The sequence below is a fragment of the Dermacentor silvarum genome, chromosome 9, assembly GCF_013339745.2.
Source record: "Dermacentor silvarum isolate Dsil-2018 chromosome 9, BIME_Dsil_1.4, whole genome shotgun sequence".
Taxonomy (NCBI): domain Eukaryota; kingdom Metazoa; phylum Arthropoda; class Arachnida; order Ixodida; family Ixodidae; genus Dermacentor; species Dermacentor silvarum.
The window spans coordinates 154,103,155-154,175,243 of record NC_051162.1 but is presented as its reverse complement, the minus strand read 5'-3'; the positions used below and the strand labels follow the sequence as shown (position 1 = coordinate 154,175,243).

The window sequence follows — 72,089 nt, the reverse complement described above, 5'->3', positions numbered from 1 at the left end:
GGAAATGTTCAATACCTTGACCATACAAGATGCTTACGTGTTGGCTAACTCAGGGGTTCTTGTTAGTTTTCTGGCTATTGATAGTGTAAGCAGTGGTTGTGGCTCCAGTATTGACAATCGGGACTTATATTATTCACTGCCACTTAATCCTCTGATCCACTGCGCCATTGATTGAATCATGAAAGATAATGATGAAGTGGCGTTCCGTAACACTTGCGGAATGACGGTTGAGTTTTTTAGAACTGCTACATTATTATATAAAATCACTCACGTTGGGTGCTGTGACCAGAATTTCGTGCAAACAAGTGTGTGCAATGGATCGAAGGTAGCCCCAATCCTTACCACAACTTTTTTTCTGAGTAGCGTGTACATAGAGCTGACCAGATATTTAGATGGTGTAGTTTCAAAGGTGTACAGATATGTAGACGACTGTTTAATTTTGGGTTGCAACGTATGCAGTTACGCTTTCAGGAAGAAGGTGCTAGACACATTTATTTCTTTAGGCAAAGGACTGAAATTTACTTCGGAAGTACCAGTTGACCGCAAGCTACAGTTCCTTGATGTTAAGTTATAATTTCAACCACAGCTCAATTGCTGGTCCTTCTCATCCATCCAGAAAGATTCGTCTTAGCTACGCGTCTGAACATTCTAAGCTTGTCAAAACTGATATAGTTGTTGTTTGCTTTCGGGTCAACAGGTTGCCCATTTGCGGGGTGCCGGCTATCCACTCACAGTATTGCAGGCTTCGTGAGGCAGACTAATGAAGATGTAAAAACAAAATAAGGAACCAACAACGGAGATACGTAGTAAAGAACGATGAACATTCAAAGGTTTCTAAAATTCTTTAAAATTCTCTCCCATAAATAAGAAAAAAGTTGTAGGAAACACGGAATCAAGGTGTTTTTTTCAGCGAAAAGCAACCTCAGAAGTGTTTGTTCTAGGGTGCAACAAAAATTTGAAGCCAAGGATGATTTTTAAGAATGACTGTATTATAAGGCACAAACATCAGTTAGTTGAATGTATAAGAAATGTGGTATGTAGGTTCTCTATTACGTGCGGACCCGTGTACGTCGGACGGACAAACCGGCAGATGTGTTAACACAAGATTAAGCGAACGCTTTGTCTAGTTTAAAAGGCACCGCTAGAACACATTTGGTCTTGCATTGTAACGAGTGTGCGTTCACATTCTGCTTTGACAACACAGCCATCTTTTTAAAACATTGTAATAAAACATCGAGCAAAATCGTGGGAACGTTTTACGTTTCGCGTCAAAAAGAAGATTGTGTGAGTCAACTATCAATTGCTATGTTAGATAAAGAGATGTCGCTATTGTACTCGTGTTTATAATTTCCAGACAGCTCACGTGATCGCTGAGTGCGCCTATAGATGGAATCCAGAGATGCTTGGCGCAGATCTGTATGGTATTTAAGTGTGGTGTTTCCGAAAAAATAAAATGAGTTGTTAGAAAGCGCTCGTCCTTGGGTATGTTTCTTTGTCCTCGTTTGTTTACCACAAAATTTCACAATGAAGGTATAAAAGAATCTTCGTTGTGTGTCGTTGATCGTTGGATAGACGGACAGGACGGACGGACATGGCAAGCACAATTTCAAGCTCTTTACTGCTGTCGCACTAAATATAAACAAATATAAACGGCGTGTTAAACAAAGTCTTCGCGAAAGATGTCAACGTCGACGCACAGGCGCGTAGTGACATAAAGGTATACAAAATGGACATGAATAAAAAAGATAGTGTCCAGCAAAGGAACATGACATTTGAAAACGGAACGAAGAAAGTGCCGCGAATGCAGCGAAAATAATATGCAATAATGCTGCATTTTGTCATCGACGGTATTGCCCCAATTTGCGAAGATAATGTGTATATATCATGTACGTAGACCTTGTCTTCTTTTGTGCCAACTTTAGTTGAAACCTTCTGTTCACTCAAAACAGTTTACTGCTGCTTAGTTACAATAGTAAACGTGATTGCTTGCATACCGAATTCTAATTTGGAGGCTTTGTTGTGTTTTATGAAGCCTCCTAAAACGTTAGCATTATCTGGTAGTCGCGGATAGGCGACCGCTTTCGAACATTCGCTAGGTACTATGTTCTTTGCAATGACGTATGGCTCTTGACCAAATGATATTGAGGCATGATTTCAAGTCATATTTTATATTTCAGCTACTTGATATATTACGAAGAGGTTTCGTGGCTTCTGTCCTTTCTGTGAATATTTGGAGCATCCTTATGTTTTATAGGGTCAGCATAGAAAGCTAATTCAAACGGAAACCCGGTGGTTACCTCGGTTTCGTCGTGGTGTGGAAAGTGATGCAAGAGTTGAGAGGAGAAACGAAGTGTGACACGTTCTAAAACACGTCGTGCTTCCGCGCTCAGCGGGAAGTGCACCGGGGCAGAGGAGCGAATCGCGCTGAGCGCGCTGCGGCGGACTTCGCAGATTGCCTATGACATTTGACAGGTACGGACATGTTTTGTGAAGGTGCGTGCCCTTGACTACAGCGCGAAGTAACATTCGTTAGGCTAGGTGATTTAGGTGGTTAGTTGCTGTAGATGACATGCGTTAGTCCTTTCTGACACATAGTTTGCATCTATTTTTTATTTTACAGTTTAATAACTGATCCACTAAATATCTGTTCAAAATTTTATACCTAGCTTCTATTTCAATAATAATACGTAGCATGTTAAAACGGATTTTCTTGCACAGCTTGAGATGTTAGTTAAGACTGCATTTACTGTTGCAGACGGAGCTACTGCAGGGAAACTCACAGTCCCCCTTTTCAGCATCAAGATACGTCTGTTGATCAACTGAAATTTCTCACACCTAATTCTAGTCTCGTGTCCATTATTCATATTTAACGAAGGACGATAAGTGAGCGATGACAGCTGTCTAATTCTGTGAATTATTCCACAAACGCTTCAAAATGGAACATTATAGAAGACAGTATTCTTTGCTATAACTCCACATTGACTTATACGTGACAGTAAAATTACTGCAGTTAAATTGACATCTCGATACCTGCAGTTGGGCTCTGGGAAGGTTATTATGGCTTACGATACGAGTCAATATAGTGCCAAAGCTTATAGAGCGTAATTCGCGGGAGTAAATTTTCCGGCGCACTTTGTAGATTATGCTAGCAGGCAAGAGATTCAGACCGATATATTACGAAATATTGAACAGTATTTAGCTTGGGTGCACTCACATAAAACTAGAGGCGGACTTGAACATGAGAGCGACCTTAACCACTAATCGGACGCGCGCTACAAGTGTTCCCTGCGTGATCCCTGACGGTGCCGATGCCAGAAAGAAGAAGCCGCTTCTACATCTGTGCGTCAGCTCCTCCTCTTTATTATTGTTGCAAGGCTTTCAGGATGTAGCGTTCTAGCACTAGGCCTGTTAGCTTCATTGTTGTCAGCACAAACACTTCTGTCATACACTTTTGTTCCTTTGCCTCCACATTGCGTTATCATGATGAATTCGCAGTAAGGTGAAGGCCCCTCTTTTCTTCGTCCAGGCACCCACATAAAGCAAGTGCGCAGTATGTTGCCTGCAAAAAACAGAAAAAAAGCCGTGTTGCGATGAAACTTTTACGTAATTTACAGGGCAGGTCTTGGCAGCAATTCCTATAATTGGCAGGAAGTTTGCTTGCTTTTCGGCAAGACAACAACAATGAAGGCGGGATAGATGCAGACTCCGGTGTTGAGCTTCAATAGCCTATAAATGTGCAGCTTTTACTGTACACTCCTTGAGAATTTGCAGATGGTTTGTAATTAACACACTCTAATAGTGCGTTGAATTTGGTAGAAAAGTATTGAAAGCTTTTGAACATATAAATATGAATATTATTACATTGTTTTTTTGAGGGAAGATCATTCAAAAACGAATAGGGCTGGAGCTCCAAATATTTGTGGTTGTTCTATATGCACCGAGCTTTATTTTCAAGCAACATGATAACTGTGGCTATTAACTTAGTTCAGTAAAAAAAAGTTATATAACGGTGACTGAATTTTAACACACATTTCTGAGAAATACGTTTTAATAAACTAATATTTCAGTGGCTACACATTTTACTTGCTTCATAGGCACAGAAGCATTCAGACAGAATTCATAATAAAAGGTATTTCGAAGGTGCAGCGGTTGCAGAGATGTAACTGTATGAGTTGAAAATTAACTGCAACGCCAATACATTTGGTAGGCCACTTTCAAAATTATTATCTAAAAAGTGGCGTCGTCCTCAGCGTTTGTTCTAAGTCTGCGTGCTTTGCATACTCACTAACTACAATTCCCTTGATTGAAATGTGTGCCGCAAAGTAATTATTTTGAATTAAATTAGTGTAACTATAATAATTATAAACTAAGCATTTTGCTTTTTCGTTATACTAATGGCTGCCTTGTCAAATACTTTAGATCAAAGGATTTATAAAACACGCTGTATCAGATGCTCGGATGCGAGCAATAAATAGCTCACAGTTTGCGCAATTCGTATTTTTCCTTGCTCTCTTCTGTGAGGGAACTAGCGCACTCAAGGGAATGATGTTCTAGAGACTGTCCCTATATGAATCCTCAGTGATCCGCGTGTAAAGAACTAGTTCGTGAGACAAATATTTAATCAGACATTATGTTTTGTAACATCGTGTTCCATGAGCTTTGCGCTTACCTGTTGTACTTGGGGGGTCCTGTGTGCTGTCTTTTCCAGCTGTGTCTAAATATGCGGGGAGAGATTTGGACAGTTAAGTATACTTTTCTCTATGATGAAAACGTTCATTTTCTTTATGGTGAACACGTCATTTAATGATTATCCTAATTACACGTGCTTTTGAAATTGAGCCTTGCAGCATACATTACTAGTTCTCAGCTTGTTAACATTATATGAGATGGGTCATACAGCTTTTGCTACAACAGTTGTTTTTAATATTATCCTCGGCGTCATTCCTTTGGAGAGGTTAAGCACAACACAAATTGTGACAGCTTTTGGAAGTTGCCTATAAGAAGCAAATGTGCTCATTTACATATGTCACCGGAGACTGCATTGAAAACAAGAGCTTGCATGACATTTTCCATGTTTTGTATCAGTCGCGAAAAAAAAAGCCGGCAGATCCCCCGCCCTGTGGAAATCGATGTTATGCAAAGCAGTGGGCGGGGACCCTACCAAGCTGACGAAACGACTATGAGAGCACCAAGACGTAGGTTGCTGTTTCATAACCTACATGACACGCATGTGACTACATTCACGTCATGACCTATCATTTATGCCCGAACCTGTTTCAGTGGTTTTTGAGTGTTAATCTTTTTTCACTAAGTCATTGTCATCTTTTGCTGGGTCGTGCTCATGACTATGACTTCTACCATCATCATTTAGTGTTTCGTTGACTAAGTGCCCACATTATAACCAATTAAAGTTGATTTTGAATGTTAAATTTGTTTCGCTGAGTCATTGTCATTTTTCGTTTAGTCATGGTCATTATTGAGTCTTTGATGCATTATGCTATCATTATAGTTACTATCATAACCATACTTGCACCGATTACCATCATAAATTCTCGATTACTTGCTATTTTGAGCGATAAGATCAGCAAGACGTAGGCAACTGCTTCATGACCTACATTACACACATGTCATGACCTATTATTCATGTCATAACCTACCAGAGTCAACTTCATTGTCACTCACTGCCTCTTCCTCACCGCTGTCGGCAACCATAAGCCCTGACCTGTCCCCTGCCCAGAGTCGCGATCTGCTCGTACTATTAGAAAAACATCGTTCCTTCTTCGACATCAATTAGCCAGCCCTCGGTATGATAGCTGCTGCGACTGATCGCGTACACGCTGACGGCTCCCGCATTGTTGTGTCTTGATTGTGTCTCATACCTCGTGTCTCATAAGGAGCGCGAAATCATCGAGGAAAATGTATCGGACATGTTTCGACGGAATTTCACACAACCTTCCTCGAGCCCCTTGTGATTGCCAGTTGTTCTTGTGCAGAAGAAAGACGGTTCAGTGCGTTTTTGTGTCGATTACCGCGCCCTGAACAAAATCACGCACAAGGATGTTTACCGTTTGCTACGGATCGACGACGCACTAGATTCTTTACTGGGTGCCGAATATTTTTTTTACCCCTGATCTTAGATCCGGCGACTGGCAAATACCGGTGTCAGCCGCACAAGGAGAAAACCGCTTTTTCCACGCCAGAAGGGCTATACCAGTTTAATGTGATGCCCTTTGGGCTCTGCAATGCGCCTGCCACCTTTGAACGCATGATAGATAATGTCTTGCGCGGTTTAAACTGGAAGACCTGTCCTTGCTATCCCGACGACATCGTAGTGTTTTCAACCATGTTCCCAGAACACCTGCAGCGTCTTGCACAAGTGGTAACATGCCTCGCAAATGCTGGCCTACAGCTCAACACGAAAAAAAGTACTTTCGCAGGCAAGACTATGAAAGTTCTGGGGCACTTAGTCAGCCAAGAAGCCATTCGACCAGACCGTAAGAAACTTTTCGCCGTCCTTGAAATTCCTCGTCTTCTGTGCCAAAACAACCTGCGCAGTGTTCTCGAACTGGCTTCGTACTTCTGGCGCTTCATACGCAACTTCACTGCGCTTGCGTCTCAGCTCCATCAACTCCTCTCAAATAACACGGCCTTCATTTGGTCTGCCGATTGTGAAAATGCCTTTTTGACACTCAAAAAGGCCCTGATGTCCGACCCGGTACTGTGCCACTTTGACCAAAGCGCAGCTACGATCATTCACAGTGGCGCCAGCAGTCATGGTCTTGGTGCTGTTCTCCTGCAACGTGGCAACACCTTGCCTGAACCAGTCGTTACTTACGCCAGTCGGACGCTGACTGCTGCCGAGAAAAATTACACCATCAACCAACAAGAGTGCCTTGTTATTGCCTCGGCAGTGCAAAAGTTTCGGCCATACATCCATGGCCACTACTTTACAGTCGTCAGCGACTACAACGCACTGTGCTGGGTATGGTCGCTGAAGAACCTATCGGGTCACCTTGGTCGCTGGGTGATCTGTTTACAGGAGTATCATTTCGATGTTACCTACAGGTCTGGAAAGAGTAACCAGGACGCAGATGCTCTATTTCGTTGCCCTTTGTGAAGCAATAATGACTCAGCACCGCCTAATTGTACTGATGTACAGCCCGAGTCCACTTCATCACCCTTGTTCGTCTAAACGCTCGACTGGCTGAAACCTAATGACCGTTCTGTCCTTGTTTCCCACCATCGTGCCGACTCATACTGCCTAACTATTCTCGACTGCATGCATGGTTCCGCTTCACCTCCAAACGCCCGACTGCGTCGACAACTTAAACAATTCAAGCTTCTCGATGGGGCTTTGAATCGCTATATTTATCATGTCGATGGCAACAAATGGGTACCCTTCATACCACGTTCTCTGCAACGTGAGGTGCTTGAAGTCTTTCATGATAACCCGACGGCAGGTTATCTTGGATACCACAAGACATACGAAAGTATACGAAGTCGGGGCTCTTGGCCTGCCTCTCTTCTGCCGTAGCCCGGTACGTCGCATCATGTGTTCTTTGTCAACGCCGCAAATGACCTACGACTCCTCTTTCTGGTCTTTTGCAATCTCTTCCTTGTTCCGCTTCGCCTTTCAAGGTCGTCGGAATAGACTTGCACGGTCCTCTTCCCAAGACCTCTAATGGCAATTGCTGGATTGTTACAGCCGTAGACCATCTGTTCTTCTTTGTCGTAGCTCGAGCCGGCTGGAATAAACGGTTCATTATAATATGTACGTATATGTATGTATGTATCACCAAACTATACTGAATTTTATGATGCGCCATAAACAAAAAAACTTGGAGAACGATTAAGCTCCGCCTTTAACAGAGGAACGCGGTAGCGTTATCGGGCGCCGTTGAAGCCGACACCGACAGCGGATTTTCTGTGACCCAGGTCTCGATAGAAAGCAATGGTGGGCCGATCCCGGCAACAGTGCAGGGCTTATAAATGGATCATACCACCGTGACACAGAGGCTACAAGCAGTGACTCATCATTGGTTGATAACCCCGTAAGCAAAGAACGAGATTTGTGTTTGAGTTTCCGCTTAACACAATTATGTTTTCTCGTATATTCAAATTACAATCCTACGTTACCATGCCTTTGAGAACTCCAATTAGTTCAGTAACGCCTCTGCGACACCCGGAAGGCCTGCGTGGTTGTGGTTCGGGATTACTTTTTTCTGACGAACAACGCCGTCGTTGGCATTTGCCGACACCGGATTTTATGCGACCCACGGCCCTTAACGCTTTCCTGTTAAAGGTTTTGTTTACTTACTTCTGTCCTTCATTTTTAGAATAAGGCAGTTCACATCTCCATAAATAACGTCAAATTGAGCCTTCAATGTCAGGTTTGTCTCACCGTGTTTTCGGCTTTGGAGTGCAGCTGCAAAAAAATTGGACGTTCTCTAACACTCTGATTATGCGTACGCTTTTTTGGCTCAAGAGGCTGGTTTGCCCAGTGAGTGCCGTCAGTTATTTAGGTATATCGTGTTAACAAATAGCATTTTGTTCTTAGATAATTCTGCATATTTTAATAAAAGACACTGCCATTCTAAAACAATATTGTCCTATGGCGTTTAGAATATTGAAAATCTGATCCTTACTACATGGGGCAGCAACAACAGGTTCCCAGCGAATATTTAATCGTAGCTCTCCCATTTTGTTTTGAATAAGGCACTTTCATTTAGGATATCTCAAGTGAGCAATGAGGGTCTAAATTGTGTAGCGAACAATAACCAAAAGCTTGTGCCCGGTGGTTACTAACAATGGCAGGCCAATAAGCTGCATAATGCAAGCGCAATATATATATATATTCATAAATGGCAGCTACTATGTATTCTTTTGGCTATTATATCCATTTCGGGCAACCAAATGACATGCCTTACGGAGTGCAAGTTAAACCTGCCTCTATAGCGGATGTCCACGCTGCGTTCATCCCCGATGTACGCAGATTAGTCAATTGCCGGTGGCACTTACGCAAGCAGGGGATATATATATTTGATGAAGAAAGCGCGCAGATGAGCCGATCTCAGTGTCGTACCAAAATAACGTCTTGGACAAGTTGTTGCTTAGATTTCCTAAGTGTACTTGAGTGTGGCGCGAAATACATTTCGTGAACTGGCGAAAAAAAGAGAAGACAGTCAAGCGCCGTACTACCAACTATTTAATGGCAGCCTCAGAGACATACAGAAAAAATAGGCAATTCCGTGCGTGCACAGATAGCCAAGGTGTAATATATTATAACATATTTTGCAAAAACATATTTCTGCAGAATACAATGCGATAGATGTATCGCTGACAAAATCAGACCCTTTCTTTTTTTATTGTACAAAGCTTCCAATTCCCTGGAAGTTCTGTCCCTACTCTTGCCAAGAATCAATACTTAAGCATAGCGTCGTGCACAAGGACAGGCCTTACAATGCCAGGAAGATGCGGGTTGTCACACTTACCAATACTATTAGCATGCTTCCTCCATCTATCTTTATTACAACGTCCCGATAAATTTAGGATTTTCTACAACTTAGGCATACCTCTTAGACCACCCCTTCATCACAGTGCGTGAAAGGTTTGGCGCGAGGCTTCTGGCAGCCCCGCGGCCCATCTCGTGTGATCCGCGGGCACAATTGAGCCAACCTGCTGGGAGCTAGAATAGCAACAGACTAGCACTCAAGACTGGGTGACAAGACAAGGCAGAAAATACCACATTCCTCCATGAAGTCGCACCTATGTCGTACAGAAATGAAGGGTAGTTTGCCGGCCGAAATTTCCAAACTGAATTTTGTAAACACAGGCTTTAACAGCCTGAGTACCCGTTACTCGTCTCTTTAGCGCGGCGCTGGCGCACGCATTATCGTATTCACTCCAACTGAGCGGCAGGAGCTTCCTTCATCATCCCATCAAAGGAACGAGTGGTTTCAGTGCATTGTTTCAGTGTGCTGCCGCCGGTATTCTTCTAATTATGGGACGTAAAGAGTGATTAACTGTGCCGGCATTCTTAAGGCACATAACGAACTTTCCCAAGGCCAAGTGCCTATCTATGTACGTTTGTATCTAAGCGTTTTCGCGCCTACCTAGGTCACTGGGTGGTTCCAGGTCGAATGGTTAGCGCATCCGGCTACATTGCTGAGACAACAGGGTTTGAAGCCAAGCGTCAGAGCAGCATGGGTCACTGAGCATATGTAAATGTGTAGATACGCGCCTTAAGGACAGCAATGGTTCCTCAAGGACATCTACCCGGCGCACTAGAAGGTTGCTCCACAAATGCACTGCCTACGAAAAGCGGCACTGCCCGATGTACTGCCGCTTTTCAAACGACGTCTATCACGCCAACGCTTTAGCGAGCTGCGCCATAAAGGCACGGGGTATTTGCCCCTATTGAATAAACCTATCGCAAACTTGGCTCGTTGATTGTGTGCCTCTAGCTTTGCAGCAAAAATGGGTAGCATTCTCAGCGTTCGAACGCACCGGACCACCACGCTTTTGGTCTCGGACGCCACGCGCTGACATTTCGGCAGCACCACTAGATGGTGTGGCATGTGCAGAAAGAAGAGCGAGATAGGACCGCGTTTGCCGCATGACGCTTTCTAAGCGTTCGCACGCACCGGCACACCGTGCATTTCGGAGGCCATCCGCAAGTATCGCAATGGTAGTGCTAGGTGGCGCCGAGTGTTCGCGAAAGAGGACTTCCGCTCGGGTACACGCCCCATACATAACTCCCTCGAACAGTGGCAATACGTTGTGTTGCTGATTGATTCAATGGTAAACGAATTACTGTGGGAAGTTATCGTGAAATGGCTCCGACAAAATTTTTTGTGACGAGGATGCAATGATGCAGATGGAATGACGTCACTGACGGCATGGCGACAATGAGACGGACAGTGGTATAACTAGCGATGACAATGGTATAACGGCGACAGCGTGGCGATGGCTGCTTAAGGACAATGGGGTGACGACGATGGTATGGTGACGATGGTGTGACAAAAACCTCACGATGAAGCTGCAATAATGAAGATTACATGATCACAATGGTGATGCAATGACAGGTGTCATAAGGAGCACATGATGGTGACTGCCTGGCTACGCGCAGTCACAATGACGGCATGACAATGGAGGTACCATCACGACTGAATGACGACAGCATCATTACAATAGAATTGCGAAGAACGAATGACTTCGATGGAACGACAAAGGCAGTATGATGACGACGGAATGATGACAATGAGATGAGGATTCCTAAATGATGACGATTGTGTAAAGACGACAGTGTGGCGACGGGGACGGAGCGCAATGAGATGACGACGTGTGTATGACGACGATGACATGGTGATGATGGCATCACGAAGACCGGATCACGAAGAGGGAACGGTGATGGCATGACCAGGATGGCATGAAGAGGGTGGCAGGACAACGAAAGCATAATAGAAACTGTCAGACTACGACGCAATGACTACGATGGCATGAGAACGCTGTCATAATCACGATTTAAGGACAACAGTATTATTACGATCAGACTGACGTAAATGGATAGATAAATGCGGTTTGACAACGACGGCATGACGACACTAGGATGATGACGACTGCGTCATTAATGTGGCTTGATGAATCCGTCAACACGTCATTCTGATATCGAACCTATAATTGCGTCAAAGGAACGACCGAGGCATCATAACGACAACGTTGTGACTGCAAATACATGAAGACGACTGTCTGGCGAGGACACGAAGATGGCCTGACAACGCTATGAGGACAATATTTTCGCCGTGAGTGCGTGACTACGATGGCCTGATGACGATTGTACCACGAAGCCTGTATGACGACGACTGCATGACCAGAGTCAGATGATGAAGCTGGAGTGGCGACGGTGATACGACCAGGACGGCATGAAGACGACGGTTTGACAATGAATACAAGATAGGGACTTTTTTTAGGAGGAAGCAATGATGGCGATGCCACTGCAATGGCTATTAAATGTCGGCAGCATGTTCACGGTAGAATGACGAATAAGTACGAGTAAGAAATATTCGCTGCAAGATGAGGCATTTGTCAGCTTCAGCGAAAATCCGGAGTCCATTGAGCCTAGCCTAATGGAAGGGGAACGTATTCACTCAGTGAGACACGTAGGCAGCATACACCTTCAAGAAGCGCTTGGAATTAAAGTGAGTGGAACCATTAGCCGGTCAGCGGTTGAGATGAGCAAGATACGTTTATAGTATTGGTGGAAAAGAAGGAGCGAATAGGTAAATATGATGAATAAAATGAAATGCATGTAGATTATTCATGTATAACTCAAGCAGGCTAGGTGACTGCGTGTCACTGCCCGTTTCAAAAGCGATGCCAACCGCTTTTGTCAATTAATTGTCATCATCAGCACCAGAAGAGAGTGCGGCTGCCTAAATGCATTGACATTACGAGTTCGATGGGTCGCTACATTCATTCGATGCTAATCGCATCAAGGTCTAAAGTCATCGCGAGATGGATTATGTCAGAAATTGTTTTCTGAAGGAATAAACCAGTGCATGTTGCTATTCTACATCGGAGTCGTCCCTTCGTAATCCCAAATCTAGTGACCCGGGCAACAGACATATTGCACCGCCATAGCCGACCAGGGATCCTTCGTCACCCAACAACAGCAAGTGTGAAAACATAATTACTTTGTTTAGCGCAAAATAACGGATACAAGGAAGACGACAGGACAAAGCGATACTCTCAATTGACATCGTTTTATTGCATCACTGCGGGGTGTCCCCTGCGTCTTCTCTGGACCTCAATAAAGTTATTTCACTCACTCACTCACTCACTCCTTTATAGAGAGCAGAATCCAGAAGAACATGTGCAGTGAGCACCATGCACAGCAACCGCCACAACATCCGATCACCAGAGCACACCCACGTGACAGAATCCAAAAAAACATATTTTGCACTGTACTATGTTAAATAAGGCACACTAATGCACTGCGAACCCAGTGACTGTATAAAAAAAAGCTTGCGATAATTTCCGGGCGGTGGTATCACGGCTCCTTTTCAAAATCATAGTATCATGAAGCATAGCTTTGCACTCGCATATTTTACAATGTTGAGCTAAATGCGAACCTGTGCCTGTCGGTATAGATAGGTCATGTTCTCTAAAGTGATCGTTAACCCAGCGGCCCGACTGCCCTACATATACTTTGCCACATGATAACGGAATCTTATATACCACACCGACGCTACAATCTACAACCTTCGCCTGGTTCTTTTTGCAATCTGGTTTTTTACTTGTTTTTGAAATACGGCTGCACAACATTGATAGTTTCTGAGGAGCCGAAAACGCTACTAGGATTCTTTAGCGTTTCTTCTCCGTCTCTTCTTCGCGCTTATATCAAGAATATGTTACCGTACCAACTCGCCCAACTATCCATTCTTATGTAGGATTCTGTATCTAGTGGCAACATTCTTTAGATTGTGAGCCACTCTATGGCAATACGGCACAACTTCAGGCCTCTTCTTTCATGTCACACAGTTACTTTTGTGACGCTTCCCTTTCGGTTTCTGAAGCAATACCTCAGAGACGGACGTCACAACCGCACTTGGGTAACCTGCAGCCTGCAGCCTATTTAACTGTACAATGAAACTCAGGTTCGCAGCGTGATGACACGATTTCAATAACGCCGTTCCTAGACATATCAAAGCAATGACACATTTCACAATCTTTGAGCGCGCAGATGCTTAAATTAAGTACAAGTACATTACGTGCACGTTACAAGTACATTCAACAGGCTTGACCTGTTTGTAATGATAGCTGCAAATCTAAAGACTAGAGCTTACCGTCCCTAGATAGCTCATGTGTGAAAGGTAAACCTTTGCCATTGCCAGTGAACAGAGTTAAAATATCAGTTAGCGTGAGGGAGCCTTCGTTGTTAGGCTGTTTTATCGCAACAACAAAATCGTCATAATATCTAAAGATTTCAACCAAGTGATTGTCTAAAGCACTCTTAAAAGCGCGGCCGAGAAACGATAAAAAATATTAGAAACAGCAGGCGCCACACCTGAACCAATACACACAACATTTTTTAAATAAATAACTTATTTTCGAACCGGATAAAAGTTGCACTTAGATAAAACTCAAGAAGGGGCAAGGAATTTTCCGAGGACAATCCAGTTGCATTGCGAAAATCTACCTCGCCATTTTCTTTGATGGACGTCATCACACTAAGAAATAGCTCATCGTGCGGTATTGAGTAATAAAGGTCTTCGACGTCAACAAAAAAAAATGTCGGCTATTGAATGGTTGCCTACGAGAAAGGAAACAACATCGAAATAATTCTTTATGCCATAAGGATCACCATTAGTTAAATGCTTCAACTGTTTTTGCAACAAACAGCTAACCAAAACCTTCTTCTGCTTTCTGGGGTTTACTTGCCAGAGCCAGTTCTGATTATGAAGCATGCCGCAGTGGAGGGCTCCGGATTAATTTCGACTACTTGGGGTTCTTTAACGTGCACTACAACGCAAGCACACGGGCGTTTTTCTATTTCGCTTCCATTGAAATGCGGCCGCGGCAGCCGGGACTCGATCCGCGATCTCGTGCTCAGCAGCGCAACGCCTTAGCTGACTGAGCCACCGCCGCTGGTTAATCAAAACATGTCAACAGTTGTTTTCAATGACCATTGTACGAAATGGCATATACGGTTTGTACGTTTTTGCAATTGAAAAAAAAAACTCTAGAGCAAGCACCTTACACTGTTTGTCATCTTTTGCAATCATGGTGAGGAATATATTTTCGAACAAAGAAACAGCTTTGTGTTTCACCTTCTGAGCTGTCTGGTTTGCCAGAATGAAGTTCTTGTCGACAGCCCGGATGGCTTTTTTGCTGAAGACAGCAGCAGGAGCTATCACGAAACCACCCTCCTTGTCACTCAGTAACAACCGAAGTTAAATCTCTCTAAAGAAAGATACTACTCTCTTGATCACAGCTCTCGAAGGTGGCGCAATCTTTGTGACGGTCCTACGAAGGCAATCCAGTCCATCCAGGAGGTACCGTTGTTGGTATTCCAGTCCTGCTTTCCTTGCGATGCCATACCGACAGGCACAGGTTCGTGCCTGTCGGTATGGATCCCTCATAGTGCAAAGCTATGTTTCTTGATACTACGATTTTGAAAAAAAAAAGCCGTGATACCACCGCCCGAGAATTATCGGAAGCTTTTTTTATATGCAGTAACTGGGTTCGCAGCGCATTAGTGTGCCTTCTTTAACCTTGTACAGCGCTGAATATGGTTTGTTGGATTCTGTCACATGAGTGCGCGCTGGTGATCGGATGTTGTGGTGGTTGCTGCGCATGACGCTCACTGCGCATATCCTTCTGGACTCTGCTCTCTATAAAGGAGTGACGCAATAAAATGCCAGTTGAGAGTGGCGCCTTGTCCTGTCGTCTTTCTTGTGTCCGTTGTTTTGCGCTAGACAAAGTAATTATGGATTCGCACCAACTAGCCCGCCGACGCATTGTGCTAAGTGGGACAACGCAAGCAACAACTGACCCGGGATTAACAACATCAGCTCGTACTCAACCACAGCTGCCGTCTGGACTCTACTCCATCCTGTGACAGCACGGAGGGCTAACGTGTCGCCGTTAAGCTTACACAATTTCGGGCCAACTCGCCTCAAGTATGGTTCATTCAGGTCCAGGCACCGTTTCAGCATGGAGGATCGGACACTCTACGGCTCTGTCGTCGGCCGTCTGTGCTCCTGCGAGGCTGACGAGACTTAGGGCGTCCACGCCAACTCACCAGCAGCCGACCCTTCCTGCACCTAAAGTGTTAACTCATCTCTCAGCTGTCACTATTAAAAGACCAGAAGGTGTGTCAATTGCTTCAATGCGAAGAACTCGGTGACCGTTTGCCATCACAATTACTGCGACTCGTGCACGTTTCCCAAGCAAAAGCAACCCATGGGAATATGTGGTCATTACGTCTGTTTGTAGGAGATACAAGAATAGTGCGCAATTTCGTTATATACTGAAAATAACAAACGGAATGTACGACTACTACAAATTGTCGAACCTATAGAGCATACAATTTAGCTAAAGTGTATCCTGCTTTTCTACGCGTAAGGACAGGTGCTTGATCGATTTTTTAAGACGAATCGAACATCACTACTCACTTCTTTGAGTCGCTTGAAGAATTTTCCCCTTTATAGCCTCAAGGGGGGAAAGTATACGCAACGAAACATTCAAGGACCTGTAACAAAAATCTCACTAGACAAAGTCTACATAACGAAATTACGAATATTTTTGTCTGTCGATTACATGATCAGCAAACTGCACTGATACACTTTTAAAAATTTTTATTCTCTTTGATACCACAGTTGATAAATAAATCCAACGCACTCTTTGTTTACACCAAGAATCCGGAGGTAGCCGAACAAACGGCCATTGCACTCGCCATGCTAGATCCACAGCACTCGATAATCTATAGTGATTCTAGGGCAGCCACTTGCGCTTTTGTTAGGGGAGTGGTAGGTGCGATGGTTTCGAAGTTACTCGAACGTACATCCATTCGTCTCCACTCTATCTATAGTCTGGTCCCCATCCCATTTGGGCGATTTTGTGGGAGGACAGCGGAACCATAACGAATTCGCTCATAGGGCGGCGCGAGGACTTGCCAGCCGCGCTCCCCTGGAGACCCCTTCGTCTCCTCCTAAGGCCTTTAAAGATCAACTTCAGACATATAATGAGCTCACCAAGCACTTTTATTTAGGACGTAGAAAATTCTCCCTTCCAAACATGGGACTTAACAGGGCACAGTCAGTCACTCTCTGCTTGCTACAGGCGAACTGGTACCCCAATCCTTGGCGTATGAGCCCAATCAACCCAGACTACAACGGAACTTTTATTTGTGCACAGTGTGGTGGACATGTGAACTTGGGACACATGTGGGGATGCGCAACGCAGGCCTCCTGTCTGGAGGACAGAACAAGTGGGACTACGCTCTTAAGAGCAGCGATCCACAAGACCAGCTCTGGGCTGTCCAGAAGGCCCGCAAAGCGGCGGAGAGCCCCCCTTCCCGACGTGGGAGGTGCCCTCTACACATTGACGAACAGTCGGGTGTCATTTAGGACCCTTTTCGGAAATAAACTTTCACCACTACCACCACCACCACCACGTGGTTTTGCCTCCTTCGGTGTCGCCGTCGCCGTGAATTTCCGCCCAATATGTATACATATGCTATATGGTACCTATACGTATGCTATATGATAGATGTTATATTACACAACCGAAGAAGCTGTTAAGACCAGTGTTAAGTTGAGGACTGATGTATTCTGCAGAGTTCTTGTTCGAAATGCAGCGTGCATGCAGCGGGCATTAAAAACTGTAAAACAATGTGCGGTCTCTGTGAAAGGAATGTAATTTGAATGGCACCACTGCTTAAGGGCAGCACATTCGCACTTGTACGACTACATCAGGAGGCATTACACAGCTTGTTAATGTATTCTAGGGCACCGGACATTTTTGGCACCAGCATATGTCGCATCCGTGTACACTCGTGCCCACGTTTACTTAGAACAACATCGGAGGACCCAATGCACCAAGCTAAACCTTGATATCGCAATTAGTGGTTCGTTCTTCGGGCGGCGCTGCCATGATTGGGTTAGCGCTTTTCTTTAAACCCGTTCGGTGTGAAATATTATCCGTAAAGTAGTGCCAAGGTAAATCGGATGCACATAATCTTTATCAAAAGTGAACAAGAATACTATGCTGTTACGGTGCAACCAAGAGTGGTGCCAGTCAGAAGATCGAAGACGATTTGACATGTAGAGGTAGAATCGGTCTCGCTAGCAATCTTCTTTGTGTATTGCTGCCTCTCTTGTATATATTGTAAATACACCTGTATATGTGACTTCCGCAGCGTAACAAATTGGTGGAGGTGCTGGGTACCCACGAGAAACAACAATGGAGCTCGGCGGTAGTCGTCACTTAGGACAGGACCACATGACCGACGACACAGGACCCGAAATTATGCGGCCCGCATCAACGCCTACCACCCCGACGGTTGTCCTGGCTCAGCCGCGGTATCTAGGAACGTGCTGCTGCACCGACCACCTCGCCGAGGAAGACTGGATTGCTAAGTATTAGCGTGTAAGTGCCCACAACAAATGGTATCCCACGGTTATGTTGGGTAACTTGGTCTTCTACCTACAAGGCACGGCGAACGTGTGATATGACAACCACGAGGAAGAGCTTAACGACTAGGACACGTGCAAATGGAAGCTGAAGGACTTGCTCGGCTGTCCTGCCAGACGGAAGAGCGCCGCTAAGAAAGAACTAGCGGCCCGCGTCCAAGCAAATTCACAGTCATACGTCTGTACACGTATGTCTGAGCCAGTCAGACGTACTGGCTCTGTGCCGTAAGACATACAGCGACATGCCTGAGTCAGACAAGGTTAGGCATGTATTTAAGGGGATCGCTGACAGCGTTTTCAACCTGATCATGTGCAAACACTGTGAAACGGTACAGGACATCATAAAAGAGCGTCAAAGCTTTGAGCAGGCCGAGAGCCACCGCAAACCAACGCCGTTCGCACGTCTACCGAACACAGCTGTGACATCCTCTTGTGACGACAGGATAGGAATGCAGCGATCATCATGATCAGATGATCATACGCGGGTAGTGTGGCGAAAACTTGAAGCCATGGCTCCTTCAGTCTTTTTTTCCTGACTCAGTGAGCCGAACAACTTGCCTAAAGCACAATTTGCGCAGGCGAAAAACTCGCTAATCTTGGAATTCTTCTGTATGTGCCATTGCCGCTTCACAGCTGTTTATGCTCCTTGTCGCGCACCGTGCCCGATACAGTCCCGACGCACACGTGCGGAAAACTAAGCGATGACGCTCCCGCAGGTGACGTTGCACTGACGACTTGACCGCAAAATGCTCTGGTCACTTTGCCGGCCAAACAAAATTTAATGGACGTTGTAGTCGATGGCGTCAGTGTCACAGCGCTTATTGACACTGCCGCGCGCATATCCGTGATGAGTGTCCGCTTGCGCCAATGCCTGAACAAAGTTCTCACACTCGCTGCGTCAACTACCCTGCGCGTCGCCAACGGAGGAATGCCTACCGTGCTTGGTATGTGCACTGCTCGCATTGGCATTGCGGGGCGCCTAACCACTGTGTTGTTTGCCGTTTTCGAACAATGCCCCTAGGACGTTATACTCGGCTTAGACTTTTTGTCGTCCAATTCAGCCCTCTTTGACGGCGCGTCTAGTGTCATTTAGCTTGAACTGCCTCATGACAGCTATATTCCACCAGTCACACAACCAAGGCTATGCTCTCCAAAGACATCCGCCTGTCACCTCAAGCCACTACGTACGCCACTATAATGTATTTCCCATCTGTCTCCTGACGGCGTCGATGTGCTATGTCACACCGCTTGAAAGGAATTTGGCCGTTCATCATACCGTGCTCACCGTTACAGGCAACCAGACAAGCACTGGCTTGTCTGAAAAGCTGCTGCCGCAATAGACAGGACCCTACACGATACGGCACCGCTTCTACTGGCTAGGCCTTTACCGCTGCGTGTACCGCTACGTTGCAGCCTGTGCGCTCTGTCAGCGCCGCAAAAAACCTGCTGTGCTGCCCTCTGGACACCTTCATCCCATCGATGTGCCCTCGAGACCATTCTTTAGCGTTGGTCTCGATCTTCTCGGCCCTTTTCCGACGTCGAACGCTGGCAATAAGTGGGTCGTTGTCGCGACCCGGCACGCGATTACGCGACCCGGCAGGCGATCAAGCGAGCTTTGCGCACAAGCTGGGCAACTTAGGTGGCAGCTTTCCGTTTATATGACGTCATCCTCCATCACGGCGCACCCCGGCAGCTCCTCACTGATCGCGGCCAATACTTGTCGCGCGTTGTTGAATACCTACTTCGCTCCGGTTCTTTTGAGCACAAGCTGAGACCGCTGGTTTCTCATCCTTTTACATTCTGTTCGGCCGGCACCTTACTTTTCCCTTTGACAGACTGCTTCCTTTCTCGACGAACACTCCTACTGAATATGCTCAGACGTCTTCGCCCGGGCTCGCACGGCACGCCAGATTGCCGGCTCGCGGCTCACTGAGTCTCAGGCCGCACATAAAATCCGGTACGACAGCCCACATCTGGACGTTCGATTATCTCCTGGCTTCGTTTTGCTCGTATAGACACCTTGTCACCGCGTCGGCTTGTCTGAAAAGCTGCTGCTGTAATACACAGGACGCTGCACGATATTGCGTCAGCTTGGCGATGTGAACTACGAGATCGCTTCATTAGACTGCCGTGTCTCCACTAACGCTATGCATGTGTATCGGTTGAAAGGTTACTTTGCCGCGAGTTGACATCCCTTATAGTTAGCACCGAGACGGCGCCTTTGAAGCGGGGGTTATGTTATGGCGCAACCAAGAGTGGTGCCAGTCAGAAGAAGACAATTTAACGTGTACAGGTAGAGTCGGTCTCGCCAGTCATTTTCTTTATGTATCGTTACATCTCTTGTATATCCTACAAATAAACATGTATGTGTGACTTCCGATCTCCGTCTCAGGCATGGCTTGTCAATGTTAGCATGATGCTGTGAAGTAATATGCAATATTCTCCGAGTCCGTGGGCCTGCAACGATAGTTCTTGTGAAGAAAAATGTTTGCAGCAGTCGCTTTTACTTTAGCTACCACCGCATTAGGTACGCTTTCCTATATTAGGACGGCTGAAGAGCAATTGGCTTTTAAAAAAGAGCTGGTATCGCGTCGGCCGTTTTCGTAGCTGTACTGTCGTTACCCCTTATGAAACACGTGCACAAGATTTAGTTTAGGACACTACTGCCTTTTATGTTATATGTAAAAAACAAGGGGTATCGTGTTACAAAACTTTTTTAAATCAATTATTTTTGTGGCCGGATAATTGTGGCTGCAAAAGCACTTGCTGGATGGAGGTTCTTCTCCTGAGCAAATGGCGGTTTATAAGAATTCTCTATGAGAAAATGCGCCTGCGCTAAGCTGTGCCCGACGGTTCTGAAACTCAAGATGATTAAAATAATTTTTAACTTTGTACAAAAGCTTCTGTTTTAGCCTACATAGCCCGAATGCGAATTTAAAAAGTTGTTTTATTTGTCTTAGAGTTGAAAGTCATGAAAAAATTATGGAGAGAATAACTCACCAAAGCTTGGGTGCGCTGAAACACCAAAACAAATACAATAAAACGATTTGTTATACAAAGAAAACTACTATATCTGTGCTTCAATCACGAACGAACTCTCATGCTCGCGTGTGTACAATGCGGAACCTTGAGATACATGTAGTTAAATATGGGGTTTTACGTGACAAAACTACGACCTATTGTGAGGCACGCCAGATACATGTAGTTATTATCAGCGGCAGTTCACAGAGAGACCCCTCGAGTATGCGCATATATTCTTTTAAATATTATTTCAGAAGGATGCTCTTCTGTCCAAAATTTATTGATTCGATAGCAACTGTCATGCTGTTCTTATTGCCAGTGAACAAGAAAAGGTAGATAAAGTATGAAGGAAGGTTCGGAGGGAGGTTAACCGGAAGTGCACCTGGTTGGGCGCCCTGCAAAGAGGAAAGAGTTTCGGAAGCAGAAAGATGACCAATAGAAAAGGAACCTTCACTAAACACTGACGCCCACAACAAAAGTGCCATTAGGCGAAATGCGATCAGAAAGGCGACTGTATTAAAAAACATGAAAGGTCTAAAACATCTGTAAAAAACACTTAGTAAAGGCATTAGGTCAGATCCGTTCCTGTTATTCGCGATCTTGCTCACAAAAATAGTTACACTTGTATGTATTCATCATGAAATTTCTTGTCGATAAGGAAGACTACGTTCAACTAAGCAAAGTTTCAGTGCGTGATCAAGTGAGGTAGTGCGTTTTGGAAAAGTTAGAACGCGTGAAGCGTTAATATAACAAATATGTGTACGTATAATTTATATATAATAAATATTAACACCATAAATAACATATGTGGGTTGCATTACTTTAAGCGGTGGAAACCAGTTGCACAATAAATCATGAAGAAAATTAGAATTTTGGCTAAAGATTCACTAATAATGTTTTTAGCTACTTGGTTGATGGAAAACATTACAATTGACGAATTGTACCCGGCTAGTCAGACGTCAACAAAGAACTGCCGTTACAGAAACTATTGAAACGTCAGTGATAACTGATTTGAGGTGCCAAGCACTGGTTGTTACTAGTCGCAAGATTGCTGGTGCCCTCAGCATACAAAACAAATTTTGACTTATTACCAATAGTGGTAAGTTGATTGGTTGAAAAACATTATTGAGACTGTGGTTGGTCAATAAAAAATAACAATAACTCTAAACGCTACCTTCTCGCATGCCAGTCATGATTTTGATTAAAAAAGGAGACTTATGCATACGCTTGCAAGTGAGAGTGTGGGTTGCAAGTAAAACTTGGGAAAAATTAGTTTCGTGCCACAAACGCTACAGAATTGCAGTTTTGATGCTAGCGTTAATTGATTGGCACCGTCGAAAGCTATTGGAGAATCGGTGTAACTATACCTTACTGTTTCATTTCAAAGGACTTATCAATAAGTTCGTTCTCAGTTAGCACGTAGACGTACGCTAATGAGATTTGCTCACGAATTTGATTTGATTAGCAAATACCGTCGATAAGCTATTGGAGCAATAGAAGCCGTAGATAATTTACCAATTAATCTATTTTCACACGCACTGACTGTGAACAACTAGGCAACGCAAAAAAAATGTACTGTTTCATTTCAAAGGTCTAAATCAATCGGCGGCACCACCACCACATCTGCACCACCAACGACGATTAGCGAGGGGAAGTTCACAGCCTGGGCTGGAGGAGCCGTACCCGCTTCTCGGTAGACTAGGGTGCCTCGATGCCAGCGCCGCCGTTCAGTTCGTTCTCAGTTAGCACGTAGAGTTCGAGGCACAGTGCGCGCGGATGCTTGACGTGGAGTGTTCAGCCGCATGAACAAGCTATCAAGTGCATGAGATTTGCTCACGCGAATTTGATTGATAACTCCTGCATTTGACAAAATTAAACATTTAAATAAGAAAGTATTCCATCCTCGCTCACGTTACGTTCGCTCACGAACTAAGTAAGCGCTGCACCGATGCTGTCTGAGTAGCGTATGGTTTGCGAGCGCGCGTCGCATAGGCTTTTTTCGTTTTGATGGGCGCAGTCTGTACCTATATTTTAAGGACTGACGAAGATGCTTAGCCGCGAAATAGTCTTACATTAGCTACGAATCGTCACGTAAGCCACCTATTTTCCTTTTTCACGGGAAGCACACATCGTGTGTGTCTCTCTTTTTTTTTTTTTTTTTCGGTACTGGTTATTTGGGACTAAAGAACGCAGTGCTTCGTCTGGGGAGAGCGGCTGTTTTGTACGTGGTAAGCGAAACATTGTGATTTTCTCTGATTTCTCAGGAGATATCTTGCGGACCTCAGGGTGTTACGTTACATAGCTGATTTTTTAGACTTGTACATATTTGTAGCGTGGTGATCGTAAGCCGATGGTCATTCGTGCTCATTCCCGATCGTAGTGGGTACTGTGACGGTCTTTAAATGCCTGTGCACGGTATGCCCAGGTGTAGTAGAGTTAAGGGGCATCATGGGACCAAAATGTTTCGGCGCTTTCTGGCATGGTGTCTGTTGTAGCCTGTGCATTTCTTCGAAACGTGTGAAGCGAGGTAATACAGCATTGCTTCTGCTAAAATTTATTTTTAAGCACTGTAATGGGTTCTCTGTATTTACAAGGCAACTTTTCATATCAATAATCACTTTTGTTGTTTTACCTGTACTTAGAAACACTTTGAAGAGGACCAGTACGAGGGAAGTCGACAGGATGGGCGCCGTCTGTTAAAGTCAACAGCCCTACATCATCATGGACTATATTTTCGAAGTGAAAAACATTGCTAATCTGTATTTGACTGTCTTAGTTTCATTTACGGTTTTCGTACGTGATATGTATGCAGTGTTGTTTTTCATGAACAACTAGGCAACGCAAAAAAAATGTTAGTCACGAGACTAAAGCATTATTGGGCGAACTGTTTCCAAGCAAAGAAAACAATACAAAGCACAACGATAGCGGTGGTTACGGTCACCGGCCGTCTAAATCAGATCGGCGGCACCGACCACCACATCTGCACCACCAAACGACGATGACAGCCACGCGAGCGGCCATAGCGAGGGGAAGTTCAAACACAGCCTGGGCTTGGAGGAGCCGTACCCGCTTCTCGCGTAGACGCACCTGCCTCCGTTGTGAAATGTGGTCGTCGTGACTATCATGACAACTTGCACAGTACGATTCCGTAGCAATGGCCAATGGCTGTAACAGTGACGCACAAGCTAACGAATGCAAGAGCAGGTGAACAGATCTTGTTACTTGCAAGGTCCGATTGGATTCGGGAACGCGGATGAAAGGAAAAGTCCGCCGGCACAAATTTTCGAACAGCGGTCGTACGAAAACTTGAATTATGGATATAATTGGTACGTTCGTTGCCTGATAGTTTGGAAGTAGAACTGTTTTGAACACCACTTTGTGCTCGCGACGAAGACGACGTGTCTTCGCCGCGACTGTCTAGGCGCCATAACGTTCTGACTTGACGATCTTGTAGAAATTCAGTAGCTTGCCGACTTCATTCTCATTACGACAGATCTTCGCTTACTCTAAGCGCCACCTTTTTGTTAAGGTGGCATCTCCTTCAGGGTAGTTATATAAATCCAGAAGATTGAACGCATCGCCCGCAATGCGTTTCATTGTGTGTCTAAGTTTTCTGGCTTTGGACATGTTGCTATCAACTTATTTACACAAACCCAGCCCATCCTAACTACCGGATATGTACTTCTCCGTCGATGTCTGGGCATTTGATGCGATTAATCGTGTGCAAGACAGTTGACCAGGAACAGGTTTTCCCAACAAGACTGCGTGCTTCAGTTTACCGATGTTCTAGCTCATCCGGTCATCCTAGTGTATGTCATACCAGGTGACGCAGGTCCCTCGTAAGAAGGAAGTGACATTCTCCATTAAAAATGTACTGTCACAATTCTTGTAACTGCGAACACGTCCTTACATGGGTATCTCTTCGCTAACTTCCACGCCATTCGTGCTACATTATGTCACTGGGCCTTGAACATGCGATAGTATTGTCACGTTGTCGGGACGGCGTACAATAACACACTGTCAAAAGTGTGACTTGAAAACGTTAACTTTCATTGTGGGAACCTGTGCACAGAAAAAAAGTGGCACCCCAAGCACAATGAGATCGTCGAGGAGAGTCTGCTATCGTCGAAATCTGATCTGCGCAGCAAGCGCGTCGGCTTTATTGATGACTCGTCGAACGTTTCAGCTTAATATATGGTGCCCACGTGCCTTCCAGAAAGTACAGCACTATTTGTGTCACGCATAAAATCTGCCTGCACAAAGTTTGGCGTGAACACAACAGACAGAACCGAGGACAACACTCGAACAAGGTTCCAAGTCACGCAGGCACACCCTACACTTAGCGACAACATCAAGCTGTTAGCTGGTCAAAAGCAGTCCCCGAAAAAAAAAAAACGGATAAGGACGTACACGTATCAGTTCGACAGCTGGCAGGCACGGTGGTGCCGTTTGCGTTTAGCTGGCCATCTCGGACGAGATATTACAGCCGTCCTTGCGGAGTGTCCATTTCGGTGGACGAAGAAGGTCGTATGCTCTGTAGCTCCACAAAATATATTCGGAAGAAAGCTTCAATTTACAGCTATTTACAAGTGACTAGGAGACAGGCAGGCAAACAGAAACCGAGATGGAGTCGTAACGTGCGCGCACGTTTATCCAATTCTTCCTTATCGAATGAAAACATGAAAGCGTTTTTGTCTCGACTCTGTGAAAATATGTCAAGTTTTATGAACAATTCACTAAACAAATCGCACATGAAACCCGACGCGCCTTCGTATGTCTTCGTCTAGGTCGGTCTTCGGCCAGTCACGCTACGCACTTTAGTCATGAAACTTGAAAGCCAATTTTGATGGAAATGGTGCCCTAAATGTTTTCCTACAGAATTGCGAGAAAGCAGTCTAGATAGGAATCTATAAATGGTTTTCCAGGTGAATTAAAGCAATGCAATATACTGCTGATATATACGCGTATTGACCCTTTTCGCGGCGATCCAGTGAGCGCTGCCATGTTTGATCACGTGGTGACGCGTCCATTGCTTGCCTCAACTGCCTCCGTTGCCTCCTTGTTTACAATGGAAGTGTATGACGCCGGAGCGTCTTAGAAAACCTCTGTTTTCGGAGATATCGTAGACGGTGACTAGGTGGACGACAGGAAGCTTTGATCACAGCTTCAGAGAACATGCAAAAGTGCTTTCGGAGCTAATTAAGCTATGTCTAAACGGCGCAAGCAGCGTATCTGGTGCTTGTTCTAAAAGCGGGGCTAAATATGTATTCCAAGCTATCCAACAATTCCGCTCATGAATTCAGTCAGGATTAGTGTGTTTTGCTCTTTGTTCTTTATTCAGCAAATATTTTGAAGCAGTGGTTTATCAGTTTCTGACAGTGAAGTTCCTCGGTGCGGCCACTATCTCATTATTTTCTGCCTAATCGCTCGCGGGTGTGCTCAGTTCCGATAGATTTGTTCTTGCTGCGCACAAGGCTTGAAATGTAGCTGTTTTGTGCATTGTAATCATCATCATCATCATTATCATCATCATCATCATCAACAGCCGCCGATATTTATGTCCACTGCAGGACGAAGGCCTCTCCCTGCGATCTCCAATTAACCCTGTCTTGCGCTAGCGTATTCCAACTTACGCCTGCGAATTTCCTAACCTAATCGTCCCACCTGACTTTCTGCCGTCCTCGACTGCGCTTCCCTTCTCTTGGTATCCATTCTGTAACCCTAATGGTCCACCGGGTATCCATCTAACGCATTACATGGCCTGCCCAGCTCCATTTCTTCCGCTCAATGTCAACTAGAATATCGTCTACCCCCATTTGTTCTCTGATCCACACCGCTCTCTTCCTGTCTCTTAACATTACTCCTAAGATTTTTCATTCCATCGCTCTTTGTGTGGTCCTTAACATTGTTCTCGAGCTTCTTTGTTAACATCCGAATTTCTGCCCCATATGTTAGCACCGGTAGAATGCAATGATTCTACACTTTTCTTTTCAACGACAGTGGTAAGCTCCCAGTCAGGATTTGGCAATGCCTGCCGTATGCACTCCAACCTAATTTTATTCTTCTGTAAATTTCTTTCTCATGATCAGGGTCCCCTGGGAGTAATTGACCTAGATAAACATATTCCTTTACAGACTCTAGAGGCTGACTGGCCATCCTGAATTCTTGTTCCCTTGCCAGGCTATTGAACATTATCTTTGTCTTCTGCATATTCATCTTCAACCCAATTCTTGCACTTTCTCGATGAAGGTCCTCAATCATTTGTTGTAATTCCTCTCCATTGTTGCTCAATAGGACAATGTCATCAGCAAACTGAAGGTTGCTGAGATATTCGCCGTCGATCCTCACTCCTAATCCTTCCCAGTCTAAGAGCTTGAATACTTCTTCTAAGCATGCAGTGAATAGCATTGGAGAGATTGTGTCTCCTTGCCTGACCCCTTTCTTGATAGGTATCTTTCTACTTTTCTTGTGGAGATCCAAGGTAGCTGTGGAATCCTTGTAGATATTTGCAAAGATATTCACGTATGCCTCCTCTACTCCTTGATTACGCAATGCCTCTATGACTGCTGGTATCTCTACTGAATCGAATGCCTTTTCATAATCTATGAAAGCCATATAGAAAGGTTGATTGTACTCCGCAAATTTCTCGATTGACTGATTGATGACATGGGTATGGTCCATCGTAGAATATCCCTTCCTGAAGCCAGCCTGTTCCCTTGGTTGACTGAAGTCAAGTGTTGTCCTGATTCTATTGGAAATTATCATGGTGAATATTTATACAATACTGAAAGCAAGCTAATGGGTCTGTAATTCTTCAATTCTTTAACGTCTCCCTTCTTATGGATAAGTATAATGTTGGCGTTCTTCCAGCTCTCTGGTACACTTAAAGTTGTGAGGCATTGCGTATAAAGGGCCGCAAGCTTTTCAAGCATGATATCTCCTCCATCTTTGATTAAATCTACTGTTATTCCATCTTCTCCAGGCGCTTTTCCCCTGGTCATGTCTTTCAAGGCCCTTCTAACTTCATCGCAAGTTATAGAAGGAGCTTCTGTATCCGGTTCATCACTATTTCGAATGAAAGTAGCTTGGCTGTTTTGGCTACTGTACAGGTCAGTATAGAATTCTTCTGCTGCTTTTACTATGTCATCGAAATTGCTGATGATATTACCATGCTTATCTTTCAGTGCATACATCTTGCCTTGTCCTATGCCTAGTTTTCTTCTCACTGATTTCATGTTGTGTCCATATTTTACGGCTTCCTCAATTTTTCCCACGTTATAATTTCGAATATCCCTTACTTTCTTCTGCATATTTGTTTGCGAGCACCAGCCTGAATTGGTCTGCTTTCACCCTTACTGCGTCTAGGTTGCCTGTTTCCTCTTGACTAATTTCACTCTTTCTCTCTTCGAATTGAGAGAAATCCTAGACCTCACTAACCTATGGTCACTGCCTTTTACTTTACCTAAAACTTCTACATTCTGCACTATGCTTGGATCGGCAGAGAGTATGAAATTATTTCATTCCTTGTTTCCCCATTAGGGCTTTTCCAGGTCCACTTCCTGAAGAATGTATTCATTATTCGGAGCCTATTCCTTTCCGCGAATTGCACCAACATCTCTCTTCTTGCATTCCTAGAATCGATGCCGTAGTTTCCAATTGCTTGCTCGCCAACCTGCTTTTTGCCCACTTTTGCATTGAAGTCGCCCATGACTACAGTATACTGAGTTTGCACCTATCTCATTGCTAATTCCACATCTTCATAAAACTGTTCCATCTCATCATCATCGGGACTGGAAGTGGGGGCGTTGGCTTGTACTACCTTCATTTTGTACCTCCTATTCAGCTTTATTATGATGACTGCTACCCTCTCACTAATGCTGTAAAATTCATCAATGGTGCCCGCTATGTTGTTATGGACTAGAAATCCTACCCCGGATTCTCTCTTATCTGAAAGACCTCTGTAGCAGAGGACGTGGCCGTTAGTCAGCACTGTGTAAGCTTCACCAGTTCTTCTAACCTCACTAAGGCCAATAATATCCCAGGCAATGCCTGATAATTCCTCAAATAGTCCTGCTAAGCTAGCCTCACTCGAGAGGGTGCGCGTGTTGAACGTTGCCAGGTTCAGTTTCCATTGGCGGCCTGTCCGGACCCAGAGATTATTAGCACCCTCTGCCACGTCGCAGGTCTGACCACCGCCTTGGTCAGGTGCTCCGCAGCCACTGGGGACTGAGGGCCATGGGTTTATTGTCGGAGTAATCAGGGAGGTAGTGGCCGAATGCTGCACCAGGGAGGCCAATTCCTGTTCTGGTGAGGGAGTGACTTTGATGAAGCTTAGTGGGCCTGCCTAGTTTGGTTGCACCTGAACTAGTATAGCCCCACTAGCTCTCGGCAATATGTATTTTTTTATTTGCATGTGTCAGGCACCACTCCATGCCTGAAAATTTAGTGGAATGGAGCAGGATTCGAACTTACGACCTTCAGATTTGAGGTCGGGTGTTCTACCTCTACTCCACGCCTTGCATTGTAATACCTTGTAGCAAATATATATTACAGCTAGTAACTTGCTTACCCTTGTGGACCGTCACGAAACATTCAGCTTCGATTCGTGCGCCATCGGTGTAGCCCATCATTTAAGGTGCGTATACAGTGCGCACATATTCAAGTGTGCGCCCATTCACTTATTCTTGATACGTCGGCGATAGAGTGGGTGTAAGTTTTCTTGCCATTTGGGACAGATGTGTATAGATAACGTGCATGACAGGAAGCGGCGCTACTCCCGTTGTCATTGTTTAACGAGTGGTACTCACTCTTGCTGACGTTCGGGGAATGAAGCCCTTTCTTTGAAGGTTAGCGATACAAGGCTGGCGGATGAGCAAATTTCTGTATCCTCGAGCAAAGCCGTACATCACGAAGTGCCGGTAACACGTTCGGACAGTTGCAGCAGCGGTCCACGAAATTGGCCACACAGATTCATTGTATTCCTTAACATGCCAGTCACTATTTTTGTAGCCAACTACTGCACACGTCTTCAATCAACATGATTCAATCTAGCATGATTGGAGCATAGTGTGTTAGCGAAAATTCAATTGCATTTCCGACAGCTGATCGCACAGAAGCAAGGTAGAAGCGGTAATGGTTTCTTATTCGTGCGCGGTCGCTGCGAAGTATGGCGCGCCGCCGTTAGCGCCATCTCGTTCCTCTAAAACAAACTGCTCTGCGAAAAGGGTCAATAAGGCAGAAATACGCGCAAGTACGCCTCCTCAAGAGAGTGTTGGACATCTCCATTAGGACTGTTAAGCAAATGGTATGTTTATTTAAATTATATAACAAAAAAGTTTTACAGAAGGCATGGGAGATGTAGTATTCATCACAATGTCAGAAATTTTATTACTGCTTGCCATTTTGGTAGTACACATAAACAGCGTAGAACTACTTAACGTGAACGGCAACTTGAAAAACACGTTTTATGAGGTTAACGATCGTCTCCCTCTCAGGGAAAACTATAAAAAAGTAAAATAATGTAACACAGCAACGTGCGCTTTGGTTGCCAAATGTTGCTCATATTTGCTGAGTCTTACCTTTCGCCCATTATGAGATATTCGAGGGTTCTTTCAGATGTTTGCTTTGCCCTGTCTGATTTGAAATAAGCTGATTGCACGCAGTATACTGATTGGTTAATAGTGCCCCCCAGATATATGTAGGCGAGGTTAATCATTTTCTCGGAGCTAATCATCTGGAACAATAATATATATTAAATGACACCTCTTATATTTGCTAGAATAAACTTTTGTTGTTAGATACAGACAGTTTCTCAACACTACATTTGGCGTTTGGGAATAACATTTACTATAACGCAAATACAATTTTTCGAAAATTTTACAGCCATCTGGAAAATACCTTCAGTATTACGAATTCTACTAAGCAGGCATGACGTCATCATTGCTCAACATCAATTTAACAAGTTAGAACGTGTGCCATAGAGAGAGTATAGAAACAATAAGGAACCTTTTTTACTTCGACACCTCTGTATTTTGCTTTTTCGCACCAGTAGCGTCTGCCTCATTTTTTAAACCAACTGAACAGGCGCCGTTTCGCAATGTGCTCCACGTCTTAAAAATTGTATGAATTAAGTGAACACAAAGTGAATCCTAATTTATCTCTTGCCAATTCTTACATTTCTGTAGCGTATACAATTGTGAAACAAACAAAAGCATTCCATCAAATAGCGTTAAATATTAGGTCAAAATCACAAGCGCCGATTCATATTTACCGACTCAAGAAATCGGTGACGCATATCGCTCCTATGGGCAAAAGTTAGTCCAGGGACGGAATGAAGAGAAAATAAAATGCATTTTCCACACGACAATTTCGTTTTCTTCCACAACTGTAATATTCACTAAATTTTAACTCAACATTCATGTCATCAATGCAATTGTTTTTTAGCTACCAACGGTTTAAAACAGGGGAGCCAGAATTTACAGAGACAGATCAGTAGTTATTACCAATCATTATGGCACTTCAACCTGCACTGCACATCAGTGACATCGTCAACCTAGATGAATAACTAATTGTGTATAACCAGCCTATTAAAGTACTGGTATTTTCAGCCTAAATTACAATTTTATAATTGAAGTAACAGTCTTGAGAGATTCTCGGCTGTCCCTATATTTGTGTTCAGTCACAGCCACAAAATACAATAGATTTCCATTTTGTACGCTCTTAAATGTAAGTTTATTACTACTACAAGTACATTATGTAATTACACTCTGATCAGTGAACTCATATATATTATATAAGCATCCTATCGGCATTGCTTAGCAAATTTAAGGAAGTGTATAATACAACTGGTTATAGTCTCAGTTTTTATTGATAAATATGCGCGGATTTAACCGCGAACTGCTTCAGCAGCGGTATTAAAAATATTGGCAAAGTAAAAAAGAAATTGCATGGGCCAGTATGTTGGCCTGCAGTATGAATGAATAAATAAAAATGTGGTTGATCCCTCTTATATAGGAATCGGTATAGAACACGAAAGTGAAACGTGTCTTCACAGAAGTAGTGTAATGTTTATTGCACATTGATATATAATGTCTATTGGTGTTTTGTGGCTAAAGCGCCCTTAGGCGTTGATGCACCCACGCTGACGCCTGGTGGCACGTCTCCTCCATCACGACTACCAACGTCGATGACCATGAGCAACCGTCGTGCATATGGAAGCTGCACTACGCTGCACACGCTAGCACAACGCGAAAGACGAAGCACGTAACTGACACACTAATACAACGCACAAGACAAAGCACGTAACTGAATCGTCACCGAGTCAAATCAGCGCGTACAGCGCGTCGTAATTGCAGCCTCCGCGATCAACTTCAGAAACATTTTCAGAGCTAATTGCGGAGGCCACGCTCCGCTGCGCTGAGTACGGTGAACGCCACCTAGGTGGCGTTGGTAGTGCTTCTTGATGCCAGCGTCCCTTCGAATGCTGGCATCGAGGCGTCGTAGTGCTGAGACCACCGAAGCGTTCACTGTCGGTGCGCGTTAGTGTCATAATGCAGTACTTCTCTTTTCTGCTCGTAGGCGGCGGCAACGCCCCGAGCAAGAGCGCGGGTACACGGAGGAGTGTTAAGCCCAGACTACACGTACGCTTGCGGACGCGCGTAAGCTCGCGTCTACGCGCCTTGCGGTTGCCGCGCCCAGCGTGGAATGGCGGTTTGCATCCACAAATACGCGCGACAGCGCGCGCTCACTGGCCTCACTTGTTTACACCTTGACAGACGCCACTTCGTATTTCGTTGTTGGCAGTGATTCAAAATGCTTCGATATCTATAAACGCAATTGTTATCTTTTTGGAGCTGTTAGATCAGCACAAAAAGTGAAGAAGAAGCACTTTCTTGCATGGTATAATTCTGCTTAACTGAGAGTTGAATGTACCGCGCCGTCGCTGCGTAGCCAGGCACGCCGACGCGAGGCAGCCCAGGCGCGCGATAACTGAGAGGAGCTGATCACCGAGATCGCGCCGCGTTTCGACGCGTACGAGCCGTGCCGCACCGTCTGCGCATGCGTGGGCGCGCGGACGCGAGCTTGCGCGCGTTTGCAAGCGTACGTGTGGTCTGGGCTTTAGATATATAAGGCGCGTCTGTGTAGCTCTCTGCAAATGCGTTTGTGGCGCAATGGGTTAAACGCTCGGCGATCTATCGTCGCGGACCGAGAGGTCGTGGGTTCGATTTCCAAATTTTGCATGTTTGTGGAACTTTTTCTTCTGGTTTCTTTCTTTGTATTATGTTCTATGACGTATTTCCGTGACGGAAATACGTCAGTGAAGTCTTGGTGGACCCCGGCATAAAACACTTTCGTGTTAAAAAATAAATAAAATGGAAAGTGTACGAGTGGTCACAATATGTCACCTTTACTTGGGAGTGCGGAGAGTTGCGAGCATGCGCTACTCTCGATGGAGGAGAGAGACGACTGGCGGCACGGCAAACGAGGATTTAATATATACAGGAGAGGTAGAAGCACGCAACACACAACACTGAAACTGAAACTCAAAACTAAGGCACGCGAAACTAAAATTGATTCAACAAAAGTCTTCACTGGAACTCAAACAGCAAACTCACATTAACTATAAACTACTTAAACAAAACTATCTCAGTTTCGGAGCCTCGCTCCGCCTTAAATTCTCTCGGTCAGTCTTAGCGCGGATTCTTCAGAGTCTAGCCACCCTGCATTCGGCCTAACTGCGTCGCAAACAAAAACATGGGCTCTTACGGACCGCTGACTTGAAGTTCCTTACGTCGGGTCCAAGTCGTATTGCTTCAGGTGTCGATGCTGCCGTAGATGCTGACGACTCGCGTTGTCTCTTTTTCGGCGGTGAGCTCGTCGGTTCGTCGGTTATGAGCTCGTCAGCTCGTCAGCGATGACGCTCGGCGTTGCTTAGGCCCACCTGCCTAGGCCTAGCGTCGGGATGCGTCGCAACTTCTTCAGGAGTGCCGACGTGTCGTCCCGAGGAGATTCGAAAGTGCCGGTCTGCCGCAGAAGGGGGATCCTCTCTGGGGTGCCTGGTCCTGCCGTGAGAAGCTGCAGCCCGTCCAGGAGCCTCGCCCGAATTTGCCGAGGTCGACGGCCACACCTTGGACGGCCAGCGTCGCGAACTCAACCAGACCCCCAAGTCTCCCGTCGCCAGAACATAGCTGAAGATGCGACCTTCCTGACCCGGTGCCACGTTGAAACTCCACGGACAGCGCCGTTCATCCCTCGATTATGCCTCCTCTCACGCGCCTCGCGCGCTCGCGCCGTTCCGAACACCTGGCATCGCGTGCTCCTCTTCTTTTTCGCGCCACAGGCGGCCTCTTACATGTGACACAATTATCAAATATTGCTACACATTTAGCGACGTTCGCCGCCGTTGTATTCACCGTTATCTTTCGTAGATAAGACATATTTCGCTCCTTGCATTTAAAGAACATGATGGTAGAGTCGGAGAAAGGAGGACCAGTGCTGGATTAGCACCGAGAAAGACATAAAAAGCCTACAAGATAGCTGGCCTCTATTTTGGTGCCGGCATAGTGGGCCACCTGTTGCCTTCCGCTTTGCTCTCTGGGATATTGCGCGTTGTCCATGTCAGATAAGTTCAAGATTTGCTGGTCCTGGCTTGGGTGGTTCAGAATGGGATGCCTGCGAGCGTTTTGACATCAGCTTCTGCCAGGAACAACCAGTGGCCTGCGCCATGAGACTGACAGCTATTCCGAATTGCCGTCATAATCATCATCACCAGCCTACATAACTGTCCACTTCAGGACGAAGGCCTCTCCCTGCGATCTCCAATTACCCCTGTTTTGCGCTAGCTGATTCCAACTTGTCCCTGCAAATGTCCTAACTTCATCACCCCACCTAGTTTTCTGCCGTCCTCGACTGCGCTTCCCTTCTCTTGGCACCCACTCTAACTCTAATGGTTCACCGGTTATCTATCCTACGCATTACATGGCCTGCCCAGCTCCACTTTTTCTTCTTAATGTCAATTAGAATATCGGCTATCCCCGTTTGCTCTCTGATCCACACTGCTCTCCTCCTGTCTCTTAACGTTAGGCCCAATATTTTTCGTTCCATCGCTTTGTGCGGTCCTTCACTTGTTCTCGAGCTTCTTTGTTAACATCCGAGTTTCTGCCCCATAAGTTAGCACCAGCAGAATGCAATGATCCTACACTTTTCCTTTCAGCGACAGTGGAAACCTCCCAGTCAGGATTTGCTAATGCCGGCAGTATGCACTCCAACCCATTTTATTCTAATGTAAGTTTCCTTCTTATCATCAGGGCCCCTTGTGAGTAATTTACCTAGATAAACGTGCACCTTTACCGACTCTACAGGCTGACTGGCGACCTTGAATTCTTGTTACCTTGCCAGGCTGTTGAAGATTATCTTTGTCTTCTGCATTTTATTCTTCAAACCCACTCTTACACTTTCTCTGCTTTTTTCTCGGTCCTCAATCATTTGTTGCAATTCTTCGCCATTGTTGCTGAACTGGACAATGTGATCTGCAAACCGACGGTTGCTGATATATTTGCCGTTGATCCTCACTCCTAAGCCTTCTCAGTCTAAGATCTTCAATACTTCTTAAAAGCATGCAGTGAATAGCATTGAAGAGTTTGTGTCTCCTTGCCTGACCTCTTTCTTGATATGTAACTTTCTACTTTTCTTGTGGAGAACCAAGGCACCTGTGGAATCTTTGTAGATATTTGCCAAGATATTCAAGTATTCCTCCTATACTCCTTGATTACGCAATGCCTCTATGACTGCTGGTATCTCTATTCAATCAAATGCTTATTATAATCCATGAAAACCATATAGAGAGGTTCATTGTACTCTGCAGATTTCTCGATTACCTGATTGATGACATGAATATGATATATCGTAGAATATTCCTGCCTTAAGTCAGCCTGTTCTCTTGATTGAGTGAAGTAAAGTGTTGCCCTGATTCTATCAAAAAATATCTTCGTGATTATTTTACACAACACTGAAAGCAAGGTAATTGGTATATAATTATTCAATTGGTTAACGTCACAGTTCTTATGGATTGGTATAATGTTGGCGTTCTTCCAGCTCTCTGGTACACTTGAACTCATGAGGCATTGCGTATAAAGAGCCGCAAGCTTTTCAAGCATGTTCTCTCCTTCATATTTGAATAAATCGACTGCTATTCCGTCTTTTCCTGCAGCTTTTCCTGTGATTGTGTATTGCAAGGCCCTTCTAACTTCATCACTAGTTATAGAAGGAGCCTCTGTGTCCTGTTCATCACTACATCGTATTAATGTAGCTTGGCTGCCCTGGGCACTTTACAGGTCAGTGTAGAATTCTTCCGCTGCTTTCACGATGTCATCAAAATTGCTGATATCCTTACCCTGCTTATCGGTCAGTGCATATATCTTGCCTTGTCCTACGCCAAGATTCCTTCTCACTGATTTCATGCTGCGTCCATATTTTACTGCTTCCTCAATCTTTTCCATGTTATATTTTCTAATATCCCTTACTTTCTTCTTGTTGATCTGCTTTGACAGTTTACCTGTCACTTTACCTGATGTCTTGAGTTCGACACTTTCATGTTTTTTCGTTTCTTTATTAGGCCCTTTGTTACTTGGGAGAGCTTACCTACTGGTTGTATTGGTGCATTACCTCCCACTTCAATTGTTGCTTCTGAGATCATCCTAGTTAGGGTTTCATTCATTACCTCTATGTTGTGTTCATCTTCCTGTTCTACAGCTGCATATTTGTTGGCGACCACCAGCCTGAATTGGTCTGCTTTTATCCTTACTGCGTCAAGGTTTGCCTGCTTCTACCTGATCAAATTTTATTTTTTTCTCTGTTCAAATTGAGAGAAATATGAGACATCACTAACTACCTATGGTGATTGCATTTTACCCTACCTAACACTTCTACATCCTGCACTATGCTAAGACAGGCAGAGTGTATGAAATCTATTTCCTTCCTTGTTTCTACATTAGGGCTTTTCCAGGTACACTGCACTTCCTGAAGAAAGTATTTATTATTCAGAGCCTATTCCTTTCCGCGAATTCTAGCAACATCTCTACCCGTCGTGGTTGCTCAGTGGCTATGGTGTTGGGCTGCTGAGCTCGAGGTCGCGGGATCGAGTCCCGGCCACGGCGGCCGCATTTCGATGGGGGCGAAATGGGAAAATACCGGTGTACTTAGATTTAGGTGCAGGTTAGAGAACTTCAGGTGGTCCAAATTTCCGGAGTTCCCAGCACTACGGCGTGCCTGGTTTTGGCACGTAAAACCCCAGAAACCCCGTAAAACCCCACGATGCCGTCGTCCCGATGCCATTGTGTTCTCTCCATCACCCTAATTCCAGCTTTGTAACCGGATTCTCATCGCAACGTCGTTGTCCCGTCTTGTAATCATACATTCGTCGCCATTCCATTGTCCCCATGCCGTTGTGAGCGTTCCCTTATCGCCATTTCATCGTAGCATTCCAATTCTCCTCATACAATGGTCATCACGCCATCGTCCTGCTCTCTTCATACCATGGTCCTCATGTTGCCATCAATCGTTTCATTTCATAATTTTGAAATGTTCGTCATCATTTCGAAATTTTCGTTCCAGTTTCACTTCAACGTCGACTTCAGGCCGTCTACAACGTTCTATTGATGGTATCCCTTCATCCTCATTCCATCGTCTTTACTGCGTCGTCATTATACAGTCATAATCATGGTTTAGTTATCTTGCCGACCCTCGCGAGCGAGTGTTGGAGTAAAGTGGGCTGATCCCGGACGCCGCCTTAGTCGCATATAGCCGAAACAGTGTAAATCATAGAATGGCCTTTAAGGGTTTAGATGAATCTGTCTGAAGCACAACGGTGGGTTTCAAGATTGCTTGAATAGTCATCGTATTAACTTCCACAGTCATCCTGGGATGCCATTATGCTGACTTTTCTCACCTTAATATTAGTCCCCACTTTTTTTTCCAGATTGTCAAATGCACATTTCATCTGTCTTATTTATCGGAAACAGCTCAATCCTCCAGTCACGTGCTTGAAGTATTCAAGAAATGTTTAGGATAGTACTTTAAATTAGCAGCCACAAAAGGAGAGCGATGCCTTTAAAGCTTATGCAGCTCGCCAGCAACTATTACTTCTATTACACGAAAGGAAAGCACTGTGCTGTGTCTAGGCATATCCAAGATTGAGACTAACGATTTGCATCACGAGTACGCTCAAGTTATTGCACCACTTTGTAGCCGTGTTCAAGGTATCCGAATCATATACAAGTTTCCTCTCTAGCATTCGCAACTGGTTGTGCTTTAGCTAGAATTATTTCAGCAAAACCCATCTGACAATGACTGCCGAGGTTAATGCGATCAACATTCAAGCACTGTAGCAATGCGCCATATTGTTGAGGACTGCTTTATTTATAATCTGTAGTAATCTTTCGCAGATATCTATTGCTTCGGCTGTATATGACTTACAGTGCCTAGGGGATCAGCACCCTGTGCTATGACTACCACTCGCCGGGGCCAGCAGTGACCATGACTGCGCGGCAACGACGCACCGGCGCTGACGACAATGGGATGACAAAAACGAATGACGTCGATGTAACAACAGCAAAGAAGCAAATACGATGACGTCGTGAGAACAACAAAATTAGGATTCTCAAACGATTATATGGGGCAAGCATGACAGCGTGATGATGATGGCTAGAATATAGACGACTGTATAACGGCAATGGCGTGACAATAATTGTATTACCTCAACAGCGTGACGGTGACATCGCGACGACGATGGTATGGCGACAACTGGCTGACAAAACTGGAATGACGACGGCATCACCTCAACGGTGTTGCAACAAATTCACGACAAAGACTGTACGTGTACGTACATGGCGATGACGGAACGATAGCTTATGATAACGACTGTATGGCGATGTCTCTATGGCTACAATGGCGTAATTACGACGGCGTTACAACGATTCATTGACGACGACGGAACAATCACGGCGGCATCAAAACACGGTGTGACAGTGAATGCATGACGGTGACGCATACCGACGGCGACATAATACCAGCGGCATATTAGCCAGTGAATTACGTTTGCATGGTTACGGTGGAATGACGAAGCTGTGACGTCTATACGGAACGACGGTATCACCATGACGGTAAAACGATAACGGGATGGCGACGACTGTACGATGGCAATGGCGTCACCATGACGTGAAAACTAGTCAGATGGTGCATAGAGGATGACTACAATGGAAAGACCACGACTGCATGATCACAAGCACAAACTAAATTGGCAAAATTATTACACAACTTTAATCACTGTGTCCGTGTAAGAGCTTAGGCAGGCTCAAAGTGCCTAAAGTAGGTAAATGATGCAAATCGTTTTCAAAATTATAACAGTGTTTCGTTAACGGGACTATTTAGGGATCAAGTTGGAGCAGAAAAATAGAAGGTGAAAAGCTCAACTTTTGAGTTAGTTTTCTGCTCATTTTCAATTTATTTCACCAAAACTAAAGATTCTATTTTGAGTAATATGGCATAACTATCTGTGAGCTCTGGTGTATTTATTATTTTTCCATTTGATGCCCTTGCAACGACATGTTAACCTGCGTAATGAATTACTTCTGTCAGTTAGGGTTCAAATGTTGACTAGATAATAACCGACATACTTGCTAACGAGCAAAAATATCCGCCGTTGCATGATCCTGAACCTCTCCTTCAAGGTCACTTATTCAAATGTTTATAAATGTTCATGAATGTTCAAACGCATAATTGTCTTGAAATAAGTATACTGATTTTCTCGGAGACTCAGGTCAGAATGGACGTGCGTGAATTTTTCTCCATCCTTTACATAGTTAGGCACTGAATGAAAACAGTGTTTCTTAAGTCCACAAAACAATCCTCACTGGTTTTCCGCCATGATTCGGACACTTGTCAGTGAAGGCATTTTTATTATAATAGAGTAATCCCTTTTATAGCTACTCTTGCAGTGTTCTGCGATTAAGTATGTCACTTTTTGTATATGGTTTCTCTAATACTAGCATATGTTCTTTTTCCTAAGAGGTGAAACAATTGATCAATTTACTTCGTACCAATGCTATTCTTTTTCTAGGAAAAAAAATGTTGAAATTATCTACGTTTTATGACTTTGAATATGTTCTCGTTTCGTCCTTTTCACAAGTGTGTCAGGTACTGTTCTGTCATATTAGTGCTACAGTAACACAATATTTTTTCCAAAAGGTTGCAGTTAGTATATCTACACAAATTTTTGTCACCTTGTATTTTGTTAACTTGTTTTTACAGTATCTTTTTCTGTATGTAGTTTTAAAAGCATCTCTTATATGACAATTCAACCACACGTTATCAGTCATGTTAGGAGACAACTGCAACAACAACACAACAAACATACGGTTTTATTATTTGTCGTTAAGGAAAGGCTGCCTACAGTGCTCACCTATTCCGCGGCAAGTCTTACGGTAGCCAGACTAGGAGATGCGTTAACAGATGTGGGGGTATCGAACCCATGTGCGGAAATTAGCCGTGTAGGGACATTTTAGAAATCATTTAAAGAGATGTCACCCAACAAATTTCTTCGAAGGCATACATGTCTTCAAAAGCCCACAATAAAAACACAGAACATGTGTTTCTTCTCGTTATAGTGCACCAAAGAAGCTAATAGTTGGGGTAACCGCCATTGCATTACACTATCAAATAAACAAGCCTACATGTTTTATGTTAGTAGCTATGGGCTAAGCACAAAGGTATGCCTGCTTCCTCGTCAAGGTACACTCCGGCAGAGACACAAGAAACCCTATTGAAGCAAGAATTCCGCGTAATAAGTAAGAGCTACTGCTTTGTGTACCAAGCGGAAGCGGTCTGATGTATCACTCTCTTGGAAGAACTTACACCACTGTAAATGAGAGTTCCTTTTCAATGAAAGGGTTCCACGTTAGCGAGAAATGCCGACACAAAGCGCTTTGTCTTTATTCCGATGAATGAAAGATCTGGGGCGCTATAACGTAAAATGATTCCAAACTGTTTTGATTCCAAACTCCTGACGTCAAATTTACGTAACCACCGACGCAAGCATCGGGCGATGGCCCGCAGCGTTCTCTGAACAACCCCATCAAACACTCTCCTCGTTTGTAGGAGGTCACCTTTGTTCGCTTTCAAAACCAATAACATTGGCTACACTCAGCGTTTTTTTATCTAATTGGCTGACAAGAGTCGGGGAGCACGCTCTAGTGGAGAAGGTTTCGATGGGGCCGAGCCAGCACAGTGAAAATAGATAACCACATGAAGAGGGTGGTGCCGGCTTCTCCGATTGGTCCGCTTCGCCTTACTTAGCTTGCGGTGGCTGGTCGAAAATCGCGGTGGCGTGCAACGGAAGGATAAGAATGCCGCTAAAACGGATCCTCAGCAATAAAGAGTTGGCAGAGCGATGTCGTATGCATGCCGAAAGGGCTCGATAACATTTTACTGCCACGAAAAAAGGTTTATCATGCACAAATAAATACATGCTCACCGGCAGGTGCGAGTAGCGAGGGCCTGAGCGATCGCTGGGCAGCCACCTTCTATTTCTTTCGGAACGGGGCAGTCTGTGGCTATTCAGAAACATTTTCAGTTTTGTTCGTCATAATAATGCATTTTTTTGCGTACACGTCACTTTGACGTGCGAGTTTTCGCGGTTTCGTTTGGTCGCGTGACAGACAGGCGAAGTGGGCGTAGCGAGAAAACATTGAACCAATAGCAGAGTGCTAATGGTGAAAAGGCGTCGAATCAGGAATGTGAATTTTTATTTGTGCGGTTTAATCATGCATAATCAGTGTGTACACGTTATATCAGATGGGGAGCCTACACGGTTTTCATGACGTCGCGTGACAGACAGGCGAAGTTGGAAGTGGCCCGAAAACCTTTTGACCAATCGTGGAGGCTGATTACAGAAATTGGAATCAAAACAGTTTGGAATCATTTTACGTTATAGCGCCCCAGTTTGCATAAGGCTAGAGGAATAGTTAAACTGTATTCAGTTAAAGTGCAGCTTTCTTCGTTACATTGTATTAGCTCGTCGAATCTGTTAACAGCGATGGTTGTTCTGCCTCCGTTCGTTTATATATCCACCCCGTGGCTGCTTTTTAGGTAAAGTTATGCAACAACGCTTACATATTTACCACTAATGTCTGCTATCGGAAAATGCATGTAGAGCAAACCTACCGGCCAAGCGTTTTGGTACTCGGAGAGATCTGGTGTGTTTACTCCGCCCTGTGCGGGCTCCTGATGAGCAGCTTGCATGACAGCGAACGACCATAAGGTCAACATTTGGAGGAGTGCCATTTCCTTGTTGTGGAGTCTCTATTTTGGTGTTTTGACTATATCTGAAACGATATAGCAGCTTCAGTTCACTTCTTGCACACACTCATTTGAAGAAGCGATGGCTTTTTGTGAATAGTATAACAAAGTTATTTGACCAAATATATCATTTTATGCAACACCTCAGGAACATAAGTTCAGGTGCGACGCTTGTGACGGAAAACTCAATTAGGCGAAGCTTTTCACGCGTTTGCGCATATGATGTTCAATGACATTCTTCACATTCTTGACATTCATATGGTGTTGAATGACACAAAGTGTTTTCATTCTTAGAAGGCTTCATAAATTTGCCCACAATTGCTCCTTTAAAAAAACGTTCTCAACAGGGCTGATAACTTGTTCCTCTTTCCTGTATTTAGCCTTAGACTTTTAGCTCTTAGACCTTTATCCTGAGAGGCCAGCCTGTCCACAAATCTCGCCCTTGTGAAAACAGGTGAAAAAGCATGCACATGCAAGAAGGTGCTAGTGCTGTCGCTGTTCGATGCTTTGGCGATAACTGCACGGAAACATTTGGTTTATGCCCTCCATATTTCCACTTCGTCTCTCATGCTTTCGTCCGTTTTATGACGGCAGTGTTTACATATAATTTCCCATTGATACCCTCGAAAATCAGTCCGGAAAATGAGTCCCACTTTTCAAAAAAGTCATGTAGCGTCAGTGGGACAAATACTTCTCACATATTAAAACAAAACGGCTTGTTGTACAGATGTGTAATTAGTTGCAAACTACTTCCAAGCACCTCATTTACTTAAACCGCACAAAAAAATGGAAGGAGTTTTGGTTCACGTGGGATGTGGTCAGAAATATTGTTTACATTGAGATTTTAGAGCCTCAGTGTGACAGTTGCGTTGAACGAACTTTTTGAAACACAATTTATTGTCAGTGGGGCAAATGCGTCCCACTTTGTAAAAATCAACGGCTATGTCTAGAGAAGTAAAATTTGCTGTAAACTACGTCAAATGAATTTATTTATTCAGAGCTCAGGCAGTCACGTTAAGAATGCTTCAAACTAAATCTTATTCTACACCTTTTGTGCTTAACAAAAGTGACCAAGAGTTTCCCGCGGAATGTAAAAGCTGTGGACACACTCCGTGTTATTTGATCATATGTTCTGGCTGTGCCCCAACCAAAGGGCTTCGGACTTCAGCAGTGAGGAGGACTGGAGTCGACGCATATCCAGTGAAGTCCTCCAAGATCAACTCCTGGCCGTCCGGAGAGCTCAAGACATTGGGAAAGCCTTTGGCCTACCGGTGCCTACCTGGGCGGAGCCACCGACTTAGCCTGGGGGCTTTTGCCCTCGGGCCCTAGTTTCTCTGGGCCAAAATAAAGTTCTTGCCATGCCATGCCATGCCATACCATGCAAGAAACTTCAAGTGTTTTGTAAAAAATATAAGTCGGCCTACAGTGAGGTAACTCCCACTCGATTCATACAAAAAGATTGCCTGTAAGTACTTCCATCTTAGCACGTTGCTTAGTGAGAATGATACATTGATTCTTGAGTCTATTGTATTCGACTTAGTGTTTTGGGGGCGCGATGTATGCTTGATGTGCACTGTGTGCTCTCTGCTCGCAAGACGCCATACTTCAATGTGACCGCGTTGCTGGAGCGATTGATGCGTACACTTGTTAGTTTTACAGTGAAGCTGATATTGCAACTAGAAGCGCTCGTGAATATTTTATGCCAGTTTTGAAGGTTTTCTGAAAAATGTAGAATACACACTAACTTTAAATTTATTTAAAAACGTGTGCAACGTTAGCGGCATTGTAAAAACAAATTGTGACGCTTGTGTAGAAATTTTGCGCAATGGAATACCATCGTTTTCCGCCAGTTAAGTGGCATTTTACGAAACGCCTCAAATATTTCGGCCGCTTTCCTGGGAGGACTAAAAAGGGCAGATATTTCATTCTAGAGGAAATAGGGACCACACCATGAGCAACGGGGACCGAGCGATTGAAGTGCGTAGGTTAAATAAGCGCTTTTAAAATAATTGCTGATTTTTGTCTGTTTCGAATTTTCATGCGTTATACGAGGCATGTGCTTGCTTTTCGAAGGTAACCACGTTGAACTATGCTAGATATTGTACTTATTATTTCGATGAAGTACGAAGCACGTTAAGGGTGAAGAACAACACACGTATAATATGGATAGGATAATTATAGTATGTGTACAAATTTGCCTGTTCAACGTACGGGAGTGTGATACTGCCGTTCATCCCAATGTTTCCTAGAGTACTAAAACATCTGTACAATACACGAATTTCCAGTTGAACGAAAATAAGGGGATTGTTAAGTGTAATGCGTGGCGATACTTTCACGTTTCAGGCGTAATGAGAAGTGTTGCAAATAATTAGTAAACCCTCGTTCTTATCCCCTAATGTTTTCCTTTGTATCATGAGAGATTCGGTAGTTCGTTTCTCAGCTGGGCTGGGGAAACTAAACAGGAACCTTGTTGATATATGGCAAAAATTCAACAAGGTTAATTATGGTTAATGTGAAGTCAGAGTTCGAAGTGTGCGAGTAAATAGTACATTTGCAATACATTAGAAATTGGTTACGTGTTTTGTTACCCTAACCTAAATTATAATGTTATGTTGTTTAAGTACATTAAGTCCAACGGAGCCTTATGACTGTGTTTCACAAGCAGCGCAAGATGTAGGCCACTGCCATGGTTTAACTTAATGGATAAAAACGAGCCTTGGGTTACGGCTCCGCTCAGTATTTGCAAATTATGTGTCAAAAAACCGTCAGCCCTTCCACTGGGGTGGAGATGGAGGACCAGCGAAGCTGTATTATGGTGGGAATTATGTATTTTCAATTAGGACTATTAGGATTTAGTGACCACAGGGACCATGACCTTATGGTCGCTACGGTACACCGCCTAAGGGTGTCTGGCAAAGGTTGGCACGTTCTTCATAAACACGTCACCAACACCGCGCGCGTTCGGTGAGAACGCGGGCAAAATGCCGCCACCGTCGACAACAATTCTGCGCGTTGTTTGTGTTTCGACGGCGGTTGTGACCGCAAAAAACCGCTGTCAAAATGCTAGCATGAGCAAGTGCACCTGCAGCAGTGGCCGAAGATCCATGCGGTCTATCGCTTCAATGGAAACTGAGCGGCGAAAGCACAGCGCATACAAAGGTAGGAGCCGTGTTGCAGATCGCCTTCAAGATACGGTGCTTGCGACCGCCTGGCGCCTCGCTAAGTACAAGTTGCTTGCACAGCAGAAGCCGCAAGCTCTTCCTCCCGCGCTGCCTTCCCGCTGTCCTCCTTTCGCGTGGGTGATTGAGTCGCCAGTTCCCCGTCGCTCGTTGCGTTGTTCCTCTGAACGAACGTCACACGGCCGGGCCATGGCGAGTCGTAAGGGCAACTGGTAAGAGCGCTAGCGCGATGGCTACGTGACGGAAAGGCTAAACGCCATTGTCGACACTGTTAGGGGAGAGGCGGGCGAGAGTACAGAGAATGTCGGCGGCAGAGGCGGCAGAGGCCGGAGGGGCTGCACGCATGAGCCGCAGTGGGAGAGCGGGTGCGCACACACACAATCTAGGATGCCCCAATGCCCTCCTCGCCCACCGCTCCCCTTCCATTGGGAAGTCGCTTTTGCTCTCCGCCGTGCGTTCGCTCCCCGTGAAAGCGCGTGTCCCTCACCCTCGCGCGCTTTCACTCACAGATGAGAGTTTTTTTCTACATCCGGACGCGACCATCGAAGAGTGAGCCCTTAACAGCTTCGCTATGAAAAAAGTAAATATCAGGCAATTAATCAATCGATTACAAAAGCGAACGAGATAACGCTTAGTGAACTCGGGACGAATACTTAGGTGACTGTGTCCGAACCTAAATACATATATGTTCCCCGCTGTCTATGTAAAATATTTTGTGTGCGTGAAAGCATTATATCTTCCCTTTACGATGTGTATCTTAGGGTCGCAAAACAAGTGTAGGTGACACAAATATATTAAGGCGAAAGCCTTATATGTCTCATCGTTCAGTCGACCTTCAACGTCCTTCAGTGAAAACCATGTCGTCTAAGTGGAATCGTACACGATGGCCACTCGGTGTAATAATTCACTCACTACACCGACCCGGCATCGTGTCTTACCTTTATAAAACGCTGACGCAACAATTCTGATGGTGTGCGGGTCACCGTCGTCATGGTCTTCTATGACTAAGGACGCAATCCTCTCCCAACAATTCTAATGGTGCGCGGGTCAAGCAAGCAGAGCTCACGCAACAATTTTGATGGTGCGTGGGTCACCGTCGTCATCGTGTTAATTACGATAGAGTACTCGAACCCACGATCTTCAGTGGGAGTCGAACTCACTACATTTGGCGCTCAGGCGAAGTTAATTAAGGCAGAGTTAATTAACAAAGACTTAATTGAAGCACTCGAACCCACGTTCTTTTCTGCGAGTTCCACCCTAGCCCTTTGGTGGGAGTCAAACCCACTCCTTTTTTTGATAATTAGTGCGAGGATAATGGAGGCGTAGTTTATTAACGTAGCGTCAATTAAGGCACACGAACGCGCGACCTTTGTTCGGAAAAAAGCAAGTAAGAAGAAGTAACAATGCATTCGCATGAGAATGTCAACTAATTTAATGAATGTCACGTGAGTGCGCAGGCTTTCGCCCACCCTCTTTGGCGTATGCTAAGTGACTGTCAGTTTATTGATTGGCGAAAATATTGGGCCAGTTTTGGTTGATGCGTAGGCACAACTAAACGATTTGCAAGGGCAGTGGTCTTCAAAGATGTCATGGGTCACAGGTAGAGACCGGGCGCAGTGATGACGGCGCCTGAGCGTCGTTTGCGGTGCAGGGCGAGGGTGGCGCGCATGCTGTGGTTTCGATGCTGTTGCAACCGGCACGCATGCGGTGGCATTGCTTGTCTGGTGGTTAGCCCCATGCGTAGAGGGTTATTGAAGACCCATGTTGGGGACCAAAGGAGGCGTAATTGACCCTAAAGGAGGAGTCGAAAGCATGCGTCTGCACATCGATCCGCTTTGAGTGGCCAGCAGCGAATGGGTGTGCTCGAAACGGCATGCAGGTTTTCCGCCTATCTGGCTGACGTGGCACATGCGGATGGTGACGGCATTGCGAGAGGCATGTGTTGGAACGGCACACCAGTACACGGCGTATAACTCTGAAACCTAACGGCCAGTCAAGTCGTGCTGGTGTGCACGCCAGCAATCCCGCATCTTTATTCTCTTCTTCCTCTTATGCTTGCGTATCCTGCAAGCTATCTGTCTGTCTGCGGCGGCTGCTGTGAAACGCGCCCATGCCTCACCCACGTGCAGCCTCTCGCGATCTCCCGATTACCGAGGCAGTCGCGCCACGCTTCGCTCTGTTTGCAATGTGCACACGAGACAGATTGTCCGCACCAGCTACGCTACCCGCATTGTCCTAATGTAAACCGTGTGCCTATATAATCGTAATGCTAAATATTGACACGGGGAAATGAAAGCACATTGAGAGCTACGCTCAAATTTTGCATTAGGGAGTACCGCATTCATCGCAGAATTTTTTTCAACCGCTTTCATTTCCATTAACTTATCATTTCTTTATTTCAGTTAATAAGTACATGTCATTTCCCATATAGTGTCCTTGATGTCTTTGCTGACTTCTTATAAATGGCCAAAGAATGCTATTAGGATTGAAACCGGCCTCTAAGAAAACGGGCTATGAAGTAAACTTCATGCCTCAAACCAGAAAAATGCGGACGCGCCGATCAATTGGAACAAACAACGAAATCACATTAGGCATCAACAAATCTACCTCGCAAGAATGACCAAATAATAACATATGCACAGTGTCGAGAATATAAACAAGCTGGAAACTATTTGCCATGCATAAAGACGGACGAATTCCCAGCCCACCAGCACGAACTGGCCTAGAAAGGTCAATACGTCTCATGGATTCAAAACTATGAGACCATATAAAGGTTTCGAAAATTTTATGAAATCATTCTAAGGCCTAGCGCAGTGAATAACCTGCAAGACACACAGAAACTTTGTTGCTTAAAGTGCATCGCAAGTTTCAGGTTTTCTAAGAGTGGAACAAATGTCTGAAGATGACGTCGAAGTGCTGGGCCCTGCTTTTTCAAGTCATGTACACTTGTTGGTGTCATGCGACATGCCGCGTTATCTTCGCGGAAGACCATTCCACTCAACTCCTGCGATTTAATTCTGTGTATAATACAATTTGGCTAAAATATAAGGCTAAACTTTCGAGCAGTTCAGTCGAGCTCTTAGGCGCAATACTAAACTTTCTATCGTCGATACAGCTTTTTCCAACATTGCCTTTATCCGTGCAGAAGACTGCCAATTCACATGCGTAAGCTAATGCTTTAGCTTCAAACTCCGGTACATTGAAGCCATGGATTCAACTTCAGCGCAATATGCTCAAGCACAGCTGTTAAGGATAAGCGGCAAAAAGCAGTGAGGACATACGTCAGCCTTGCTTTAAAGAAGGGAAATAGAAACAGGTTCTGAGATATGACCATTACCAAGTAAACTAGTCGAACAACGGTTATAACAAAACCTTATGACTTTAAGCACAATAGAGCCATCATTGCCGTGATCCCGAATAGAAAAAAAATTTACTGACACAATCAAAGGCTCCTGCAATGTCTCTCTGCAGAACAGCAGATTGATCTTGACAGCGGTACCACTACTGTGGTACCGTTATAATCATTGAAGAGTGAGTTGTAAACGTTATAATAAAGCTTTCGCAAATATTTTACAGTCGACCTTTATCAGTATTATTGGTCTGTTGCCCTTAACAGAACGCAACTTTTCTCCGTCAGAACGTTTCCAAATTAAAACTGTCTGTTTATTTTGGAAAGCGACTGTGGGAGTCCTTTTAAGATTTGTCGTGGATATATTCAGCAATATTCCACTGAGAATTGTTTAAAATCTTCGTAAACTTGAGCTGATATTTCATCAGGGCCACGTGTTTTCGACTAAGGCACGTTATCAGGGGCTAGCTCATTTTGCTATATCGCAACAGGGCTTCTAACGGCTGCACACTCACCTTCCTGCAAAGTGCTTTTCAGAGGCGGAAAGCATGGTTTTAACTATACATCGTAATTATCGGGACTACCACTAGGTAATTAAATTCCTTTCAAACTGTGAAATATCTTCACCTGTACCTGTTGCTAGTCTGCCGTTATTTTGTATGTGTGGAATTACCTTAGGCATTTTGTGACAGCGCACATGAAGCAGAGCTTGACGCGTTTGTTGCTCTGAATGCAATGTGCGCCTTTAAGAGGCCGAATACGCAAACTCTGTAGAGGTACGTGTCCAGCATTTCGCCATCCAATCTCACAAAGGTTGCAGAAACTTTTTAGGAATGGTCTTTCTTCATTTTTCTTGTGGATAGTATTGCCAGAACTGATCTTTATAGCCTTTACACTAAGCTGTTCTTTAATTAACCATCTTCCAAACTGCGAATGTATGGATACCTGTGAGAAATACTTCGTAAATGCTATTCCCAGGCAAATAATTGATTCCTGATCGCATAATAATTCTGCATTTATCTAGCAAAGTGCCCTCTATGGACGAAAATACTTATTTTCGCACAGATGTTCAAAATAACCATTCAGTGGTCAGAGAAAGAAACTGATTCACTATAAGATGACAGTTCACGGGAGTGGTGTGAAGACACTGAAGTTTGAAACGTGAGGGCAATAGATCGCCTGAATTTCTGTATGCCTAGTTGCTGAAACAATCGCGCCAATGTCGACGAGACCGGTATACTCTAGAATGTCCGACAAAACCTAACCACTCTTGTCACACTAACCTCTGCGTCTGCTACGATCACTTATGTCACGCACACAGTCAGTCCACTTAGCACTGTGCACCATTTTCATCTGGTTTGATTTATTTGCCCTAAAGGCCTTCATAGACATTGCATAGCAGGATCATAGTTAATGCACAAGAAAACGAAGTACGATCCCTATATATATATACAAGGCAGTAAGCAGAGCAAACGTAGTGTACACACCTAATATGAGCGCATATCAAAAACTAGCCAGACACATCAATATATACAACATATTGAAGCGGATATTATGTACATTCAGCACACTGCACCATCATATGCACTAAAAGCTTGAAATTCACCACTGTACGTAATTGGTGAATTTACTTATTACTTATTATTATTACTCATTTACTTATTACTGCGATAGCAATTTTATGGACACTCCAAGCGCATTTATGCCATCGCCTTCGTCATCACAAGATGTATATGTTTTATTTATTTATATTCAATACTGCCACTGTCAGTTTAGAACATAGCCGGTGGGCATTAAAAAAAACGTTTTTTTTCAAGAAAACAAAAGAAAGAGCGTCGACATTTGAAAACATGCGCGCTGTACACTCACACGTACACAAAAAATTAAAAAAAAACAACATAAAGAGCAACCGAAAATGCGAAGCCCATCCGCCAGGGTAGTATTAAAGCAATAAATGTGCTCTAAGCAGTTTCACACGCAACAAAAACCATTACTGCAATAAAGTTTAACAGTGTACAAACAATTATCGAGGAAAAAGAAAAGAAAGTAAGGTTCTAATACAGAACCAGCGCCTCCTCTATTTTTCAATACCAGCCGATCCAACGGTTCACCGCCATCTCCGATTACCCTTTCCTACTCTCTCCCGTCCGGTAGCGCTCGCGCCTGCTTTACGGTTGTGCGTGAGAGTACCCTTCGGGTGGCGCCTCACGACGAAAGTCGGAGGAAGTAATCCTGACACACGCGTGAAGCGTCTACCGCATCTCCTCCGGAACGGCAGCGGCGCGCGCTCAGTGGCTCAGACGCACGCGTGACGCAAGCACTCGTACCCTCTGGGTGGCAACTCACTGAACTAAGGTGGACCAGCGGCTCCCATTGCGCAACGGGCGACTGACTGGCATTGAAAAAATAGAGGAGGCGCTGACAAAACGTTAAAAGCAAAGATCACACACAAAATCTTATCAACCTCATGCAATCAAGCATGCTGCGCACTCGAAATGAAGCACAACCACTGAGGAAGGATTACAGCCTGTTAGCCAACTATGCGAATCAACGCCGTAACAATTATGCGTATTATGCAAACACGACAAACAATACTGAAAAAATAAAAAAACGAAGCACAGCCTGGCACAAGATTTCAATCTGTTACAACATTGAAATGGAATAAAGAAGTAAACTAGTGGTAGTAGAAAAACGCAGTGATGTGCTGTAACATAAGATATCTCTTTCACCAACAAAACAGGTACACATTTCACCGGCCATCACCAGCTAATATTAGGAAAGCAAATACATTGTGCAAGTGCAGAAATCGAAGAAAACAGAACTAGCGTTCAAATGAGAGAGTGTGTGCGGAAGTTGTAATGGTACTACAGGTTAGATTTGTTTTCTAACCTTGGGGTGAAAGCGGACAATGTTTCGGCGTCCGTGAAATCTGGATTTAACCGATTACATTCGCGTATCGTAACTGAAAAAAAAAACAATTGCCCAAACGAGTCATTCTTTAAACAATATTCCGTTCATCAATATTTATGCTTATGATGAGTCGGGTGCGACTGTGAAAATGTGCCATACTTGGATACATCTATCTTATAGCTGTCTTACAGCAGTTGGTGAACAAAAGTCGCAGTTTCGCACGAAAGGCGACGCATCAATTGTGATAGCAAATTAGTAGAGAGCTATACGGAGTAAGGATAGTAATTTTATCAGCTGTATAAAATTTTACACATTCGCTTACTCACTGAATTAACAAGCATGGTGTCAGCGCGCACAAGCAAACCTGAATAGATCACAATCGATGTCCGCACACCACCGCTGTCAAAACGCTGGCATGAGCAAGCCTACCACGGTGATCGACCACTTTCCCTTCCCTTCCCTACCACTTTTCGTTCTCATTCATGGTACTTTTCTTTCCCTTTCCTTCTATGTTTGTTTCCCTTTCCTGAAATTTTTCCTTCGTGTTGCGTTGTACATTTCCTGCTGTCGATGCATACATTTAATAAACTTTGTTGTTTCACTACCGTGACATGACCTGACGACGGTCAGATACACACACTACAAGCTTCGCTTATGCTTACTTTCTCGACAGGTGAAGGGCTGGTGAATTTTTTCAGCCGCAAGTGCAAAATCGAAAGTGGTACCGTTTCCGCAGCTGTTCAAGAAATAGCCCGAATGTTAAGGGCGCATTTTGTTTTCTATGTGCGATAATACTCAATGGTGCTCTGCAGAAAGAAATATGCTAACTATTTTTTCACAATGAAGGCAGTAAGAAGCAACTACAAATGTCTTAGTTCTGATGTGCATGCACTGCCAGGTATATTTCAATTAGAAATAAATTCACGGCAGGTAAAGGAATTTCGAAGTAAAAGTATGAATAAAAAATGTAATAAATTCCTATCAATTGTTAAGCCTGTAACAGTTCCTAACTTAAGGCAGTTTTCCCGTTGTTGCATGGCGAATTTTCGCACTAGCTAACTGTGTAAGGTGTGTTTTTTCCAGCAACAAAATTGAAAGTCGAGATACAATGCTGATTCATCAGACAAACACTTGCATTGAATGCTTATCATTGCCTCATCGTCCTTGCCACCGAAGTTGTGTAAATAATAAGTTCAAAGCATCAGCTCAAGCTGTCACACGATCCCGTCGTCCTACGTCTTGGCAATCGGGCGCCATTCCCATGCATTCAAATATAGCACAACACTCTGTTCTGTGGTTTTCTTGCTGCGTCAAGCGTCGCGCTCCTTAAAGCTGTTTTTTTAAATGCGAAGCAGCTAATGGTCGGTTGTATCTGTCAATGTTTCTGTTGTCACAGCTGATAGAACTTTCTTTAGTGCAAGTTGGTTAATCTCGTTGCGGCAACAGCACAAGAAGCAAGGTCAGAATATTAGGAGAAAAGAAAGCAAGATGCCCGACTGAGGAGGCGAGGTAGAGGAGAGAGAAAGGCTTTAACGACATCGAAGAGCTATTCACAGGACTTGGTGCTTTGAATGAGACGAGTTAATGAAATTGTAAAGAAAGATGTGGCTGCAGCATGCTTACAGGAACAAGCGCAAAAAGAAAAGGACAGAAATAGGAATAAACACATGCACGCACGGAAGCACTCACATATTCAAACACATGCACACAATCGCGAGCGCGAAAACCAAGATATAAAATACGAAAAAGGGGAAAATAACAAATATACACAAACACGCAAGAAAACACGCACAAACGCTAAACGCAGACGCGAGTAGAACTATTAGGAGTCAGTTCACAAGCAGCTGTGCCTATTTGTCGTACATTTTTAGTGTATATATTGGATCTGTTGCCTTCACTGTCATAGGAATTTTTTAGTAGCGACATATCACGACAATCGAAAAGAAGCGCAAAGCTGTGTTGTGGGAACGCTAGTCGAGCGTTGGCAGCACAAGTTATGCGCGATTGTGTCACAGCATGCAGTCTACAGCTGGCGCGTGCAGTGATCGAAGAGATCTAAGCCACACATCGACGCGAATTGATACCAAGCTCCCTTGTAACGGCACCAGTGTATCAGTCATACTTTTATATTAGCACTGAGGCTGACATTAAGGAAACAAACACTGCTCCCAAACGCCTCACCGTTAATAATCCAATGACATTCGCTCAAGCAGCGCGTGTTAGTCACGGATTGTTAGCATTGGTGGAAAGCAATCAATCGACGGTGCTAGACAACATTCGAACGACGGTGCTAGACGCTCGGCTATCTCATAACACTGCTGCCAACGATCGGTCGTTTGCGCGCTGAGCTGGCAGCAACGAATCTTTGCGTTGGTGGTTGCTTTCGCAAATCTTTTCTGTTGAGAAACTCGTAGGTTGGTTGCATCCGCGCACACTTTCCTCATTTATCCTGATAATGGTTTTGCTCCATCACTTCGCCACGTCCGACGAGAAACGCAAGGGCACAGCACACAAACACACCCGCTGCTCACAGTAGGTACCAGACTTTGGCAAACTCTCCTCGTCGTAACTTCACTTAGGAGCAAAACAAAATACCATGGAACAAACACGCACGATGTTTGTTTGCAGCGGTATGTCGCCGCGGGATCCTGTTTCCAGACGAAGCTCAGCGCAGCGTCACCGATGTTCGCTGCAATCTTTCTTCGCCGGTTCACGGCTCAGAACAAACGCACGTGGCACAAATTGTGCATCGTAAGCACACAATAATATTTCAGGCATGACAGACCACCACAACAATTCGAATTCACTCTGACGAAGCGAGACGCACACAGCTGACGCGACTCGGCCCAGTTCGAAGCAAGGGCGGCCATGTTAAGCATGTTCTCCGTCGGCGGGGTCACCGGCAATGCCGCTCATGATGTCACCTGAAGTGCGCGCCTATTGGTGGAGGCTCGTGTGCATCCGCCTTTGAGGGGCAAATGCAGCTGCCTTCTAAAGTTGTACCCGACTATAGGGCCGAGTACGCGGCATGACCATACGTGGTCTTATCGCGACGATAACAGTTTGTGTGTTGGTTTTAACAGCGAAGCTTTTTAACCTGGGCGTTTGCCATCAGGTGTAACGCCGAAATGTGGGCCGATACTGGCGGTTGTGCAGAAAGTGTGCAAGCGCAGTGGCACATACCCCTGTGAACTAGTGAAGCTGTTTAAGCTTGAGGATGGTCCGTCGAGTGCACGCCGCAAAACCTCCGCCTGGCGATGACGTCACTATGCGTCGCCTAGCAACGCTTCGCCCCAGCTGTGCCGACCACGCCAAGCCTCGCCACAGCTGCGTGAGCCGTGATGTCATCGCGTGCGCCGCATCGCTTCGCCTTAGCCTTGCCGAGCCATGACGTGACCGCCCCGTGCGGAGTGGTTGTCGTGGCTGCGCAGAGGCGGAGCTAAGCCGTGACGTCAGTGTGCCGACCCACGGGATATATAGCTCCGCGTCGCCGCAGCGGAGACACTAAATCCCCGCCGTCTCCGCGGCTATGTGGTCTCCGCGCCGAGCGTATCGCCGCGAAGATGGGGCGGCCAAAGAAGAGCGTCACTCCCGAAGAAGAGGAAGCGTGGCGCGAAAGCGGCCGCGCCGCTACTCGAGAGCGAGTGAGAAGACTTCGGTCCGATCCCGAGTATCCCGCCGCGGAAGCGGCGGCAAAACGTCGGCGATTCGCAGAATTTCCTTAGGTACGAGCCCACAAAACCCAGCAAAAGTTTTGAGCATCCAGATAATTTAATGACCGAGTGTTCGTTGCTCCTTGGGCTGTCGATGATTCCGGGGTGATCTTGCGCAAAACATGGCCGAGTCTAGTAGCATAATCTCGCAAAAACTTGTCCAAACCGAGGTAAAGCTAGGTGCGGTCGCCAGATACGATGTTTGCCCAGTTTCGCACCACTAGTGTGAAGCTGACCTTAATTTTTGTTTTAATTTTTGATAGCTGTCGGATAAATCGGCCGATTGACCAATGTAGAAAAGCGTAATTATAACTTTACAAGCCGCACTGGGATGAAAACCGATATGTATTTTGCTGATTTGCTCAGTCCGCCCTCTATGACGCACGCATCCGTCTTACGGAAATTGTGTCCTTCCAAATAGCCGTCGCATTCTTTTTTATGCCATCCCCTTCGGATGGCTTAACAGGGCGAAGAGGCCATGCTGAGACATAAACGTATATATATATATATATATATATATATATATCATGCTGGCTTACCAACCACAGTGATCGCTGTCTTCAGTCACGTATCGGCATCACACAGTATGCTAAAGAGACATTACATAGAAGGCTTGAAAAGCGTAAGAACGATGCTGGTGGCTGACAGATATATTCTATAGCGATTGTCACTCAGATGTTTCAGTGCTGTATTGATTTGGCCGTACACCCGCATTTCTGTGTTTCAGTTTCCGTACCGAAGCAATGAGATAGCGAAACTATTTTCGAATACACCCTGGCAATTCAAAGATGCCACAGTTCTTCGCCGAGTGTGAACCTATAAGCTAAAATAATTCAGAAGATGCGCACGCACCACGGCTAATCACGCACGTCTCGTGTTTGCGCAGCCAGAGGACATTCGCTCATATTGAAGTTACCCAAAGGTTAAACAGTGGTTTCCTTACGACTGACTATGTATGAACACAAATCACGTTCATTTCCACGAGCTCAAGCTAACACATCTCAAGATTGTTCCGCAGCACCGCTCCGATTCGCACTAGACAGGGAGGAGGAAAATATCGTGCAGTGCACTTTCCTCCTCGCTCGATAAGGAGGTCTATCACGTCGCGTTGAAAGTACCTAGGCGCCTGGTATCCCTCGATGTGCTGTTTACGCAGCTATCGCGGCCATTGCTTCGCCGTTTGAGTGATACTGTAAATAACAAAAGACCATAAACATTTATCGAGTTCTATATGTTGATGTGCGAGGAATCTGCCACTGCTTTTTAGAATGCACGCTTCACATTCGTGTAATGACCAAATTCCCTGGAAGAATCAACAATTTTTTTTCAATGTCTGCTATCATTTGTACGCGAAAAACCTCGCGTGCCATAGACGTCACCATTTCACACTTTCGCGTGGCCCTGAATTATACCTGATATTACTGGTATATTGCGGATACCGTGAGCGAAATCCAAGCACCCCTAAACCAATTCTACAGAAGCTACATGTCGGCGGAATAAAATTAAAAAAAATCTATTATCTGACACTGAAAAGTGTGAAAGTGAAAACATTAAAGGGGTTGAGACACCAAATTTTGATCCAAAGCTGCTATAAAGGGTTTCGATAAAGGCTACGTGGCCGCGGTTGCAGCTAAACTTATTGAAAACACCATGAGTATGAGAACTGAAATCCAATGGTTTTCTGCGCATATCGGAGAAGTGGACGAGACCCGGGCTAACCTCAATGAGGTTACTCATGACTTGGCACGAGGACTTCCTAGCCGTGACAGTCACAACCGAGCCGTCCACCACCAGGCCGGGGAATTCAGAGATCATTTATTAACATATAACGAGATTACTAAACACTATTATCTAGGACGCAGACAATTACAATTGCCACATTCAAAGCTGAACAGGGCTCAGGCAGTTTCAATGAGACTATTACAAACAGGAACTTATCCCACGCCGTACCACCTTGATAAAATGTATCCAGAAAGAGAGGTCAAGAAAGATTGTATTGCGTGTAATGGCATCATTGGGATCAGACACATGCTCGCGGGATGCCCTGTGACTCTCACCAACCCTGAAGGAGAATGGCTCCATTGGAAGAAGATGCTAGAGAGTTCATCTTTTCAAGATCAGCTACGCGCTGTCCAGAGGGCCCACGATGTCGCTGAAGGGCTGGGCCTAACGGTGCCATCGTGGGAGCGGCCCGCCTCGACTTGAAATAGTCGAGCCTCAGGACTTTTGTAAATAAAAAGTTTATACACACACACACCAAATTTTTAGGGTATAAAAGGCCTGCTGTAGGCTTCCTCCGTATGAAAGGACACTCAACATGAAGTGTTGGACGCAGCAAACGTTTAAAAGATATTTTAATTCGCTTCCAAAGATTGCCCAAATGCTCGTTCTAATGATCGAGACCCATCGCTAGCGCGATTAACATCAACCTCACTGTGTTGGAAGCGTAATGCGTTTTAGTGACGTCATACCACATTAGAGTGATGTATAATGAGCGGTGACCCACAGCACGGGGCAAGCCTCGAGTCTAGAGTGCTTGCCCCGCTGCATCGTACGCAGACGCTGTCGGAATCGGAGCTGCCGCAGCTAGCGATGGCAACTGTCGACGTGGGTTTGTTTGCCTGCGCTGGTACAAAACGTGTGTGCGAGAGCAGACGATGCAGCAGTGCGTGCGTCACAGCCTTGTGGGCCCACGTGACCAAGCTTCCTAGCCAGTGACGTCACTGTCCAACTCGGCGCCGAGAAACCGAAACCGAAATTGGTGCACAGAAATAATGCGATATTAAATGATTTGCCGAGAATATATGAACCTTCCAGTGTGTATCATGCTTTCTGTAGCAATAAGAAACGTTTGAAACGAACAACGCGCAAGCCAGAAATTTGATGTCTCAACCCCTTTAAGCCACGTCTATATTGAATGTAGAAATTACAAAGCTGGAATCAAAGTTTGTTAATGTAATGAAATGCACCGAACTGTGAGAGAGTGGAAGTACATATTGAACTTACTATGGAAGAACTGGAACGCCTGGCGACCAAAGTGTACAACCTTGAAAAAATTTGAGGTGCAACCTCGTTTTCTATGGTATGAAAGACAACCTTCCACATCAGACGTACTTGTGATTAGAGAACCGCTTGTTCGGAATATGCGAAACAAATCTGCAGTCGCAGGAAATTATAGTCAACAGGACCCACAGACTGGGTAGGTTCACCGCTGAAAAATGGCCCCAAATAATTATCAGGTTCTCTGAGTTCAACAGCATCCAAACTACACACGTCAATGCAAAGAAATGGAGAGGTACAAGGGGCAGCATATCGAATGATTCCCCAGAAGACGTAGAAAAAGAAGTAAACAGCTGTGGAATTTCGCGAAAGAAAATGAAAAAGCTGGGAGTGCAAATGGGAAATATTATGCATTGTAGGTCAACAATGTTGAAGTGTATTTTCAATGAATCACTAAGGCAAGTCGCCTCCTACCCTTTACAGAAAAGGGCAGGAGACATTTGTTCGTATTTAAATTAAAATCGAAGTAACATCAAACATTAGCATTCTCGTTACAAATAAAGCTAGTACTGTGGTTAGTACAATGTCATGCCTTAAAAGCCACACTGCTGACTCCCAACGGTTCCCTCCAGGCTGCATTTTTTACCAAAAAACCTCAACAGCCGCCCAAGAGTTGTCGTCATATTAGTCGACAAAAAGAAATCTACTCCCTCATTTACGTTAACGGCGGTAAAAAGACAACCCGTGTGTGCACAACTTTAACTGCATGGTGGCTATTAACTTACAATATGTTTTATGGTCCTCTTGGTAGCCCATTGCAAGCACTTGTGGATCTGTCGAACGGGATCGAAACAGTTCAGGGAAATTGTCTCTGTGAGGCCACTTCAAACTGCCAGGAGTTATTGGTCATGTCAAAGCACAACACCTAATGCAAGCGATATATGAAGTGCTATGCAGATGCGCTTTTTTTTCGTTGAAATATTACATACGACATTCAACTCGGGGAGCATAATATTGAATCCACTATTCATTATCCGGCTTCTGATGATCAAATATTCATGCAGTGCCCGAGATAAACGACAACAAAGCTGCTAGTGTGAAAAGAATATAAATTATGCAAAACTAACAAATAATGGTCGCGTTATGTGCGGCTGTAATAAAAAATAGAATAAGCATCACATCTAGAAAATCAGTATTCCTCTGGGTCTCTTCCGTGCTATCAAAAATGACGAAGGGGCTGTTGCCTTCTCAGTCGATAGAATACCCAGAACTGTTCCAGTAAATTTGGATAAATGAAATCAATTAATTCTTTTATACTTTTTTGGTAAGAAGCACATACTTAGGCACAATTTTATTCTTCCAAAATAACTGGGAGGATGCAGAAAACTGAAGACACGATTTATATTTTACGGCCAAACAATGTGAGCTATGCAATAAAAGGAGGGTAAGCAATATTAGGGAACCAGGCGCAGGTTCTTTCTATTGATAGGTCAGAAACTCGGGGGGGGGGGGGCGCAAAAAATGTCACTGAATAGGTTCTACAAGATAATTCAAGTGCATGAAACTTACCGTCATCGGAGGAGAGGCCGACGGTATGTTTGATGTTTTACCAATCTTTGATACAAACATTGTTTGTATCTTGTTAAGTGTCGTGTTGAGTGCTTGTGTCAGGATTTGTGCATACAGGGATGAATATCTTTACTGTACAGGATGCTTACCTGTTGGCTAACTCTGAGGTTCTTGTTAGTTCTCTAGCGACTGATAGTGTAAGCAATGACTGTGGCTTCAGCATGGACTTTGGGATTCATATTATTCGCTATCGCAAAATCCTCTAATGCTCTGCGCCAGTGATTGAATCACGAAAGATAATGATTACGTGCAAATCCGCAACACTTGCGGAGTGACGGTTGAGTCTTTATTAGAACTTGTGCATCATTATATAGAAATCACTCACGTTGTGATCTGTGATAAGAAATTCATACAAACAACAGGTGTGTGCAATGGGTCGAAGGTAGCCCCAATCCTTAGGACCATTTTTTTAGAATGATGGACGCAAAGCTGGCCAAAGATTTCGATGGTGTAGTTTCAAAGGCATATAGATATGTAGACGAATATTTAATTTTCGGTTCCGACGTGTACAAAAACGCATTAAGAAAAAAGGTGCTAGACACGTTAATTTCTTTAGGCAAAGGACTGAAATTCACTTCGGAAGCACCGGTTGACAGCAAGCTACAGTTCCTTAATGTTAAGTTATAATTTCAGCCACAGCAGAATTGCTGGTGCTTTCTCATCCATCCAGAAAGCTTTGTCTTAGCTGCGCCTCCGAACATTCTAAGCTTGTAAAAAGTGATATAGTTGTTGCTTGCTTTCAGAACTAGGCATTCGGTCAACAGGTTGTTCGTTTGCAGGATGCTGGCTATCCACTCACAGTATTGAAGGCTTCGTGTGACAGAATAATGAAGATGGAAAAACTAAATGAGGAACCAGCTACGGACATGCGTAGGCAGAACGAAGAACATTCAAAGGTTTCTAAAATTTTTATGTACATGGTATCTTCCGCAAATTAAAAAAAGTAGCAGGAAACACGGAATCAAGGCGTTTTTTTGGGGGGGCGAAAAACAAAATCAGAAGTGTTTGTTCTAGGGTGAAACAAAAATTTGAAGGCAAGGATGATGTTAGGAATGAGTGTACTATAACGTACAAGCATCAGTTTGCTGAATGTGGAAGAAATGTGGTATATAGGATCCCTATGACGGACAAACCGGCAGAAGGGTTAACACAAGATTAAGCGAACACATGTCTAGCTGAAAAGGCACCCTAGAACACATTTGGTCTTGCATTGTAACGAATGTGCGTGCACACCCTACTTTGACAACACAGCCATCTTTTTAAAGCATTCTAACAAAACATCGCGCGAAATCATGGAAGCGCTTTACATTTCACATCAAAAGGAAGATTTTGTGATTCAACCATCCATTGCTATGTTCGATAAAGGGATGTCGCTATTGTCCTCGTCTTTATAATTTCCAAACAATTCACGTGATCACTGAGTGCGCCCTAGATGGAATCCTGAGATGTTTGGCGTAGATCTGTATGGTATTTAAGTGTTATGTTTCAGAATAAATAACACCAGTTGTTAGACAGCGCTCGTCCTTGCGTATGTTTCTTTGTCCCCGTTTGTTTGGCGCAAAATCTCACGATGAAGGTGCGAAAAAAGCTTCGTTGTGTGTCTTTGATCGTTGGATGATCGGACAGGACAGACGGAAAAGGCAAACTCAATTTCAAATTCTTTACTGCTGTCGCACTAACAATAACCGGCGTGTTAACCAAAGTCTTCGCGAAACAAGTCAAGGTCGAGGTACGTGCGCGTAATGTAGTAAAGGTATACAAATTCGACATGAATAAAGAAAGATAGTGTCCACAAAAAAGAACATAACATTTCAAAATGGAACAAAGAAAGTGCCGCAAATACAGCGAAAATAATATGCAATAATGCAACATTTCGTCATCGACGGTATTGCCCCAATGTTTGAACATACGAGTATATATGCATATATCACCTACGTAGACCTTTTATTCTTTTGTGTCAACTTCGGTTGCAAGCTTTCTGTTCACTCAAAACAGTTTACTGCTACTTAGTTACAATGATCGTTTGCATACTGAGTTCTAGTTTGGAGGCTTTGTTGTGTTTTATGAAACCTGCAAAAACGTTAACATTATCTGGTAGCGGCCGATAGGGGATCAATTTTGTGCATTCGCTAGGTGCACTAAACTACGTTCATTATAAATGGCGTGTTTCTCCTGACCCAATGATATTGAGACGTTATTTCGAGTCGTATTTAGTATTTCAGTTACTTGATACATTACGGCGAGGTTTCGTGGCTTCTGCCTTTCTGTGAAGATGAGCAGCACCCTTGTGTTTTAATGGGTCAGCACAGGAAGCTAATTCGAACGGAAACCCGGTGGTGACAGCGACTTCCTCGTGGCATGGCAAACGTTGCAAGAGAGGGGAGGAGGAACGAAGTGTGGCACGTCCTAAGTGCAGAGGAAGAACGAAAGAAGGAGAGGATGTTTGAGAGGGTATGTGAATGATGGAGAGGGAGGTGTGGCGTCACACCTTAGGAGCCAATAGGAATACAGGCGCACTTAATTGACGTCGTGCTTCGGCGCTCATAGCGGGAAGAGCACCGGGGGAGAGGAGGGAATCGCGCTGAGCGCGCTTCGGCGGACTTGGCAGATTGCCTATGACATTTGACAGGTACGGACATGGTGTGAGAAGGTACGTGGTTTTAACTACAGCGCGAAGTGACATTCGTTAGGTTAGGTGATCTATGTGGTTAGTTGCTTTAGGTGACATGCGTTAGACCTTTCTGACACATAGCTTGCATTAACTTTTTTACAGTTTAATAACCAATCTAATAAATATCAGTTCAAAATTTCATAACTGGCTTCTCTATTTCAATGATAATACGTAGCATGTTAAAACAAATTTTCTTCCACAGCTTGAGATACTACTTAACACGGTTCATTTATTGTTGCAGACGGAGCTGCTGCAGGACAACTCACAGTCCCCCTTTCAGCAACAAGCTTTGTCTGTTCATCAGCTGAAGTTCTCATGTCCATTATTCATATTCAAATAAGGCGATAAGTCAGTAATGACATCCGTCGAATTCTGTGAATTATTTCACAAATGCTTCAAAATTGAAAATTACAGAAGACAGTATTCTTTACTAGGGATCCAAATTTACTTATCCTTGAAAGTAAAATTATTGCAGTTAAATTGACATTTCGATACCTGCGGTATGGCTCTGGGAAGGTAATTATGGCTTACAAAATGAGTCAATATAGTGCCAAAGCTTATAGAGCGTAATTCGCGGGAGTGATTTTTGCTGCCGCACTTTGTAATTAATTATGCTACCAGGCAAGATATTCAGACCGACAATTTACATTATATTGACCAGTCGTTAACGTGGCTGCATCCACGTAAAACTGGTAGCGGATTTCAACATGAGAGCAAACTTAACCACTACTCGGAAACTCATTGCCAGGTGTTCCCTGCTCGATCCCTAACGCCACCGCTGCCAGAAAGAATCCACTTCTACATCTGTGCGTCAGCTCGTTCTCTTTATTAATGTTGCAAAGCTTTCAGGATGGAGCGTTCTAGCACTAGACCTGTTAACTTGATTGTTGTCAGCACAAATACTTCTGTCATATACTTTCGTCCCTTTGCCTCCACATTGCGTTATAATGATGAATTAGCAGTAAGGTGAAGGCACCTCTTCGTCCTGAGACCCACATAAAGCAAGTGCGTAGTATGTTGCCTGCAAAAAAAAGCTAAGGAAAAAAAGCGGTGTTGCGATGAAATTTACACTTACAAGTAATTTACAGGGCAGCTCTTCGAAGGAATGCATATAATTGGCAGGAAGTTTGGTGGCTTCTCGGCAGGACAACAACATTAAGGTCAACAACAACATAGATGCAGACTCAGGCATTGAGCTACAAAAGCCTCTAACATTGCAGCTTTTCCAGATTGCAAATGGTTTTTGCTAATTTGCAGATGGTTTGTATTGAGCACAGTTTATTTTTGAGATGACTTTAGCAGACAATAATTGAAAGCTACTGAAAATATAAAATATGAAGATTTCTTATGTGATTTTTCTCGTGACGGAAGATGTTTCAAAATATATATAGGCCCAGAGCTGCAAACATTTGTGGTTGTTCTATATGCACTGCGCTTTGCTTTGAAGCAAGATAATAACTGTGGCTATTAGCCTCGTTGAGTAAAAAAAGGGAGACTGAATTGTTATGACTGATTTGAAATTGTTTTTAATAAAAACAGTTTCAGTAGCTTCACATGTTACTTTGTTCATAGGTACAGAAGCATTCAGGGACAATTCACAATAAAAGGTACTTCGAAGGTTCAGTGGTTGCAAAGATGTCACTGCATCAGTTGGAAAGTAACTGGAACTATAATGAATTTCTTAGGACACTTTCAAAATTATTATCTAGAATATGGCGTAGTCCTGAGAATTCGTTCTAAGTTTATGTGCTTTGCATACTCGCTACCTACTATTCGTAGAATGAAATATGTGCCGCAAAGCAAATATTTAGTATCATAATTATTGTGCCTATGTTACCTATTAAATTAAGCATTTTGATTTTTCTAGAGTAATGGCGGCCTAGTCAAATATTTTATATCAAATGATTTGTGCAATCTGCCGCAGGTATTTTTTTGGCCCAGCCTGTATCGGATGCTCGATTGCGAGCAATAAATAGTTGACAGTTTGCGCAATTCGTATTTGTCCTTGCTCTATTTTGTACGAGAACTCCCGCATTCAAGCAAATAATGTGCAAGTACCCCCTTTTGAATCGATACGCGTATCAATAACGAGTTAGTGAGACAAACACATAATGGGACATAATCTCTCACGACATCACGTTCCATGAGCTTTCCACTTACCAGTTGTACTTGGGGGATTCTGTGGGCTGTCTTTTCAAACAGTGCCTAAATATGCGGGTAGATATTTGGACAGTTAGGTATTCTTTTGTCTTCACTTATTGATTTATCCTAATTACACGTGATTTTTAAATGAGCCTTTTAACACTATATTAGTTGTCAACATGTTAACATGGTATAAGGCGTGTCATACAGTTTGTGCCACAACCGTTGTTTTTAATACTATCCTCGCTTAACCTCTCCATTCCTTTGGAGAGGTTAAGCGAAATACAAATTGTGACGGCTTTGGAAGTTGCCTGGACGAAGCACATGTCCTCATTCACATACGCCACAAGAGATGGTATTGAAAAAAAAAACGAGCTTACATGACATTTTCCAGCTTGTGTATCAGTCGCGGTAAAGAGAAACACGAATAGAGCACTGCAGGGGCCGATTTTTTCAGCCCGGGCCCGGCCGGGCCCGTTTTTACGTTGGGCTGCCCGCCCGAGTCCGATCAAAACTTTTATGGCGAGACCCGGGCCCGGCCCGGGCCCAGAAATAATCTGCGTTACCCGCCCGGCCCGGCCCGCCACCCCTTTACCTTAGGCCCTAGCCCGGCCCGAGCCCAACTCGAAACCGGCCCGAACCCGGCCCGAGACCGAAAATAATGTTTTTCAGAGTTGAGACGCCCGAGAATAACTCGCTGCACGTTACATGCACACCACCAGAAAGCCCGCGCCCGGCCCGGGCCCGCGTCGAAAAAACTCGAGCCCGGCCCGGGCCCGCGTCAAAAAACACGAGCCCGGCCCGGAACCGGGTCAAAAAGCACACGCCGTGCCCGAGCCCGGCCCGAGCCCGTGAAAAAACTGTTCTACCCGGCCGGGCCCGGGCTTTAGGGTAAGCCCGAGCCCGTGCAGTGCTCTACAGCAGAACCAGACTTTACAATGACTGTCGGCGGTAATGCGATTAGCATTCAAGCAGTGTAGCGGCAACCTGTATTGCCGTCGCATGACAACGGATGCACGACAACTGCCGTCTGATGACGACGACGGCATAACAATGGAGGCATAATTACGATTGAACGACGGTAGCTTGGTTACGCTAGAATGACGGAGAAAGAATAACGTCAGTGAAACCAAAAAAGCACTGTCACGGCGATGACATGACGACGTCTGGATATTGCTTCTGAAGCAATCGCGATGTCAGGAGGACAGCGTGAATGCAATGGTCCGACGACGACTGTGCGACGGCGACAGCGTGGCTACGACGGTGGCACGAGATTGGGATAACGAAGTTACAACGGCCACGATTGAACGACCACGATAGCATCCGGACGACGGTATGACAACGACGCAATGACGATGGTTACACGACAGCAGTAAGAGGAAAATGGGATGAAGACTGGTGCATGACAACCATAGCATGACGGCGATGGTGTGTCGATGGCGGCATGCTGACAGTCCGATGACGAAGCCATAGTGACGGTGATTAAACGACCAACACGCCATCACGACGGTGGTATGGTACGACAGCGACATTCTGATGACGACGCAATGACGACAATGACAGGACAAGGATGGCATATTCACACTTCAATGACGACATCATAATTACGCTAGAGTAATGGAGAAGAAATAACTACGACCAAACAACGGAGGAATTATGACGACTGCATCACGACGACTGCGTGGAGACAATGGCGTAACGACGACGGCTTAAGGAGAGTAGGATGACGAAATCCCGATAATGTTGATGGGACGGCCACGACACCATAACGACGACGGTACGTCAACGAATGTATAGTGACGATTGTATGACGATCATTCAAACATAAGTCTGTTCTGCGGAATCCTCCAAGGTGGAGGAAGTATCATGGCCGGGAGAAATGGTCTCCCACCCGAATGTAGCAAGAAGCCACAAAGGAGACCGATGCGGGTTTGTCAAAAAGAACGCTTCGTCGCTGAGGAAACCTTCTTCCTAACCAATGTGTTGGGGCGGCGAAAATATAATCACAAGAAACAGATGAGGAATTACCTAGTAATATATTGCTGGGATGAAGCACTTAAATCATTATTCCTGGGTGTTAAGCCCCATAAATTTGGAGGACGCTTAAGCTTCGCCTTTAAGAGTGGAACGCGAAAGCATTATCGGGCGCCGTTGACGCCGACACCGGATTTTCTGCGACACGGGGCCCGATAGAAAACAATGGAGGGCCGATCCCGGCGGCAGTGAAGCGCAGAACAATGGCTCATACCCCGTAAGCCAGAGGCTACAAGCAGTGACTCATCAATGGTTCATATCCCAGTAAGCAAGAAAAAAGGGGTCTGTGTTTGAGTTTTCACGTAACAGAATTAGGTTTTCTCGTATATTCGTATTATTTGCTCGTACATTCAAAGTACAATCTGACGCTATCGTGCCTGTAGGTTGTGTGTAAGTCGGACATAACGAATTTTCTGACGCATTTTACTTTGAGAACTTCAATTCGTTCACTAACACCTCTGCGGCACGCGGAGGGCTTGAGTGATGTGTTCCCGCCTGCTGCTGCCTTGGTCCTCGCATCGGTTGGTCCTCGCAAACCCCAAACTGCCTGGGTATACAACAGCAGTCTAGCAAATGTGACCAAAATCGTGAGCATATTACAGCGGCGCCAGTTTACCAACCTTAGTGACTCGAACTTACCCACAAAACACGGAGACACCACCCCAGACCTCACGCTCAATAACGGAGCAAAGACAATGGCACAACACTCAAGAAACTCTTTTGAGTGGTCATACTCTGCTCCATGTGGAAATTCACGCACGCCGATTCGAATGGCGCATGAGAGTACACATTCACACTAACTGGCACGCCTTTAGGAAAGCAGCCCCGATTGACCCTCTAGAATCACCGGACTATTGTAACTGGGCCGAAAGTATTCGCGACGGCACAAGTCGGCACACGCAGTCACTCACGCAGCCTCATCCGTATATGGAATCTGAACAATTAGAACGCCAAACTGACGATATGCATAGCTCGAATAAATGCGGATATCCCTACCTGCTCAAGGTCTCGCACGAGGGATAACTGGCATGCGGTTTGTGATGAGCTCAATAACACACTTCACTTCAGCTCTGCTTGGCGCCTGTGGCAAGGACTCATCAAGTGGGCACAATCAAAGAGCGGAACTTCACTAATTACCTATTTTTGGGCAGATACAGGGCATTACACTTTTCGCGTGACGGAGCTGGGGTACTCATCAGTTAATGAATACGCAGTGCAAACTGCAATGCTGTGCATCAGACAGCGCAACCAGTGCGCTACTGTGCAGAAACATATCAGACACCTTAAGACAAACAGTATACCACACGTCAACGCATTGCCTTGATAAAGCGTGCCGACCCTGCCCACAGTATTCAGCTGAGGCTGACATGTACAGCTGAGAAAGCGAATGAGATCGCTGTGGCGATGCGCTGTACTGTTCCCGACGGAAGCACACCGCACACTCTGACGAACAGACACGAGATGTCGCCTTATGACGACCTTATATATGGTTGAAACCGCGGTCGAACCGGTTACTTCGGAGAGATCATGTATGAGGGAGGTTGCCAGATGGCAGCAAAAATAACGGTTCAAAAAGGCAGTACGTTGTAACTAAGCAGCCTACATGCACGCTTGCATGTAGGCTCCATAGTCGTAACTGTTATTGGAGCCAAATGAGTAATTGCAATGCCCGCTAAAACCCATCCTCCTAAACCTCCAAAGCTGCTCTGGTCCTTGCACAGGGTTTCCGCAAATGTGTTCCCGTTAACAAAATAGCAGTAAACCAAATCAACGGCCATAGCAACGCACCTCTTTCAGAGCATACAACTTTAAAATAATATATCTAACCTAGACGAATGAAAGATGGAAGGAGACATTTCGTGCTCAGTATGTTCATTTGGCGAACGTTGTAGGAGAGGCTTCAAATTGGCAGAGATGAATGAGAGTGCGGATACCTTAGCTGATGCCAACGTATTTTCGCGTTACGTTCGAATGGGATAGTCAAAGTAGTTTATTGATTTGAAAATGTAGAGAGGTCGGCCGGAATAGGGAGCATCTGGCCTGCTACACTACGTAAGGGAAGGGGAAGAGGAGAAGAAGGAGGGTCACAATGGGGGATGACAATGGGAGGAATTAGGTGAGAGGACACATTGCATAATGGGATAGACAAACAAAACGGTCCCTGAGATGCCAAGAAGTGCCCGAGATCTTGAACATAACCTACCGCTTATTACTTATCACTTGAGTCGCACATGGTGACCAACCGCCAAACGCGGTATATTCTCTCTATTAAAAAAGAGTTACGTATGTTTTAAGTGTACTAACGTGACACATAGCACATGTGTTCTTAAGCACTGGGTACCGGGCATACTCCCCACTATTTTTGCGCTGTTTGTCGTGATAGGCGTTCATGCTGTCACCGTTGGCGACGTTGGGCTGTCTTAGTATGGACACGCATGTGAGGTCCGTGTGTGGGGAATTTGGTCTCCAGAGACGCGCAGTGCGTCTGTCTGCAAAAGCAACGATTCGAAGCAACAATGCCACGCAATCAGTTGTGCCGGAGCCAGGGCCGCCTTCTGGCTTCCGCTGCGGGTATCAGCGTTGTGCGCGCACGCATTAGCTTCACACTGAGCATCTGTGTATATCACACTGAGCATCTGTACCCGACAACAACTTCTGTCGCAGCACAGCGAGAGCTACGCGCACGCACTAGCGGAGCTCCTGCTCTTTTGTTACTACGCCAAGTAGTGCCGACGTTTTGCAGGTCGTTTACGAGGATTACACCATGGAGGAAGGGAAAAAATTAAGCCAGTTGCACGCTTGTGAAATCGGATAAAACAGCGGAGCTCTGCAAGCGTGTGTGTATAGCGTACACACTAAACATTTTCACACCCTTAAGGGTGTTAAAATGGGTGTTTTTCCGCATTTACACCCTCGTGCACACCCTTTTAGCACCCATTTTGTTAAAAACACCCTACCATTTGGGTGTATACGGCACATAAGGTGTGAAGTTGCTCGAAGAAGGGTGTTAAATTGACGTCTGAAGGGTGTTGAACACAAGGATGCATGCATAAATCTGGCCATAAGAACGCGCATACGTCCGCGCAATGAGCCATGTGTCTATGTATGTCATTTTTTTCTAAGATACTGATGTTACTGGCATGACGGGCACTCCAAAACGTATTATCTTGAAAAGTAGACACATTCACTTGCAATTTCATGAAATATCATTAGATTTAGTTCTCACTGTGATACTACAGTGCAATTAGACACTTTTAATACAAACTGCAGTAATTGAATGAAAACGCGCAAGCAACTCGCAAAATTTTGCAGGAATTTAGCAGTGCCCTTAACAGCCCAACAAAAAGTTGCGAACCCCGGTGAGATGTCTTTTTAAGCGATTCAAGGTAGTAATTAGACACGCAGGCATAAAAATTAGGCTAATTCACTTGTCAACCAACCAAGTCAGACGATCCTGCTTACTTAATTGAAGTCCATCATCGATATAGTTCATAAATGGTTCTTTGAATGCCAAGAACTGATGCCGCTAATTGCTTCAGTGTAATGAATTCCGGACTATGGAAATATGGAAAACCGAAACACGTACTGCGGAAGAGCACAACTGTCACTCCTTTGGCAGACGCCACGAGTGATGTGAATGCTTGCGCCTCACACGTGGCACGACCAATGATGTAGCGCTCTTATCGAGCCACGATCTCGCTGAAACTTTATGCTGTGACCTGGCATGGTCTCCTTGATCGGACGCAGCTGGTATTTTGATCGTACCTGTAGAAGCGCGCTGATCGGCTCACTCACGGTCAAGATTTCTGCGATGCACTCAAAGTTATGCAGCCCAGACATCGTAAAAAAAGAAAAAAAAAACACCTTAACGCTCGACACGAAACGTATTCGCCACTCCCAGCTCACCGGTACAGCTAGAGACCACAACGAAGTGGCAGCAAGCACGCGGCCACGCCAACAAGCAAAGCTGTGAGAATAAAGGGGCAACGGCAGATAATTGTTATAGTTCGACTGAGTTCGGCGCAGCGCGATTTTACGCGGCTGCGCCCTCCCGACTGAAGAGCGACCAGAACTGACGCTACGACGCTTTACCGTTGCCTAGACAACCCGGCGCGCGGCAGGGTGGGACGGCGGAAGCTGCTACGTCACCTCATTGACTCTTGCTTCAAAAGATGCGTTGTCTTTGTCCGCGTCTCGCGCTCTGGGAAATAATTTTAAACGTGCGATTGGTTTTATGTGCGGTCTAATCAGAGACGTGGTCCGTGCGTTGTGTATTAATCGTGCCCCACCTCAACTCAAAGCCTTGGCACGCGTTGGAAGATGGATCCACGGAAGCAGATACGAGCAGTTGCAACGTGCCCGGTGTCGGCGGTCGGTAATACTACTGTCAGTATGGAAAGTTTCAGGCAAGTGTCCGTTCATTGGTGTTTCTTTATTTGATTACGTGTTATTGTTGGCTGTAGAAGGATGTCATTGTGATCCGATAGCATATTTCACTAATGTAAGCGCAAAAGCAGTTGCACGCAGTACAACGGCAAGATGGCTACCTCGATTGCCCCCGTGTGACTAGCAAGATGGCTACCTCAATTGCCCCCGTGTGGACTAACGTTCTGTGGGCCACGTCGGGCGTGGTGCGCCTGCATAATCCCGCTTTGTTTCTGAGCGCTTGAACTATCGGAAATGTGGTGTTCTTGCGAGTCAGCGCGGCTTATAACACGGTCGTTCGTTTTGTGTCGAGTAGAAAAAGAAGTGACGACTGGCTTCACCTTTCGAGAGTACCGGCGCAATATTGGCTCTCCCTCGCGCGCCCGCGTACTGCTGATGCTGCTGCTTGCCGGACGCCTTCTTCAGCGTGTTTTGGGCTCTTTCTCTCTCCGTTTGTGTGTGTGTGTGTGG

The 72,089-nt window shown here is 44.9% G+C and overlaps 1 long non-coding RNA gene across 1 annotated transcript; it reads right to left on the bottom strand.

Moving 5' to 3' along the window:
• Window positions 1–16,175: 16,175 nt before the first annotated feature.
• Window positions 16,176–58,956, bottom strand: LOC125940057 (uncharacterized). Its single transcript, XR_007463309.1, has 5 exons — window positions 58,724–58,956; window positions 42,432–42,592; window positions 30,794–30,948; window positions 21,195–21,209; window positions 16,176–16,252 (listed from the first exon to the last, which is right to left on the bottom strand). It is a non-coding gene; the product is annotated as an uncharacterized LOC125940057 (long non-coding RNA).
• Window positions 58,957–72,089: the final 13,133 nt, after the last annotated feature.